The following is a 68,922-nucleotide window of genomic DNA, read 5'->3' on the forward strand; positions in this document are numbered from 1 at the left end:
GCAAGGCGCAGACGAGCAGCACCGCGGGGATGCAGTGCACGGCGCGCGCCAGCGCCCGGGCCCGCGCCGCCTCCCGCCGCCCCGCCGCCGACAGCGGGTCGTAAGTGGGCAGCGCCGCCTCGCTCACGCTGACGCCGCCGCCGCCCTCCGCCATGCGCGCCCCGCTCGACGACCGCCTCATCGCCCCCCCGCTTCGGCAGCCGATCCCTCCGGTTGGGCCGCGGCCGCGACGCGCGCTCGCGGTGCCCTGGCGCGCGGCACGGACGGACGGACGGGCGGACGCGCGGCGGTGGGTGAACCGTGAAGGCCGCCGCCGGTGCGCGCCGGGGGTGGGTGGAGGAGGGGCATGGTGGGGAGACGAGACGGGCGGGGCGGGCGCGCGTTTTGACGGCGCGACGCGGCGCTTTTTGGTGCCGCGTCAGCGTTTCGGCAGGAAGGCAGGCAGGCGCGCAGCTTCCCGCTGGCTCTGGCTCGTGGACGCGGTCCGGTTCGGGTTCATTCCCTCCGGCCTCCGCGTCGGCGAGATTTTTCTGGGTTGTTTCTTTTTTATTGTTTGTTTTATTAAATTAAAAAAAAGCTTTTTTAGTACGTGGATTAGAGATTTTCTAACGATAAATAAAACAAGGCATGTGGGCATGTTGCGTGGACTAGGCGAGGCTGGAGGGAGCGAAGACCACATGGGGTCAACCAGCGTCTGTCCCAGTAAAATACACACGGCGGCGGCAAGATGATGACCTGGCCCCTATCCTCGGGGTCTCGAGTCCTCTGCATGCTATACATGGCCAAACGGGCCGCCGGGCACGGCACGACCCTAGCACGGCACGGCAAGGCACGGCGTGCCATGCCACGTAGTGCCGCCGTGCCGGCATCCCGGCCTAGGCACGGTCCTATGAGGGCGTCGGCGTGCCGTGCTGTGCCTAGGGGCTCGGCAGCACGACAGAGGTGGCCGGCGGCCCGGCGCAGAGCATGGGGAGGAGCTGAGGAGGGGATGCCGGATGACGGCAGCCGCGGCCTGCGTGGGGTCGACGGTGGTGGCCGGGGAGGCAGGGACGACCTGCCCAGGCGACAGTCGGGGAAGACATGCGGCGCCGGCCGCGGGCGGGGGCGGGACGACCGGCGGCGGCTGGGGGCGGCGGCGGTGGCGGGAAAACCTGCTGCGGCTGCTGGTGAAGAAAGGGTGAGTGGAGAGAGAATAGAGGATATTAGGGTTTTCTAAATGGGCTGTTGGTGGGTTTTTTTCCGTGCCGGCCCATTAAACAGACTGTGCCCGTGCTAGTGCCGCGTGCCGGACATGCGGCCCAGGCACAGCACTGGGCCTGGCACTAGCACAGCCCTGGCCTGATTGGCCATGGGCCAAGCCGTTCTAGGGTCGTGCTAGTGCCGGCCCAGCGGGCCTGGCCCATTTGGCCAACTATACTGCATGCTAGCTCCCAAATGTTTTCCTTGCGTGCAAAAATGGAGAGCGGAGAGGGGGAATCAGATGGCATCCACAGACCCACTCCAAGTGCCCGTTGCCGTTTGGAATGCAGAGGCGAGGGGCCGTCAATAGTCGAAACACGGAGGCCATTCCTGTGCTCGAGACGAGACCGGGCCATCGTTCAGACCAAGGTCATCAGTACAGTTCCCATGTTCTGATCTTCCAACAGCCACCTCCCAGCGAAAACTTGACGCCTTCTTGCCCTCACCAACTGCGAGTTAGAGGGGCCGGTTTAGGAGTTGAGTAGTTTGAAGCGATAAATTTGCAGTTGATCCTGAGCCGCTACTAGGCACGGAGGTACGGTTGTTGATGCGCTGTTCTATATTTCGTTTTTTTCTTTCTTTCTTTCTTTTTGGCGAGTCTTTTTTTCTTTCTTTCTAATACAACAGCTAAAGTTCTACAATACTAGAAAGTAATAACTTATAGTTCTTCAGCTTTTCGTCTGCTTCATTTTAAGAAACAACAAGAATTGATTCAAAAATGGAAATGAAAACCTGAGCACAAATGGAAGTGTGCATGGTTGCACACACAGAAGCTCTTGCTCACCCTTCGAATATCTCCTGAAGCATTTCCTCCATCTCCTGGAGTGCTACACCCCTGGTGGTGATGTTGTTATCCACCAGGTATTGTGTTAAGCCTGAAATGACTTTCTCCGTGATGGCCTTTCGCAGCTTCTTCCTCAACTCCGGGTTCCGAACCGGCCATAGCTTTTGGGCACTGTATGTTTTTCGTAATTCTTTCTCGAACTTAGTAAGCGGGGAGTCTCTCCCGAAATGAAGAGAGATCTATGAGAAATGTTGAATAACTTCTCCTAGCTGTGATGAGTGAATTGTCAACCGTGCAGTATGATCGTGTGCTTGGTCTTTAGTTGCAGGTATACGGGCGTCGAGTGTCGACGGAGAGCTGCCGTGGAGGTGATGTAGCCGATGGACCGTGCGGTGGACGGCGGTGAAGGGCAGCCGGGATTGGAGCTCGGGCCGGGCGGCAGCTGTGGCGTCCACTCCTGGATCGAGGGCGCAAGCACTGGTGGATGGGGGTTTCTTGGTTTGCGCCACAAAACCAAGTTGGCAGATGGCGGTTGAAGACGCCAAGTCGTGGAGGCACGGGCGTCGGTCTCGGGACTGGCGGAGGAACGGGCGTCAACGGCGTCTAGGGCCTCGCGGCGGGCGAGGAGGTGACGGCCGTCGGGCGGCGTCTAGGGCCGTCAAAAGGCCGAGGCAGGAACGGCGTCCAGGGCCACGGCGTGGAGGCGGGAATCTTCCCGCGCGTGGAGTTTTGGCGGTTTTCTCAAAACCGGCCACCTACCCGGGTTTCGCGGACCCTCCAAAACCGTGGACCGGATCTTCATCCCCACGGCGGCATCGCGGAGAAGACTTCGACTCAAAGAAAGAACCTTGGCCGTCGGATGAGTCCTTGTATCTTTTTTCGGTTTTGCCCCTACGGGCTTTCTAATGTCTAGTTAAGTCTAGGGGTAGTTTAGTCTTTTAGTTCTAGAGTTAGTGGGCTTAAATATCTCTCACCCACTCTCTCCTCGGTGGCTCTCTTTTCTTGGCGCCCAGAGTCCCCTCTCCTCTGTGCGCCTCCTCCCCCTCTCTCTGTTCTTCCTCCCTCTTTTCTCTAGGGTAGGATTTGGAGTGTGAATTTTTGAGACCTTGTACTGAGATTGGATGGGAAAGGAGGCCCTTCTCTCCTTGTGCCCTCCGGGGTGTTGATTTCGTCTCAATTTCATATGTATCGTGCTTTCTTTGCGATGAATTTCGAATTCGCTTTGTTAATTCTTGGTGCACGAGTTTGTGATGATTGTGTGACTCTTTGAAGTGATTCTAATCCACCCAGCCTAGTGCTAAATCCTACGGAATCACGAGTCTTCTCAAATCGAAGCTTTTCACGTTCTAGGAAAACCCCGTTCTTGCTCGGGAATTCCTCGATTCCTCCCAAACTATGGAGTGATTCATCGATTCTTTTGGTGGGTATGTTCACAAGGTCTTTGTGATCGTGCCTGCAAAATTTGAGCCCCTTTGAACTTGTTTTGATCCTCTAATCATTAAGTTTTCCAAAGGTTGCGGGCTGTGAAACACCAGTTCTGCTCGGGCTGGGTTTTTCGTTATCGCCGGTTGAACCGACGCTTGAGATCAAGATCGTCGGATCAACCGGTGAGTAGAAGTTTTGGCTTTTAGGGTTTTTGGCCTTCTGCTTGGTTACACCGGTGCATTAGTTCCACATGCATCGGTTCAACCAGTGAAGCTTCACCAGCGATCCTTGCGTGTTGTTTTGCTCGTTGCACCGGCGTATAGAAGTTCATCAACGTCGGTTCAACCGGTGCTCAGTGCGATTCGTTTTGTAGTCTCTCTGGACAACTGCACCGACGCTAGGGCTTTGTTTTCATCGGTTTAACCGGTGCTCTTTAAGTCCGTTTTGAGGCGTCTCTGGACAACTGCACCGACGTTGACACTTGATTTTGTCGGATCAACCGGTGCTTGCTTTTCTCTTGCTGCCGGCTCTGTGACGTCAGTTAAACCGGTGAAGACCTTCTTCACACGTCGGTTTAACCGGTGCTCATATACCGTGCTTTCTCTGTTGCTTGCTCGCCGTTCTTGATTCGATCTTTTCGCATCTTGTTCCTAGGGTTTGGGCTTTATGTCTAGCTCAGCTATAGCTACACTGTGCACACTCTAGAAGAGAAGGCTTGTGGTGCGCATTTGAGATCATAGGTCAAATTTTCTCTGAAGAAAGTTTTAATTGGCTTCCATTCACCCCCTCTCTGGTCATCTTTTCGGTTCCTCAATCTAGTAGTACAGTACAGGCAGGACAATACCGGTGCCCAAGATGCTTGTAGATAATCCTATATATAGCCTTCGATTTTCTTGGCGAGGGCTTGCATGTGGGATGAAGCAGCTGCTGTATCAATTATGAGCTGTTGATCAAGAAAAGGAGCCTGAGGCCGGGAGAGTTATATATCGCCCACGTGAAAAATCATATTTCCATCACCTGAAGGAGGTAGTTTGAGGTTAATTCAACCCAACATATCGTTCCGGCCCAAAAATTCCTTTGCCACGCGCACTCTTATGCATGCAGCCATACATTGATTCTTATGCATGCGAGTTGCCATGACCCATGAAGCTTAGGACTTGACTATAGGTCTTTCTTCTCTTTCCTTTCTTTATTTCTTAAATTCTTCCTCATCCTTTTCTTTTTATTTCTCTTCTTTTCTATAAGTCTGCATAAAAAAACTTTTCCCTTCTCCTTTTACTTTTTTTTTCCTTTTGTATTTTTATCTTAATTGTTTTTAGTCCTTTCTTTTTTCTTTTCTTTTTCTTTTTATACAACTTATTTTTTCTATTTCTTCTTTATATTCATTTGATTGCTTTAATTTTATTTTTTTCCTTTCTTTCTAGTAACAACTCTTTTTTTCTTATATTTTTTGTCACTTTCTATTTTCCATTAATTCTAAATTTCCTCTATTTGTGTTTTGTTTTCTTCTTCCTATTTAGGTGACACTAATTTTTTTATTTTTAAATTCTAGTTTTATTTGTAACTTTTTATTTATTCTCCATTTTCAGTCCTTTATTTTTTTTCTCTTCTTTTCCTTTTTCTTTTCTTTTCTTTTGTATACTAATTGCTTTATTCTATTTTAGTTTTCTATTTTATAATCACTTGTATTTGTTATTTAGTTTTCATTAATTATTTGTACATTTTCTTTTTTGGCTAATTTTTATTATTTTTCCTTTTGTAGGTCTATGAGAATAATTTGTTTCGCGTGTAAGAATAATATATTCGTGTTCTGGATACATTTATTCTTCATGTAAAAAAATATTCTACTCATTTTGTTGACTAATTTGTAATATTAAATTATTTGTTTGATTTGTAGATTAAATTGTTCTGTGATGTGAACTCATTTGTTCTAGATAATTAGTTTTCCAATATTCGCTATGTACAATCTTTTTGTTCGTTTTATTATACTATTTTGTTCGTATAAAGCAATCATTTGTTCTAGTTGTTAAAGTATTTATTTGAAATAGTCTGAATTAATTATCTTGTATTATATATTTTTAAAAATATTTAAATATAGTCAAGTGTGGTCTAGACTTGAAGATCATATGAAACATTATGGTGAAATTGAAATTTAATTTATACACTCAGTTTGGGATTTATGACTTTTTATGTTGAGGTCTCTTGCTGGTATAATTTATTTATTTTTTTACTCTACTACATGTTGCTTTCACTGGATTGTTCATTTGCTGCGTGCCATCATGATATAGTACGATTGATAGATTTCTTTACCCACGCAGCGCATAAACAGGCCATGCACTAGATTGTTTGGCTGACGGCCCATTAAATATTATTGGAGGAATCTTTAGGTGATGGTTACTCAGATTATAAGCGAAAAAAGCCAAATAATCTCGCCAAACGTCCTACTTGTTATCTTGCTTTTTTGGAACGCGACCGCGAAAAAATCCACCCCAACACTGCGTTTTGAAACACGGCTCGCTCCTCACTTTTCTCAAAACGCGACGCTTTCCTCTTGTAGCCCCTCGGTCCTCTCCTCCCCACCCGACCCAGATCTGGATCGGGCCTCCTTGCCGCCGGTCGCCTCCTGTCTGCTGAGGCGTCTGGCCTTGTCTGTTGCGGCGTCCGGCCGGCTGCCGCCCGCCTCTCTCCCTGCTGCGCACGCCGCCCAGCTGCGCCGGCCCGCCTCCCTGCTGTGCCCGCCTGCTTGCAGCACGAGCAGTAGAGCCCCGTCGGGACTGCAGCAGGGCGCCAGCAGAAGAGCCCCGCCGGGACCGCAGCAGGGCCCGCCGGGAGCGCAGCAGAGCTCCGCCTCCCCGCTGTGCAGCCTTCTGCTCCCTGCTGTGGCTGCCTGGAGCGAGGACCCCAAGAAGCCCCGGCACGTCACTCAAGCTAGCAGGCAGCAACGCCCTCTCCTTCCTCAAGCTAGCAGGCAGCAGCGCCCTCTCCTTCCTCCCTGCTTCGAAGGTGAGCACAAGAGGCTTTGGAAAAATTAGAAATTGGTGAAAATTAGTGCTGTAGAAATCTTATTACTACTTTGTGCAGTAGAAATTATGGCTATATATATATTCATGCTGGTAGAAATTCCTACCAATCTTGCAGTAGAAATCTAGCCTACATGTATTCATGGTACTAGAAATTCCACCAATTTTGCAATTTATAGATGGAAAAAATAACAAAGGTTCCAGCTAGATGGGATGCATTTGCAGCCAAAGTGTTCAACGAAATATGTGTAGAAGAAGTCCTTGCCCATAACAGGCCACAACATAGCTTGAATTATGTGGGTTATGCTAATTTGGTGAAGAAGTTCTTTGATCGAACAAAAAGACCGTACATTTGAGATTGTTAACCAGGTTAAGGAAGATTACCTGTGCACAATGCTCGAAAGTTCTCAGCTGTCTTTGGAACAACATCAGCAAACAGCTGCAAGAGAAGCATTTGAGATTGTTAACCAGGGAGGAAAAAACCTGACAAGAACCTTGAGGCTTTATAACAGAAGAACATGAAAACTAATAGCTACAGTGGATGAATAGTACATATCCTCCAGCGATCATTTGAATGAATAAGATCAACATCTAAGGTCTCTACGGACATGAATAGGGATTTAAATACTTGTTAGGTATTAGTATGAACCTGAATGAAATTCTGAAAATTTCCAAAGGGGAGACCATGAGACACCCACTCAAGTGGGAAACCATACCTCAAAAACCATTTTCCCTGCATGATCATCACCAATCGATACGTCTAGGAAAACAAGGGGATTTTTCTTTCTTGCCATCTTCAACAACACTCCCTGGCTGAAAATGAAACAGGAGCTAAGCTACAAAGCTTCACTCTGATTTCAAGAAAGAATAGAGGCAACTTAGTATGCAACATCCAACATGACATCCAGATGCAGTGTACTCAAATAGGTGGAGCTGAAAGAATTTAGTTGAAAGCAGAAACCCCCTAAGTCCGAAGAGCAACTTAACTGACCCACAGTTAATACAGAGCACTTCCTTTCTCAGACATGACTCCATGAGTTTCTAAATCCTCTACACGTTCCAAACTTCCAAAGCCTTCTTTCAGAAGTACTACTAGCACAAATAACTGTCTGGGCTGGTAACCGATATCAATTTGATATTACTAACAAAACTGACAAACCTAGAAGGAACTATGTAGCATTGTAATTTGTAAATATGAAGAAATAGGCCTTCGAATTCGAGCCAAAGAGGACTGTACCCAGCACCTCCCGCCAATTGACCTAGGACCAGTTTCAATTCGATATTCCTATCACAAGATGGTACAACTCGCCAGTGTAATCACCCGATTCCCCAATTTATACATATAAGCGCCAACTCTGAAGAGTACATGACAGTTAAACACTACGAACCCAAAACCCTAGCACGCTCTCAACCGGAGCCCCCATCTCCCACGGGCCAACGCATCGAATCCAAACCCCAGAATCAAATGCGCAAACGAATCCGCACGGGGCGCACGAGCGCGCCGCGTGATCATATGGAACACGGGAGGGGAGCAAGAGCGGGGGGGGGGGGGGGGGGGGGGGGGGGGGCGGCGCACGAACCGTAGACAGGATCGAGGATCCGACGGGAATGCTCAGCTCCGCACCCGCAGCAATACACGCTGCCGCCGCCGCACACAGCGACCTCGCGTGCCGTGCTGGTGAGACGAGGGGCGCGAAGACGGGGAGGTGGCCAGGTGGGTGCGCGCGGACGCCGCGAAGACGAGACGGAGACGACGGCGAGCTGGACTGCTGGAGGCCGGTTTTTTTATTTTTATATTTTATATTTTCGTTTTTTTAAAAAATATATTTTCCTTTTCAAAATTTACAAGAATATACCCCGACCGCCCCGCTGCCGGTCGGCCGGCACCCGGTGGCCCCGCTGCCGGGTGGCAGGGACTTATCTGTAAAAAATTTTACAAAAAAATTACGTTCCGGTCCTTGGAGAACCGGTCGCCCGGCAGCGGGGCGGCCGGCGCTCCAGGCCGCCCGGCAGCGGGGCGGCCGCCTCCGAGAGACCTACCAGCTACCTGTCAGCGGCAGCTCGAGGCCTACCTCCCAGCGGCAGCTCGAGGCCTACTAGCTACCTGCAGGCTTGGCCGATGCTCATCGATCAACGCGCGCGGACCGTGCGCACATGCATATTTTTGGCTGGAGGTTTCCGCAGTTCTGACGGCGACGCCTGCCCCTGCTTCCAGCAGCATCGAGCTGTGGCACGCGTACGCACACAACGATTCAACAGACCTCAAGACAAATCTGTTGGTTCCTGCGCCCTTGTTATTTGCTCGGGGTCCTACGTCCGCTCTAGAAGCTAGTCCAAAAGGACAGATTATTCTCTGGAGCAAAAGAACACAAGTGCCCTATCTAGTTGCACACATATATAAATCCAAATTGAAACCACTTTTGTCAAGATAATGTTTAGCAAAAGAGAGGAATCTGCCAAAATTCTGCTCGCATTAGGTGATTCCTCGTTTTTTGCCAATTCAAATCCTTGATGTTCACTTAAAGCTAAGAACCATCCGCTACCCTTTTCTTCTTCTTGTTATGCTCCCTTTATTTAAGCTTAAATATATCAGGGAGAAGCGCAAAGCATATATGCTCAATCAATAATTCAAGAGAAGAAAAATAGCAACATGTATATCCGAACACATTCCATTTTGGATTACTTTATAACAACATGACTAATATGACAGCTGCACATGCATGTTTGTGGTGCTTTTTATAGGTCCTGATTAAGCTGGTGTATGTATTGTGTTTTCAGAGCCTTGAAATGACCATAAGCAGAACCAAATAAAATTATATAAAAAATACTAAGACAAAATGGGAACTTTGTAGCAAAGGCTGATGTTTCAGACAACTGAAGTTTGCTGGAGGTATTACATTAGGCGAGACTTTATAAATCCTACCAATTGCTAACCCGATGGTGCGTGCGGCTGGCCACCGTTAATGGTCCCTTAGCTTGATCTGCACTACTTTTGTCTGACGAGTCGATGTCTGACGAGTCGATGCCTGACGGGCCGCCCGGCATGCATGTAGCACCTCAGTCCTAGGTTGCTGTACACGCCCTGGCCTCACGTATACCCAGGTTGTGCGATTACGCGTGCCACAGCTCGACGATGCTGAAAGCAGGGGCAGGCGTCGCCGTTGAAACTGCGGAAACCTCCAACCAAAAATATGTATGTGCGCACGCACCGCGGGCGTTGATCGATGAGCATCGGCCGAGCCTGCAGGTAGCTAGTAGGCCTCGAGCTGCCGCTGGGAGGTAGGCTTCGAGCTGCCGCTGACAGGTAGCTAGTAAGTCTCTGGGATGCGGTCGCCCCGCTGCTGGGCGACCGGGTCTCCAGGGACCGGAACGTAATTTTTTCGCAAAATTTTTTGTAGATAAGTCCCTGCCGCCCGGCAGCGGGGCGGACAGGGTATATTTTTGTAAATTTTGAAAACGAAAAAATATTTTTTAAAAAACGAAAATAAAAAATAAAAAAATAAAAAACCGCGTGTAGTGCTGGTAGATTGGGGGCAGACCCACTTACCCACTCCAACCCACGGGCCAGTGTGGGTAAACTTCAAAGGCCTTAGGAGGGAGGCCCACGCGGAGGGAGGCGGCCCATTTAGATTTTGTGTAGGCAAATCCTAAGATTTTTCTACTAAGCCAGTCTCAATGGGAGTGTCAACGACACAATTATCTAGATTGAAATTTTAAAAACTATATCAATATAGTGTCATAATGATAATACTCCTTCCATATCTATGATATTTCTCTCTTCTCTTTTTTATATTATTAATACATATTAACAAATTTAATTTAATATTCGTAACACTCTTACGACCCGCATTCGCCGAAAGGAGGACTGCGAAATATCCGAAGAGCTCGCGGAAATGGCGACGGTGCCGCCGCTCGCCGTGCTCGCCGCCGCCTCGGCCTCGGCTGCGCCGAGGGTTTGCATCTCCGGAGCCTCAGTCCCCGAGCCCTTCCTCGGAACCCGCGCGCGTCTCCGCCTCCGCAGCGCGCCGCGGGGCGTCGCCTACGCCCTCCGCCGTAGGCCCTCCAAATACAAGGTAGCCAACCTCGCGCGCGCTGCTCATTTACCTCCTCTCTCGTCCCCGCTGCCCTGATTGGGGCGCCTCTGTTTAGTTGTTGCTTGATGAACCATGAAATGACCTTGGAGGCTAAGTAAGATTGGGGAGGAATAGTAGGTTGAGCCTTTTTGGTGTCAATCCTAGAGCTATGTTATCTGTTATTGCGAAATTAACTTGGGGGATTTAGCGAAGTGCGTTTGTTACCCCCAACACTGATGTCTTCCGATCTTATCTTCTAACTCAGCTGGGTTGGATATTTTTTGGTTTTCATGTTTCTGTATGTTTAGCTGTAAATTGGAACTTGGAGGTGGAAGTCCTGTTGACAAAATTTCCCTGTTCCAGACTAAAATCCAGAGCGAGGAGGAGGTGGTGGCTGCAGAAGATGTCATGGACGACGACGAGGAGGATGGTGCATTGGAAGCACTTTTCAAGCAGCTGGAAGAAGATCTTGAGAATGATGATTTGTCTGTCGATGACGATGAGGATGAGATATCAGAAGAAGATATGGCCAGATTTGAAAAGGAGTTGGCAGAAGCAATTGAAGAAGTCGGTGGTGTTGCTGAATCAGCAGGAGATTCATTACTGCGCTCTGCAGACCACGGTAGTGATGAGAAACTAGATGGGGGCGAACGACCAGAGCTGAAAACCTGGCAACTCAGGAGATTGGCTCGTGCGCTGAAAATAGGTCGGCGTAAAACTAGTGTAAGCTGCTGTATATTCACTTGAGTTTTTTTTTTCAACTTCTCCCTTCAGAAATCAGCATTGCACCCTTTTGTAGGAATAGGCAAAGCTTTAAAACTCAAACTATTGAGGTTTTCCATTTTGTGTTGCAGATAAAGAATCTTGCAGGGGAGTTAGGCTTAGATAGGGCTTTGGTCATTGAACTGCTCCGCAATCCACCACCAAAACTTCTACTCATGTCTGATTCTTTGCCTGATGAAGCCCCTTCTAAGCCTGAAGTGAAGGAACTAGAACCCCCTAGTTCAGCCACAGTTGATGAGGTCGATACCACTGAAACTAAGCCGCAGGAGGAGCTTCCAGTTCATGTCATGAGTGCAGAATGGTCTGCACGGAAAAGACTAAAAAAGGTGCAACTTGAGACCTTGGAAAGAGTCTATTTGCGGAGTAAACGCCCCACGGTAACTAGCATTTCCATCAAGATTAATACCGCTCAATAGCTTATCTCCTGAGTAGTGGCTTTTTTGTATTATTTTTCTGCAACGTATAATCACTTACATTATTTCATTTCATGCAGAATACAATGATCAGCAGCATAGTTCAAGTGACAAATCTTCCACGAAAGACCATTGTTAAGTGGTTTGAGGATAGAAGGGAACAAGATGGAGTCCCTGACCATCATGTTGCATTCAAGAGATCTTTATCTGAGACTGTAGCTAGTTCATAACTTCTTCAGATAAGCCTTTATTATAGTGTTTGCATGGAAACCATTACGAGCCTGTAATTTGAACTTTTAAAGTATGACAAGTTTTTGCAAGCCCAACATGGACTATCTTTACATTGTAGCAATAATAACAGATCAGCCAGTGTGACAGGTACACCTCCTAACTGTCACTTACATTTTAATTAGCTTCACACTGGACCGCCATTTTGGCTAATGGCTTCAGTAAAAGTTATAGGTCTGTTGACCAGATCTTGATTTGCTGAGCGATAAATTCCTGTAGATTATTTCGCTTTGTTTGTTTAGAGCCTTAAGCGTGGCATTTCACATGATCTTTGTCATAGCCTTGTTTCTGTGGGGCATGTGCCCTGTATTTTTATTTCTAATTCTTTTGCAAGTGATGCAAGATCTCCCATGGTATTATTCTATTAGGTGAGCTAAAAGTGAAGATTTATGACAATCAATATCAGAGGTTAGGACGAGGCAGTGACAGCATAACTGACACCATGCATAAGAAGCATGAAGTAATGTTAATGGCCTAACCAACTATATTTGTGGTCCAACTGGTTAACTGTATAGTAATAACTGGGTCGGTGCCTTTTGTTTGCATATGGTCTACTAGACCCGTTTTCAGAGCTGTGATTCGATGTTCATGCCTTTGCTTGAATCTTGGGTTTTGGGTAGGTCAGTTATAGTCTGTACTTTTACCTTCGGTGCCTGAAACCCATGCTGCTCTGAACCTAACTTCAATCAAAATGTCTTGTTGTTTTCAATTAAATAGTTTGTTCTGGCGAGTCTGCAATCTGGACTGGTCATCGCATCAACAGGATCAGATGGTAGGCAATAATTTTCAGTGATTAGATATTTAGATGATAGGTGTATCCAGAGAGATCTCTTGTGATTAGGGTATACCCCGAGGGTGGCTGGAGATACATGAGAGCATGGAGACATGAAAAAGGAAAAATGCTTATAATAGTTGGTAATTTATATGTCAAATCGTTTGCTGCAACGGAAGTTTTTACTATTTCCCTCTTAGAATAAAATCATTTTTTTAGTTCAATGAACTTTTTAATTTTGTATGCTGCACTATATATACACAGTCTGACTTTTTTGGGGGCAGTGTGCCATACTTTGTTATTGGTGAATAGCAACGGTACACATATGACGTGTCTTTAAGGGCACTACCGTACAGCCTTTGTTTTCCTCTAGCCTGTACAATGATGTTTGGCTGTAAACTGATAGCCTGATACTCCTTACTAGAGTTGAGTACAATTGCCAATTGCCATTTTCCTTTGTTTCTTCCCCTGGGCCCTCTGGACTTTTTCTTCACTTGTACTAGTCAATCTTTGTTGGATATGTTTAACGTTTTCATGGCAACGCATATCATACACCTTAAATCTAAATGAGACTCCTGTTGTATCAATTATTATTGAAACATTGTCAAACTATACGGTGGAATGTAGAAACTGTTGAAGAGCGCATGCACATTTTCTGGTAGCTCTCAGGAAATTGTCTTCCACCTGCAGTGGGTTGTTTGTGATGGACATCTAGCTGCTTCTATGCACTTGTCTTCTTTTCCTCCACATGCTCATGGTGGGAAAGTAAAACCCTGGCATGTGCTACAAAAATAGAAAATCATGTGTGTCTAATATTCTAATCTTATGTGTTCTTATACACTGTTCTTCATGCAGATAAAATAATCTCTGCAGAACCCAGTTAGTTACTGGAAAACAGCCCCAGGCACCTTTCCATGGCACCGGCTGTTGACTGCTCTGCTGTCTGCACACTAATGGCTGTCTCTGTCCGTTTACATATATAACACAGCCGGGACCTGCAGAGGCGGGCAGCTCAGAAGAAGCAAACCCGTCCGGTTCATCCTTACCCTTTGTTCTCCATCTCACACTTGCAGATAAGCTGGTTCCTCTTGCGGAGAAGGGAGGTGGATAGTTGCCCATGGCCGGGTTGCAAAGGTCGGCGACGACCTTCAGAAGGTCGGGCTCCTCCGGCCTGGTCTGGGACGAGCGTTTCCTCACCGAGGCCGACGCGGAGGCAAAGGCTGCCGATGGCGCCACGGAGGAGCCCCAGCCGGAGCTGCGGCACTCCCGGAGCGTCGGGAGCATCGGCATGCTGCGGCGCGGCGGTGCCGGCGACGGTGACGACAAGAAGGCGAAGGAGAAGAAGAAGCAGCAGAAGCAGGGGCACAAGGAGGAATCGCGCAGCAACCAGCAGGTGTTCCGGACCAAGGACGTGGCCCCGGACGTCGACCCGCCATCGCCACGAGTGTCCGGCTGCATCCTCTGCACCATCTTCGGCGGCTCCAGCTCCGGTTCCGGCACGGCGCGCCGCCGGCCCAACAAGCCCAGGAAGAAGTGACAGCCCCGCAGCACGTACGTAACGCTGCTGGTGCAGCTGTTAGTTTTTTTCCCACTGTAAAGTTTGAGCCATGGATGTGAGCGCACATGTTTATACTAGAGTCACAGTCAGATGAGCTTTGGTACTCGATACACACCGTTTCAGTCAGTCAGGTTAGTAGTTCTCTCGCCCGCCCTCCCTCTCTCTCTGGTCGGTTTCTTGATCCAGATCCATGCTTTGAGGAATCGCCACGGCCAGATCTTACGACTGGTACACCCAGCAGGTGTTGAGATCTGGGGTTGTTCTTGGTTTGGTGCTTTTTCTTGCCCTTGTGTTCCGGCGCCGGTCCTTGAGCCTTTGGAACCTTCGTGATTGCTTCCATGTGGGTGTGTGAGCGAGGCTGTGAGGGGTGGTGTCGCGTGCCTTTGCCGGCGGTGAGGGGGTGTCCCGGTTGCGTTTGCGTGCGTAAAGAATTTGGGCTGGTCGGGGTGAGCATATGGGCGCGCGGCGCGCCCATGTGGATGGAGCTTGGGCTGGCCGGCCTTGTGATCTGTGAGGCGGTTTTGTTGGGAACCGGCGGGATGGACCGATGATTTCGGTCGGTTTGCTGGGGGGGGGGGGGGGGGGGTGCACATGATGGCCGCAGATGCCATGGTCGGTCTTGCCGCGTCTTTTTTATTTTTATATATTTTTTAATATTTTTTACAGAATAATACGGCATAAAGAACAATTATAAAAATAGCTCTCTGGCGCTCAGCTACCGGACCCCAGGTAGCGGGCATCAGGGTCCCCAGGGATTCCGATATGAAGAAAAATTGTAAAAAATATTGCAAACAGATCCCTGGGGCCCCTGCCGCCCCCCGGGCGCCAGGCCCCCCGACCCTTACCCTATGTAAACTTGGCATAAATAAGCATAGGTAAACTTGCCCAACTAAAAAACGGTAATTAGATGGAACTAAAGATTTCACAACACATTAAACATACATTAACTTGGCATATATAAGCATAGATAGACTTGTCGAACTAAAAAAACGATAGTGAGGTGGGTGAGGTGGGCTGCTGCTACCATCGTCTCTCCTGGTGCGGCTCATTGGGTCTGGCGCTTGGTGTTGCGGGCGTGCCACCTGGCTTGACCTGCAGCCAGGAAGGGGTGAGTGGTGAGGCTTCTGTCTCCTGCTTTCCCTGCGTCACACAAGATAAAGCGTCAAATTCATGCCGATCACCCGGATCGGCAAACTGTGAGCCCAGCTGCTCCGTATCGGCACAAACAGCCGATCTAGAGACGTTCGGAGGCATATCGGCACATTTGCCGATTGCAGATGCGATCGATAAATAAAGCATGTAAACCGCATCTGTATAAGATAAAACCTGCTCGAGAACATGATATAAACAGATCTAACTACCCAGATCGGCTCTTGCTACGCACGACATAGAACGATCTAAGCATACGCGAGCATAGCCAGGATCTCCAAAGAAACTCATCCACACAGATAGATCCGATCTAAGACATACCGGGCAGGGTGATCAGCACGCGTTAACCCATCGGCAGGTCGCATGCATGTGTTGCAGTGCACGTCATGGATTGTAACAAACAGCTGGGCAACACGTTCCGATCACAAACCGAGAATGAGAAAGATCTTACAAATCTAGATAAAGCGAGTGAAAACCATAGTAAAAGATACTCGCTCTGCAAACATCAAGTAGATCCAACCCACGACCATTACAGATCTCACCGCTACATAGGAACAACCCGTCCACGAGTCAGGCCAGATGGGCGTGATTGAGAATACCTAACTCACCATAGGAATCATCCAACACATTTACCGGGGCCAGATATAGCAGATGTTGAACAAATCCTTATTAATTAAGGATGAACGATAACAGATCGGATCCGCAAGACAAAGCAAAGCAAGGCGTCATCCCTGTATGAATCGGCTCTATGGCACGCTAGGTGAATAAGAAACTAGCCGATTCCATGCACAAGGATGGCACGGTGAATGCAACAATTAAGCAACGATAAAGCACGATCAATCTACTAAAACCATGCTGCAAACACCAGGATAAGTAGCAGATCTCGTCATAAAAAATGTTTCAGCACGAGATCTACCAAGGTAACGAGGCATTAAGCTGTGATGCTCTAAGGAAGATCCTTAGAGCCGCATGGCGCTTACCTCGAGGTTAACCCTAACGTGATTAGGGCTGGCGATGTGCCGAGAGAGTTGGAGACAACCACTGCTGTGGGAACGTTTGCCGTCAATCTTTATTCATCGGGTATGATTACATATTTATAGCTTGTAGTCTTGACGAACAAGCTAACAAACCCTAATTTAAACTCATAGAAAAAACTAATCTATCTCTAAAAAGATACAGATAAAACAGGAGCCCATCGGCTCCCAGCATGGACCGCAATCGCCACTCCCTTGGACGATCCGAACCGGCCCATTAACAGTCCAAGCCCGTCAACAGTCTCGGTCAATTTCCGGCGATAACAGTGCCTCTATTTGCACTACCACTGGATGACCCGGTGTGCCTCCCACCTTCTGGCTCACGCACACGAGATCTACCTTGAACAACTCTGCGTCTCCCTCGTGTTCCTCTTGAACGTCCAGGCATTACACCACCACCGAACATCAAGTACATAGGTATAAAATTAGGGATATACTTATTTATCAACTCATCATCTTTCGGGTGTTCCTACATCAATAGACTGTGATATGAATATCATGTTTTTTAAAATAAAATATAGCAGAAGCATGATTTAAAGACACCATACCTGCACATATTTCTCATGGTCAGATGATAACATCATAATCATGTATTCCATGCTAGAAAACCCGCTATAAGGAAGTTCAGCAATAGCACATATCCTCCTGTACTTTTCATGATACTCATTCAAAAGGTCTCTTAGAGCTTCTATGGTCAAAACTTCTCTAGTAGGACATGCGTTAAATGTATAGGTTGCATTCAGCTTTGATAAAGCCTTCCTGATATTTCTTTCCAGAAACGAATCATCATTGTCTCCCCTAAACACTTGCAAACAAGCAGTCAACGCATCTGCGATATTCTTTCGCGTCCATGTAAATGATTCACTCATAAATTGGTGGTGGTGATCCCCTCCTTGACCCCTCCCACAGCCTCTCCCGCATCCTCTCCCTGCTGGTGCGTCCATTCTTGGTAGTACTTTGTTAATTTCTGGTGCTCAAATTGGAAGATGGGAAGGGAGGGTACATAAGTTGTGGATAATTGGAAATAAGTACAAAAAATATGCAAGTAACATAACTAGAAGTAGCAAAGAACACTGTCATGCCATATTAAATGTCCATTACTCATTCGACAACCACAACTATGTCTAAACTCATATATGGGGACACATCTAACCACCCCTACGAGTACGGGTCCTCTTCCACGCTGATGTGCGTAAACATGACCCGCAAAGTAGGTGAAACGATCTGGGGAACCTGCGGTGCGCTGAGGACGTGAGCCGGCCACGGGGGTCTATGTAGGCACGTCCTACGATGGCTGTAGCGGGTCCCTCCCAACTGTGATGCCCCAATGATATCGAAATCGTCAATGAAGTCACCTCCACATAGATCCTCCATGGTGAATGTAGTATCTCCATCGGAGTACTATCCCACGAATTCGGTATCGGTAGTGTGTGATGGCCCGGTTCCCATATACGGTGGATGTCCCATAGGCAAGTACGGTGGAGGTCCCATAGGGACGTGGGGTCCTGTTAAAACAGTAAGTTAATACATGTGAGTCTAATACAATGGCATTTTAAAGTGTAATGTTCGTAAAGCTTACCTGTGGCGTACGACATAACTGAAGGTGGGGGAGGGGGGGACGCCAACTACTATAGACCGAAGACGGAGGATGTGACGAACCCTCTGAGGACTCAGACTGCGGAGGTTGTCCAAGGGTGTTGATTACGAACCGTGAGGCATCTCGTGCCCGGGTCCACGCCTCTCTCTGCTCCATCTGGGTCATTAGTTTGTTGCCTCGTATCCTAAGCAGTGCGCACTCACAATCGTTGTTAAGTCGAAGGGCAACCTGTAAATGCAGCCAAATAATAATTACTTTAGTTAGCAGTGTACTTGAGTTGAACATGAAGTGCGTGCTAACATATGAAACTTACCACTCCTGTGAGTGTCTCATCCCGGTGATAGGCATATCCATCCTGCAAACTCGCCATGTGTGGCTGAGGGTGTGAGTCAACAAACGTGATCCGAGGGCGAGTCCGAGGAAGGTACCATGTGAGATAAGCATGAAAGAACGATGGTACGTGGGGTCCTGTAGGCTGCACGACGTCGTCATCCGCGTTAACCCACAGATCGACCCGTGGCTGCAACTTGTTGACCCACGTGTCGTTGCATGGCTGTCCTAACCTACTCAACCTACAGCAGGCACAATATTTATAAGAATATTGTAATTATGGATACATAGATGAGTATAGAGATAATCGTTACCCGTGCTCATGTCGTGGAACCCGGTGCAGTGGGACCGGTAGAGAAAACATCTGTCGCATACCAAACTGCCTCATCACTCGGTCTGGGCAGTGGGGCTCAACAAATGTGTCGTAAACCAAGCCCGCCGTCATGAGCCACAAGCCGGGGTTCGCCCCGCACCACGCAGAAAGTCCCAGTGGAGCTCACGTGGTAATTGCTGACGTTGTGTATGGCTCCCAGATAACGTCATCAGGTTGTAGTTGATCAAGCTCCCTGATGAAGTCAGGATACGACCGTCTTGTCTGTATATGAGCCCAAGATCTCTGCAAATTGTAAGTTAATGTCAATTGTAAATGAACACAGCAATGCATATAACAATGAATTGAAATTGTAAATGAACTGAAAGAACCGGAACGTACCTGGCGCCACAACCAGAGGGTACCCATCGTGGGCCGGCTATCCTCATCGCCGTGCTCATAGAACTCAGGTCCCTCCTCTCTCCTTTCTGGGCTATATGGCTGGTGGTGGAATGAAATGAGGGGAGAGGGGAGGGGAGGGGATATATAGGGGGTGGGGCCTGGCGCCCGGGGGGCCCAGCCGCCCAGGAGCCCCCACCGACATGTTTGCAATACTTTTTACAATTTTTCTTCGCATCGAGGTCCCTGGAGACCCTGGCGCTCGCTGCTGGCGGGGCGCCTGAGGGCTATTTTTGTAATTGTTATTTTTACCGTATTATTCTGTAAAAAAGTATAAAAATAAAAAAGACGCAGCCTGACCGGCGGGGCTTTGAGTTTGAGACCGGCCACCTAATGATCATTCCGACCGAGGCCTTCTCCGGATCTCCACGCAAATTTGAAAAGAATTAGTTCAAAATACTACTCCCTCCATTCACTTTTGATAGCTATATTTCAAAAACTTAAATGTTCAAAAATGATAGCTATATTTACTATTGGTATGGGTTGTGACAATAAATAGCACTAGTTACAAGGAGTTTCCAGTTAAAACATTGGAGGATCAACAAAAAAGTCTGTTGCATTTATTAGATTGATAAGCACACTTGTGGTGCCCTTGGTCATTGTGTCATATGGAAATATATCAATCAAAACTGAATGGAGGGAGTACATTTCAATTCCCAAGCAGGACCAAAGCAGTTGTTGCCTAGCCAGTCTCAGTATGTGTTTCAAAGGAATTTTATAGTATTATAAAACGCATGTCACATCATTAGTTTTGCTTGTCATTACACCAGCAGCCATATGCATGCCACACGGGGGTGGAATGCAATTCGTTTCTCTTTTAAATTTTTTTCCCCTTTTTGTGAGGGCGCGCACGGACACAGGCTGTTGCGGTGCGGGACAACAGTTGAACGATGACGATAATTCGGGGCGTAATAAAAGTTAGTAGGTGGCATGATTGCTTGCGGAGAGGGACGGGCCATCCGTCCGTCCCCGGCGCCCGCGACGCCGACGTGTGAATGTATGCCCCCAATTCAGCCGGGGATTCACACGGCCGTCGGCCGCCCCTCCTCAAGCCGTCGGCGATATTTCGGCGGCGTCACGCCTCTGTACGCACCGGTGGCCGTCTCTTTCCCCAGCACGTTCTCGCGGATCGCCCACCCCCGCCACGTCTCTGTCGGACCCCCCCCCCCCCCCCCCAAATTAACGACCGGTCGGCCGATCGATCGGTCGGTAGCATCTGACGATCAGTCTCGAATTTCGCATCGTGTCCAGGCTACTGTTCCTCGCGGGGAAGAGTAGTCTGCAGATTCAGCTTGCAGCGCTTGCTCCTGGTCCAAAATTGTGGCGCCATGCTTCCATGGAAAGCACACATGCTCCAACTCCAAGCATCATCTATCATCCGAGCAGTCTGCTGGTTCGCGAGGAGCTGGTATTCTGGTCCTCCGTCTCTTAACGCATGCATGATGGCATGATGATACAGAGATTCGTGACCTGGACCGTTCACCTAACTGGGTTCCGTGGGGGCGCTGGGCACCTAACCGGCCAACCTGACGCTGCTCCTGCGTCCATGCGGTGTCCATGTCCCGGAAGGGCAGGAGGAAGATCCTGCGCCGGTGGGTGGTGATGGAGAGAGTACAGGGGAGAAGGAAGGAAGCTGAGGACGCGTTAATTGTGAGCTGTGTGACGGTGTCGATGGGAACGGGCTGCTAATCTCCCATGGGCTGTGCGGGTCTCGGCCCAAGTTCATGGGCCTCAGCCCTGAGCCATCGGCCTGCTCGGTGCCTTGACGGGGATTTTTTTCATTTTTGTATTTAAAAAAATTAAAATTTCAAAAATATATGGCGGTTTCGAAAAAACTCAAAACTATACCTCTGTCGCCCCTTGTCTGGGCGACAGGACCCAGGACCTAAATGTAAAAAAAATACATTTAGGTCCTGGCGCCCGGGACACATTAAACAGCAAATTTGTAAAATAGATATAAAATCGTAGAAAAATCAGAAAAATACAAACTCAACTGTTCTGGATTTTATGAAACAAGATCTACAACTTTTGTTATATGAAGTTTTCATTTGATCAATGTATCTTGCTCTATTTTAAATACTAGTTTAATGCACTTTTATTTAAATCTCAAGATCCATCCTTTGGATGCATGTCATCTTTGGCCAGAGTGTTGCATATGGTAAGCATAGGCTTGTACAAAATTGATAGACCCAGAAAACATTTCTAGAATAAGTTTTTAAATTAAATCTTGCAATATGTCTAGTTTAAATGAGTTATTTATCCATGCTGCTATACTGAGTTTTAGAAGCCATAACTTTTACAGTACCATTATTTTATTTCCTAAGAGCTATAAAAAAGTTTGGTAAATTTTAGATAAGCACAACTAGATCAAATGAATTATTTCAAATTTTTCTAGGTACAAGAACTATTTTTCTTGATTTAGTGCATTTACCTTAGTCATAATTCATTTGGTCTAGTTGTGCTTATCTAAAATTTACCAAACTTTTTTTATAGCTCTTAGGAAATAAAATAATGGTACTGTAAAAGTTATGGCTTCTAAAACTCAGTATAGCAGCATGGATAAATAACACATTTAAACTAGACATATTGCAAGATTTAATTTAAAAATTATTCTAGAAATGTTTTCTGGATCTACCAATTTTGTACAAGCCTATGCTCACCATATGCAACACTCTAGCCAAAGGTGACCTGTATCCAAAGGATGGATCTTGAGATTTAAATAAAAGTGCATTAAACTAGTATTTAAAATAGAGCAAGATACATTGATCAAATGAAAAACTTTATATAACAAAAGTTGTAGATCTTGTTTCATAGAATCCATAACAGTTGAGTTTGTATTTTTCTGATTTTTCTACGATTTTATATCAATTTTACAAGTTCACTGTTTAATGCGTCCCGGGTGCCAGGACCTAAATGTAATTTTTTTTTACATTTAGGTCCTGTCGCCCAGCCAGGGGGCGACAGGAGTATAGTTTTGAAATTTTTTGAAACCGCCATATATTTTTGAAATTTTAATTTTTTTTAAATATAAAAATGAAAAAAAATCCCCTTGAACGGCCATCCCCACGTACGGCCCGGCGTGACCTCTGCGGGGCCGTCAAAAATTTAGTCGTGATGACGTAGCTAACCAGCCCGAGCAATGGCACCAGATCTTGTCGTAGGCTCGTAGCGAACCCTTGACGCCGACAGCACGCGGGGGTCCGCCAGACAGAGCGCACAAATCCGCCGTCGGATCCAACTGCCCCCATCCCCGATCTCGCCGAGGTCTCCCCGCGCCCTGTGGCCGACGGCGAGCCACCGCCGCACCCGCACGCCGAAAAGGCTCGCATTGAAAACAGGGGGCGCCGCACAGCTGCGCACGCCAGCGGCGGCACGGAGCGCCGGCCCCAGCTGCCCGCCTCGTGCCGGCGGGCTCCTCCTGGCGGCTGGTTCGGCTGCGCGCGCGCGGCGCACCCTTCCGCTGACGGGGCGGCCCCGCGGCCCGCGCGGTCGGCGGCGGGCGAGCGGGGTGGGGGGCCGGGAGCGCGGCCACGCAGCGCGCCTCGCCACCTCCCGCTGGGCGGCGCCAACGCGTGGCCTCGCCCGCCGCGACGTGGGCGGTGTCCCGGCCGTTTGACCCCCACCCCCGCGCGGGGTGCGCATGGGTCTGGTCCGGCTGGTCGCCGCCGCCCGCTCACTCGGAAGTCGGAACCCGGCCCCCGCGCGACTGAGCTGGACGCGGCCGCCCTGTCAGCGTCACATCGGCGGAGCTGGATCTCCGAACGCCAAAAATTAAACACCGCGCTTTTTTTTTCTCTCGTAAAGACCTCCCATTTCTCATCGAATTCTGTACCCATCCACTCTACTCTTCTTTCTCGTCCAGTACGAGTACTAGGTCCCCAAGTACGAGGAACGATCACACCAACGTGTCTAATACGAGGAAAGATGAGGGGTGTTCTGCGAAAAGTTTCTAGACGTCTGAGGCAAGAGAAAAAAACAAGGGGTCGCCCATGCCATGATGAGCCCGGATGGAATCGTCGAACGCTTTCCAAGTTCAGGGAGGCAGGCGAAGCCGCGAAGGAAACAGAGGGCCAATAAGGGGTGAGGAGACACAGAAACGTGCGCACAATTAATAAGAAATTTATCCCTCCTGCCGACTGCCGTGTGCCGACGAGCTCCGAGCTCGCGAGAGAGAGAGAGAGAGAGAGAGAGAGAGAGAGAGAGAGAGAGAGAGAGAGAGAGAGAGAGAGAGAGAGAGAGAGAGAGAGAGAGAGAGAGAGTATGCAGCAGGATCAGACGACGAGCTCGCTGCCCTCCAGCAGCGAGTGCTCCTCGAGCTCGGCGCCGCAGACGGAGGAGGCCAGAGAAGGCACGCACGCACTGCCTGTTATTTCTTTGATCATCTTTTGAATCTTCTTCTCACTTGCATATATACATACGATTTGTTTCCGTTTATCATCTTTGTTCGGCCCATTTCTTCGAGCATGTCTCTCTTGATCTCTCTGTTCTTGATTCTTCTACTCCCTTAGCTTTTCCGCTTTGATGAAAAGGAAGGTTAGCTATTTATTTGTCGGCTGTCTTGTAGATTCAGTTTGTAAATGAAGAGAGTACTCCTATATATTACGTCGTCGATCAGCATGCATGCATGAGAGAGGGATTGATTTTTTTTTTTGATAATAAGGAGAGGGATTGATTTGAAATCGCTGGCCGCGGTGTTTGTAGGGATGGAGAGCGACGAGGAGATCGGGCGGGTGCCGGAGGTCGGGCTGGAGCTGGCCGGCCCGTCGACGTCCGGCAGGGAGACCGCCGCGGGCGCCGGGGCCGGGACGTCGTCCGAGGCCCAGGCGGCCAGCGCCGCCGCCGCCCGCCGCCGCGTCCGCAGCCCGGCCGACAAGGAGCACCGCCGCCTCAAGAGGTGCGTTGTCCGGCTTAGCTTTCTCGCTCTACCCTGCCTCTTCATTCCGTACCACGGTCGAGCCGAGCGCGTGTACCTGCTAGACCTCGATCGCCTAGACGCCTACTGCGGCTTCGTGTGCGTACGATCGCTGCGAGGCTCCTGTCGAGAAGCTTTCTGCTTGTGCCGCCGTGGCATAGAGGGAGTGCCCGATCGACGAGCAGAGGCCGGCGTGAACCTAGCTCGATCACGTACTACGCAACTTGATGTCGTACAAAGTTGCCTAGCTTTAGGCCGGGCCAAGGACGACACCAACTTGATCGATAATAACATGCTGTGCTGACATAGGCGGTGCATACAAAAGTGAGAGAACGAGTTGGACATCCCAGTTGCATTTTATGCATGACTGGCTTTACCCAGTTTTTTTCTTATTAGGCCTAGTCCTTTTTTGGGCACAAAGCCCACAGCCTTTGGTAGCTGTTTGTAAACACAAGCAAAGTATACTCTCCCTAACGAAGGGTTAAAGCTCCTGCTGCTAATGATCCTCTACTCATCAATAAATACTCGTTTAAGATGGATATCATAGGAAATGTACCTAAATTTCAAAAGTTCCACTATCAGCGTATTTCAGTAGAAGTAAATTCCCACAAAACACTAGCTAGTAAGTTGGCAAAAATATACCCAGCCATCGTTTTAAATATATAATATTTAGTATAATCTAGTAAGTTAATAAACTAATTAGTTTACGTTTGTTCATAGGGGTGAGTGTGCGTGCATTGTAAGTGTCTGAGTTGTACTGTGTAATCTAAAAAAACCTAATTAGCTTCTCCTGAACATCATATATTAAAATTGGAAGATGGAGGGAGGAGTACGCAAAACTACTTCTAAAATAGTTTTGTGATAAGACGTAAAAAATGATTTAGATTTAAAGAAATCTTGAAGAGAGCCCTGCTTTTGTTTTGCAAAGCTATATATTGAGGTTGAAAAGTAAGCAGTTGATGCTATACTGATTTCTTAGCTTTTCGTTTATGGTCTTGCTCTAGCGCTGTATGCTAAGGAAGTGTGCGATAAAGGATGTCTGATCTATAGCCCAAATTACAGATGGGCCCAGATCACATATGGGCCTGCCCGAAATGGACCTGGAGAGCTTGCTCACCCTCGTTCTCAATTCTGCTAGGTTGCTCCGGAACCGGGTGTCGGCGCAGCAGGCGCGGGAGAGGAAGAAGGCGTACCTGAGCGAGCTGGAGGTGAGGGTGAAGGACCTGGAGAAGCGGAACTCGGAGCTGGAGGAGAGGCTCTCCACGCTGCAGAACGAGAACCAGATGCTCAGACAGGTACAGTGCGTACTAGCAAAATTACATTTTCAGAGGCCGTGGTGTTAGTTGACTGCGTATCCAGTCCATCATCAGAGTTCCAAACTGCAAGTTCGGTTGTCATCAGCACTAGGATGCATATGCAAAATTATTTGCAAATGGTAGCAGTTCAAATTGACTTGATTTTGTTTTCCCTGGACGTGCCACAGATCCTGAAGAACACCACTGTCAATAGAAGAGGGCCGGGTGGCGGTAGCAGCGCCGGCGGAGACAGCCAATAGCTGCCCTCTGCATGCAAGACCGGGAGGAAATGGTTGCGTTTGGATTTGGAGCAGGAAGCAGCTAGCAGCAGCAGGGAACTACCTCCTGATGATAGCCCGTTCACCTGGCTGATCAAGCTTGTTGTTTAGGTGAAAAATCTTCTGTCATGCAGGGACCGTGCTGCATCTGCAGGTGTTCAGCCCGGCTCTGGAACTTCTCTAGGTGTATGTAACAGTGTCCTGTATGGCCGCCTTTGCCAACATGTAGTATTTCATCCCGTCCGTGTACATGTAGACTGTACGTAAGAGATCGATGGCGTGGACGCAGCGCTGTTGCAAATGTAATGAGGTTTGTTTAAGAAGCGCTGTCTAATTTGTTAATGCCCGTGCCGTCTGTAAAAACCATGAGAATTTGTGTTCATACCCGTGATCAGTTTCGATCATGGCGGAACACTGCTGCTATGAAACAGTTCTACATTTTTTCCCCAGCGTTTGGAATCGATTTGCTACACATTCTCTGAACTTTGCGACACTTGCAGGCTTGTGGTGTTCGCGCCGGCCAGACGGGGTCGCGATCTAGTTCGTTCGTTGCCGTGCCGTCACCGCTGAGGCGGTGACCAGGTCTTGGTTTGCACTGGGGCAATAAGCTGCAAGCAGATGCCGCCGCCTCTGATTCCTCGGCACATCCCAGTTCATCCCCCGTCTGTTACCGCCGGCGCGCGGTCACGCCAGCTGCAGCTAGCGAACGGAAGTGACTTTTGTCTTACCGCGTCGTTGCTTCCGCTGAGACCGCCTCGCGAACATCGCAGGACCTGAAGCTAGCGCCCCAATCTTGTCGCTCCCGCTGGGATGTATGGAAATGGATGGAGTTGTTTGGGTTCTGCGTCCGACTCGATGAAGACGAAGGAATGGATGCCAGAGAACAAAAGAGACTTCCTCAGATCGGGATGGTTTTCGTTTCTAGTATATATTGGTCATTAGTCACGCATGGCTTCTTGTACATCAGCTGGTTTACTGGGGAGGCAACCATGGGATGCGCTGCGCCCATTGCACTCTGAATTGTTTCACCTGTCAGATAGGGTCAAGATGGACGAAGGGAGCCCAGAGATCGTGCCTGCCAACTCCCCGGCTACCGACCTGGACCAGGAGCCTGAATCTTCACAAAGGTGACCACTGGCAGTGCCATGTTTCTACCTGTTGATCTTGCATCATTTCCTCACCAGCCATCCCAATGACGCTGCAAATGCACGACAGATCAAATTTCATCCTTGTGTAGAATCACCATGCGTGTAAAAAAAGGTTTTAGTTTGTTTCGTGTCACGACTCACGAGAAGAAGTTTTTTACTCTTTCTTAGGCGAGATTGATGCTTGTCAGGTTCACTGTAATCCTGCAAAAATCATCAGGTTCCGTGTAGAACTGTGCGCTCCTGGACCTTACCATATTTCGCCATGACTGAACTTGCAGCGGGGATGGCGACGGCGATGGCCCTCCCGAGCCTCTCAGCGACAAGCTGCCCGTCCCGCCCGGCGAGCTCAGCCTGTACCGCGCGGCCGTCGCGCTGCGCGTCCTCCTCCTCGCCGCCTTCTTCCGGTACCGCGTCACCCACCCGGTGCCCGACGCGCCATGGCTGTGGCTGACCGCGCTCGCCTGCGAGCTCTGGCTCGCCCTCGCGTGGCTGCTCGCCCAGCTCCCCAAGCTCTCCCCGACCAACCGCGCCGCGCACCCCGATAGGCTCGCGTCGCGGTACGCCGACGGGACGGGGCTGCCGGGCGTGGACGTGCTCGTGACGGCGGCGGCGGGCGCCGCGGGGACGACGGAGCCGCCGCTGGCGACGGCGAACGCGGTGCTGTCGGCGCTCGCGGCGGACTACCCCGCGGGGAGGCTGGCGTGCTACGTCTCCGACGACGGCGCGGACATGCTGGCGTTCGAGGCGCTGTTCGAGGCCGCCGGGCTCGCGCGGCGGTGGGTGCCCTTCTGCCGGCGCCACGGCGTGGAGCCGCGGGCGCCCGAGCTCTACTTCGCGCGCGGCGTCGACTACCTCCGGGACCGCGCTGCGCCGTCCTTCGTCAAGGAACGCCGCGCCATGAAGGTGAGGTGAACGATGGATCGCTCCTCGACCGGTGGCGATCGCGCGGTGGCTGATCGTGATTGCTGGCGCAGAGGGAGTACGAGGAGTTCAAGGTGAGGATCAACTCCCTCGCAGCGAAGGCGCGGAAGGTGCCGGAGGACGGGTGGGTCATGTCGGACGGCACGCCGTGGCCGGGGAACAACCCCCGAGACCATCCTGCCATGATACAGGTCAAAACTCTTCGCCTCGCTCCATCCGTCACCGAGAGACTGGTTGCTGATCTGTGGCAATTGATGGGGTTCGATTCGCGCATGATCTTCAGGTTCTTCTGGGGCACCCCGGCGACCAGGACGCCGAGGGGAACGAGCTGCCCCGGCTGTTCTACGTGTCGCGGGAGAAGAAGCCGGGGTTCCAGCATCACAGGAAAGCCGGCGCCCTGAACGCCCTGGTACGCGTCTCTGTTCTCGAGCGGTGTGGTCCTGCTTCTGAGTATCTGTTCTTCAGCTGCAATCTGCAATGCCTTTTCTGCCTTGTTTACTGGCAGCTCCGGGTGTCTGCTCTGCTGACGAACGGCGCGTACGTGCTCAACCTGGACTACGACCACTGCGTCACCAACAGCGGCGCGCTCAGGGAGGCGATGTGCTTCCTCATGGACCCTGTGGTTGGGAACAGGACGTGCTTCGTTCAGTTCCCGCTGCGGGTCGGCGGCGACGGCGACGGCGGCGGCGATCAGCTAGCGAGCCGGGACGACTCTGTCTTCTTCGACGTAAGAGATCAAGCCTACTTGCTCGATCACTGTCCGGCATGGCGCTGTTGCTTTCTGAGCTGTGCACCTCGCCACCTCACGATTCTGCGGTGCTCCCTCGGCAGATCGACATGAAGTGCCTGGACGGCATCCAGGGCCCGGTGTACGTCGGCTCCGGCTGCTTCTTCAACCGGAAAGCGATGTACGGCTTCGACCCTGCGCTGGCGGAGGAGGACGACGACGCCGCGCACGGGAGCTGGTGCTGCTTCGGGAACGGGAAGGGGCGCGCGCTGAGGAGGACCATGTCCGCTGTCCCCTTGCTGGACTCGGAGGACTCTGACGAGCAGACCGGAGCCGCGGACGGCGCAAGGGCAAGGCGGAGGCTGCGCTCCTACCACGCCGCGCTGGAGCGGCACTTCGGCCACTCGCAGGCGTTCATCGCGTCCGCGTTCGCGGGCCAAGGGCGCGGCGGCGGCGGCGGCGGCGGGTCGGACTCCACGGGCGCGGCGGCTTGCTCTCTCCTCAGGGAGGCCATCCACGTCGTCAGCTGCGCATATGAGGAGCGGACGAGGTGGGGCAAGGACGTCGGCTGGGTGTACGGCGGAGGCGCCGTGGCCACGGGGTTCAGAATGCACGCGCGCGGGTGGGCGTCGGCTTATTGCTCACCGGCGCGGGCCGCGTTCCGGACCTTCGCGCGCCCGAGCCCCTCGGACGTCCTCGCGGAGGCGTCGCGGCGGGCGGCGGCGGCCATGGGCGTCCTGCTGAGCCGGCACTGCCCCGTCTGGGCCGGCGCCGGCGGGCGCGTGCGGCTCCTGCAGCGGCTGGGCTACGCCGCCCGCGTCGCCTACCCGCTGGTCTCCCTCCCGCTCACCGCCTACTGCGCGCTCCCGGCGGCCTGCCTCCTCACCGGCCGGTCCATCTTCCCCGACGACGTGAGCTACTACGGCGCGGTCCTGCTCATCCTGCTCCTGTCCTCGGTGGCGGCCACGGCCGCGCTGGAGCTCCGGTGGAGCCGCGTGACGCCGCGCGCGTGGTGGCGGGACCAGCAGCTCTGGGCGGTCACCGGCACGTCGGCGTGCCTCGCCGCCGTGTTCCAGGGCGTCCTACGCGCGTGCGCCGGGATCGACGTCGGCTTCTCCACCGCGTCCACAAAGACGGCGGCGGCCCGCTCGTCCTCGGATGGCGAGGAGTCCTCGGACGAGCGGCGGAGGTCCCTGCGGTGGTCGAACCTGCTGATCCCGCCGGCAAGCCTGCTACTGGCCAACCTCGCCGGCGTGGTGGTGGCGGTGTCGTACGGGGTGGACCACGGGTACCGGGCGTGGGGCCCGGTGCTCGGGAAGCTGGCGCTCGCCGGGTGGGTGGTGGCGCACCTGCAGGGGTTCCTCAGGGGCCTCCTGGCGCGGCGGGACCGGGCGCCCACCGTCGCCGTGCTCTGGTCGGTGCTCTTCGTGTCCGTTCTCTCGCTGCTCTGGGTCAACGTCGACTCCTACTCGGCGCCGCCCGCGCGGGCCGCGTCGCAGCAACCGGTCTTGTGACAAAATTGGGGAGGAGATTCCAGGCTGGGCCGTGCCGTTCTATCGCGTTCTACTCAACCAAACAGCCCAAGTCCGAGTGTACATACACACACCATCTCGAACCCTCCCGTGCCACAGTTGAGAGAGGAGAAAGAAGGGCGATTCGTGCTCCCGCCGGCGTGAGAGCCCATCTTCTTCGGCTCCGGTGGCCTTCTTGGGCCCGGAGGTGAGGGGGTGCGTGCTTCTCCGTCCGGCGGTGTAGATTAGGTCCTAGTATATCTAGGTTTTCGTTTGCGGGCGACGTCGGCGAGGCGGCAGTGGCGGCGTCAAGGAATAAGTCCCTCCCACCCCGACCCCGTCTCGCCTGCGCTCACTCCGGCGCCAACGAGGGGTGCGTGGGGGCGGAGTCAACCGGAGTCTGTTGGAGTAATGGGCTTGGCCCATTACTTCTAAAGCATTAAAAGAATTTAAAGCTCACTATTAATGCTAGGGAATCAATGCTTAATTCCGTACCGGGAATTGAGGAGGATCTCAACCGACTTAAAAGGTGGACTTCGTGTACACCACTTGTGAAGCCGGTAGGAGAAGGATGGTGAACCACACGCGCGCGAGCGCTCGCTCGCCTCGCCGAGCCGGGCCGAGGCCGAGGCCGAGGCGCGGCGCGGCGCGGCGCGGCCGGCCGGATGGGCGGTGCGCGTGCGCGTGCACGGCCGGACGTGACGTGTAGGTGCCGGTGCGGTGCAGTGCGATGTGATGGCTATTTTGCCGTTGACAGTAATTAATCGTGCGATTAAACGTGCAATTAAATCTGTAATTAATGGCCATAACCGCATCACCTAAATGACTCTGATGGTGTCCAGGTTCAACGATCCTGAGCACCTGAGTCACTATATAAGAAGTATCATTCCCCTCATCCATTCTGCACCAGAGCACTGAGGCAACTCGGCTCCTCTCTTCTCCCTCTCCAGTTGCAACAACTGAGTTCCCCAACGCTAATTTCTGCGCGCACAGAATTAGCGTGAGCAGGCCTCCGAAACCTTGCTCGCCTTGAGATCCTGCACGGGATAGGCGGGCAATCAGGTTTTTGGCTAACGCTTTAGCGTGACTGCTCAAAAATACAAAGGCTTTGCCCGATTGAACGATTACTTCCTGGTGGACGAGCCGAACGACTACGTCGACTACATTCTGGTGGCCGAACGACTACGTCGACTACATCTTGGTGACCGTTCGCGGGACTGCACTGCGAACTTCTTCCTGCACCGATTTAGTTCGACTACTTCGACTGAGGCCAACCGAGTAGATGTCTACTCCAGTTGGTAACAGCGCAGCCAATGCCTCCGGCAACGGCCCCGCTTCAGGGTACTCCCTGAAACTTTGGTTATTTATATTGTTTATGCTTATCTGTGTGATAAGTATAAACATGTTCACATGTTTTATTTTACTCCTTAAAATCATAGAAATATTGCTAGTTTATACATTTAATTTTGGAATTAAATTGTGCCCGAAATTGCCTAAATTTCTAACAATCCAAAAACCTGATTGTGTTAATAGGCTTTCGGTATCTAGCTTTGCTGCATCAATCAAACCACCATCTTTTGATGGTTCAAATTATAAACGTTGGCAAGAGCGGCTTATACTGTGGTTAACACTATCGAGAGTGATCCATGTGAAAGAGGGTAAGCCTGAACAATTCTCTCCAGAGGAAGGGAGTGCGTTCGATGAGGCTGATATCCTCTTTCGAGGCTTGATCATTAGTGTTCTCGGTGATAACCTGGTGGATTCTTATATCCGGCTGCCAACTGGCAAAGCATTGTGGGATGCTCTTGAGGCTCAATATGGAGTATCTGACGTCGGGAGTGAGTTGTATATCATGGAGCAGTTCCTTGAGTACAAGATGGTCGAAGACCGTTCTGTAGTGGAACAGGCTCATGAAATACATACTCTGCCAAAAGATCTAAAAAATTGCAGCAAAGAGTCCCCATGTGTGTTACCCAATAAGTTTGTGGCCGGAGGTATAATCTCTAAGCTGCCACCTTCTTGGAGGGACTTTGCTACTTCTCTAAAACACAAGAGACATGAGTTCACAATAGATGGACTCATAGGGACTCTTGATGTTGAGGAGAAGGCGAGAGCAAAGGACATACGTGGGAAAGGAGTTGTTGGTGCTTCAAGTGCCAATCTTGTTCAGAAGAACAACTCCCACAAGAACAAGAAAAAGCCACCGCAGAACCAACCAAAGACTAAGAAGACAACCACTTTTAAGAAGAAGAAGACGAGAGCTTGCTATGTGTGCGCTAGTACGGATCACTTTGCTGCAAAGTGTCCGAACCTTAAAGGCAACGACTCCGCCAACATGGTTATTAGAGAGCCTGGAGGAACTTCGGGGTACGGTAATTTATTACCTACTGTTCTTTTAGTCTTTGGTTCACCCGAGTGGTGGGTTGACACTGGTGCTAATATTCATGTTTGTGCTGATGCTTCTTTGTTCTCTTCTTACCAGACCGGCGGGACTTCCTCCTTGCTGATGGGGAACGGATCACATGCGCGTGTTCTTGGTGTTGGTACGGTAAATCTGAAGTTTACTTCGGGGAAGACCGTGCAGCTGAAGAACGTGCAGCATGTCCCCACCATCAAGAAGAATTTAGTCAGCGGATCTCTACTGTGTAGAGATGGTTTCAAATTAGTCTTTGAGTCCAATAAATGTATCTTGTCTAAGTTTGGTACTTTTGTTGGAAAAGGTTATGAAAGCGGAGGCTTGTTCCGTTTTTCTTTGTCAGATGTTTGTAATAAAATTGCATACAATGTTATTAACGTTGATGAAACAAATGTATGACATTCGAGGCCTTGTCACGTTAATTTTGGTTGTATGATGCGCTTAGCTAATTTGAGCTTAATTCCAAAGTTCACTTTTGTCAAAAATTCTAAGTGTCATGTATGTGTTGAATCAAAACAAACTCGTAAGCCTCATAAGACCGCGGAGGCAAGGAGCTTGGCACCCTTAGAATTAATTCATTCCGATTTGTGCGAAATGAATGGAGTGTTGACAAAAGGTGGTAAAAAATATTTCATGACTTTGATTGATGATAGTACTAGATTTTGTTATATCTATTTGTTGAAGTCAAAAGATGAAGCTTTACACTACTTTAAAATCTATAAAGCTGAAGTAGAAAACCAACTTGAGAGAAAAATCAAAAGAGTTAGGTCAGATCGTGGTGGCGAGTATTTCTTAAATTTATTTACTTTATTCTGCGAGGAACATGGTATTATTCATGAAAGGACGCCTCCCTATTCACCTCAGTCAAATGGGGTTGCCGAAAGAAAGAACCGCACTCTAACGGATTTGGTTAACGTCATGTTAGATACAGCGGGACTTTCCAAGGAATGGTGGGGTGAGGCTATATTGACTGCATGTCATGTCCTAAACCGTGTTCCTACAAAGAATAAAGAGATAACTCCATTCGAGGAATGGGAGAAGAAAAGGCCAACACTGTCATACTTACGTACATGGGGTTGTTTGGCAAAAGTGAGTGTGTCAATAACCAAGAAACGTAAGCTTGGACCTAAAATTGTGGATTGTATCTTTCTAGGTTATGCTATTCACAGCGTTGGATATAGATTTTTAATAGTGAAATCTGGAGTACCTGACATGCATGTTGGTACTATAATGGAGTCCAGAGATGCTATATTTTTTGAAAACATTTTTCCCATGAGAGATGAAACAAGTTCATCTAGGCAAGAGTTCATCGAGGATGATGGCTCTGCTGAGCCGATAGAACACAATGAACATACACTTGTAAAAAATCCTGAGGAGGATAACAATGATGCTCCGAGAAAGAGCAAGAGACAAAGGACTGTAAAGTCTTTTGGTGATGATTTCATTGTATACCTCATAGATGATACACCCAGAACCATTGAAGAGGCATATTCATCTCCTGATGCTGACTATTGGAAGGAAGCAGTAAGGAGTGAGATGGATTCTATTATGTCTAATGGAACCTGGGAGGTCGTTGAATGTCCTTATGGATGTAAACCGGTTGGATGCAAGTGGGTGTTCAAGAAAAAGCTTAGGCCAGATGGTACTATTGAAAAGTACAAGGCTAGACTTGTGGCTAAGGGTTATACCCAAAAAGAAGGAGAAGATTTCTTTGACACTTATTCACCAGTTGCCCGATTGACCACAATTCGAGTGTTACTTTCCCTGGCAGCCTCTTATGGTCTTCTCGTTCATCAGATGGACGTTAAGACGGCTTTCCTCAATGGAGAGTTAGAAGAGGAGATCTATATGGATCAGCCGGATGGGTTTGTATCAAAGAGTCAAGAAGGAATGGTTTGTAATTTGTTAAAATCTTTATATGGTCTCAAGCAAGCGCCTAAGCAGTGGCATGAAAAGTTTGATAGAACTTTGACCTCTGCCGGCTTTGTTGTGAACGAAGCTGACAGATGTGTGTACTATCGCTATGGTGGGGCTGAAGGAGTGATTTTGTGCTTGTATGTGGATGACATACTGATCTTTGGCACTAGCCTTAATGTGATTAAGGAAGTCAAAGAGTTTTTATCTCAAAATTTTGAGATGAAAGATCTGGGAGAAGCTGATGTTATCCTTAATATAAAACTGGTAAAAGAGATCAATGGTGGGGTGATTCTTACACAGTCTCACTATGTGGAGAAGGTGTTAAGTCGCTTTGGTTATAGCGACTATAAACCTGTCTCAACACCATATGATGCCAGTTTAATTCTTAGAAAGAACAAAAGGATAATGCGAGATCAGCTGAGATATTCTCAGATCATTGGTTCATTAATGTATTTAGCGAGCGCTACAAGACCTGACATCTCGTTTGCTGTAAGCAAACTGAGCCGGTTTGTTTCAAACCCGGGAGATGATCATTGGAAGGCTCTTGAAAGAGTAATGCGCTATCTGAAGGGGACAATGAACTATGGAATTCACTATACCGGGTACCCAAGGGTACTAGAAGGGTATAGTGATTCAAATTGGATTTCTGATGCGATGAGATAAAGGCCACAAGTGGATATGTGTTTACACTTGGTGGTGGAGCTGTTTCCTGGAAGTCTTGCAAGCAGACCATCTTAACGAGGTCAACTATGGAAGCAGAACTCACAGCATTAGATGCCGCCACTGTTGAGGCTGAGTGGCTTCGTGAGCTCCTTATGGACTTGCCGATAGTTGAAAAACCGTTACCGGCAATCCTAATGAACTGTGACAATCAAACGGTAATTGTCAAGGTGAATAGTTCAAAGGATAACATGAAGTCATCTAGACATGTGAAAAGACGGTTGAAATCTGTCAGAAAATTGAGAAACTCCGGAGTTATAGCCCTGGACTATGTTCAGACGGCTAAGAATTTGGCAGATCAGTTTACAAAGGGTCTTTCACGAAATGTGATAGATAATGCATCTATGGAATTGGGCTTGAGACCCACATGAGTCATTCTATAGTGGAAACCTGTCCTATGTGATCGGAGATCCCGTGAATTAGGATGGTGAAACAAACTAAAGTCTGACTGTGAGAAGAGAACCTTTGTGAAAAGGGCTCATTCCGTGTATAAGGTGCATTTCTCTTCTAATCTGTATGGCAGGTTGGTCTATACCTTAATGTGTGCCAGGTGGTTTCTTTTAAACAAATGAGTTGTTTTCTTGAAACAAAGATGTTGTCCTACAGAACATCTGAAAGGAACACACCAATATGAGTTTGACCACTGGTCATGGTCTATGAGAATTGAGTATTCTCTAGAAACTCATGAAGGGCCTGGAGTATGACTTATAAGCTCCAAACCGCGGGGATGCTTTTGCAGCCTAGTACCAGTGTAGGGCTCTGGTCAAACTTGTTTGCACAAAACTGGCAATTCAAGGCATAGTCCATTGCACAGTTGTGAATAAGTGTAGCCTTTGTCCTAGATGGAAGTTCAACTTAACAGTCTCTGTCGAATACTGGTATATCAATGAGAGAATGAGGGTATTTCTAGTGTGGCTTGAATTTCTTGGTGGGGATTGTTGGAGTAATGGGCTTGGCCCATTACTTCTAAAGCATTAAAAGAATTTAAAGCCCACTATTAATGCTAGGGAATCAATGCGTAATTCCGTACCGGGAATTGAGGAGGATCTCAACCGACTTAAAAGGTGGACTTCGTGTACACCACTTGTGAAGCCGGTAAGAGAAGGATGGTGAACCACACGCGCGCGAGCGCTCGCTCGCCTCGCCGAGCCGGGCCGGGCCGGGCCGTGGCCGTGGCCGTGGCCGAGGCCGAGACGAGGCGCGGCGCGGCGCGGCGCGGCCGGCCGGACGGGCGGTGCGCGTGCGCGTGCGCGGCCGGACGTGACGTGCAGGTGCCGGTGCGGTGCAGTGCGATATGATGGCTATTTTGCCGTTGACAGTAATTAATCGTGCGATTAAACATGCAATTAAATCTGTAATTAATGGCCATAACCGCATCACCTAAATGACTCTGATGGTGTCCAGGTTCAACGATCCTGAGCACCTGAGTCACTATATAAGAAGTACCATTCCCCTCATCCATTCTGCACCAGAGTACTGAGGCAACTCGGCTCCTCTCTTCTCCCTCTCCAGTTGCAACAACTGAGTTCCCCAACGCTAATTTCTGCGCGCACAGAATTAGCGTGAGCAGGCCTCCGAAACCTTGCTCGCCTTGAGATCCTGCACGGGATAGGCGGGCAATCAGGTTTTTGGGTAATGCTTTAGCGTGACTGCTCAAAAATACAAAGGCTTTGCCCGATTGAACGACTACTTCCTGGTGGACGAGCCGAACGACTACGTCGACTACATTCTGGTGGCCGAACGACTACGTCGACTACATCTTGGTGACCGTTCGCGGGACTGCACTGCGAACTTCTTCCTGCACCGATTTAGTTCGACTACTTCGACTGAGGCCAACCGAGTAGATGTCTACTCCAGTTGGTAACAGCGCAGCCAATGCCTCCGGCAACGGCCCCGCTTCAGGGTACTCCCTGAAACTTTGGTTATTTATATTGTTTATGCTTATCTGTGTGATAAGTATAAACATGTTCACATGTTTTATTTTACTCCTTAAAATCATAGAAATATTGCTAGTTTATACATTTAATTTTGGAATTAAATTGTGCCCGAAATTGTCTAAATTTCTAACAGAGTCGGGAGCTTCGCCATGGCGTTGTTTCCCTTGGCTCTGGATCGCTCCGATGTAGGAGTCTCGTCAGCGGCTGCACAAGGTATGTGGTTGCTGTTGACGACGAGATGCAGAAAGCTGGCTGGTGGGTTCATGGATGAGAGGTGGATGGGCTTGGGCGTCTTCCTCGCTGGTTTCCAGTGGTGTGTTCAAGCTCATGGTCAGAGGAACATGGGGTGCGTCCCCGGCCGATGTGTCTTCAGCGGTTCTTTCTATTGCGGCTCGTTTGAAAGCCTCTATGCGATGGTGTTCCTCTTGATCTTGGCATCTCTGCTGTCTTCCATCTTCGGCGGCGCTGCGGCTGGGGAAGAAGAACGGCGGCGGACGGCGGCTCGTAGATGCCCAGAAGTTCCCTTGGACTATTCTGTAATTGATCTATTTGTAAGGGTCTTTTGTGCAAAAACAGGTGGACAACTGTGCTATCTGTATCATTCTAGGACGTTCCTGTATTTGTACTGTGCTGTATCCGTATCCTTGGTATAATACAGGTCCGTATGCTTCAAAAAAACAAAAAAGTCCGAGTGTACATGTTCAGAAGCACAATTTCACCCCCCCCCACCACTTAAAAAGGAAAAAAGAATTTTAGAGTCTCAGGGGTTCTAACGTTAATAGCACCTTGTTTAGTTGCGTCCGTAAAAATTTTGAAATAGATTTTTTTTCACATTTAAAGTATTACATATAGATTAATTATAAAACTAATCACAGAACTAGTCTGTAAACTGCGAGACAAATTTATTAAAACGAATTAATCTATCATTAGCACATGTTTACTGTAGCAATTTAGTTTTTAATTATAGTCTAATTATGTTCATTAGATTCGTCTCGTAATTTACATGCAAACTATATAATTAGTTTTTTATTTGGTCTAAATTTAATAATACTTCATATATGTAAAATTCTTATTCGATGTGATAGTTTTGGAATTTTAAAGTTTGCAACTAAAACAAAGCCCAAATATATAGACTTGACCACCTTGTTCAGAGTCACAGAGTGGCCCGTGTGGCCTTGGCCGTCTCGGTTGGCTTGTTTCCGTTTCGTTCTCGTTCTTCATCACCAGCAGCAGAACAGCAGCACGAGCACAAAAAAGGGAACGGGTCACCAGTCCAAGCACGCTGCTGCACGCCCCGGGCTAATGCTCTGGTGGCAGCAGCGCCTTAACGCTTTTGCCCGAAACGGCTACGGCAGCACGGCATGGGCGGCTCCGCGTACTCGGCGAGGCCCTATCACGATTTGGGATAGCTGCTGGGAAGAAAGTTGAAACAGAAGCCGTGTCCGACTGCCGAGCAAGTGCGTTCTTCTTGATAGAGGCCATAATAATTCAGCAAACGGTTTCACACCTTCATGTTCGAACTAGTTGAGCTCCTAGTGTGAACAAAATAATGCTCGTCGACCGTCTAGCATCTGAGCTCATGTGAAGAGAAATCGAAAAACAACAAGGCCGGCGACGCAAGAGCCATTGAATTTGAAGCGTATAAAGTACGCGCGATCAAACTAACAACATTTGCAAAATGGCCTGAAGCCTAGTGGTTATAAGAGCTAGCACCTGAGGTTCTGGGTTCGGCTCCCCGTGGGAGCGAATTTTTTAGATTTAACGGCGTTTGTGCTTTCAGTGGTAGGCGACGTTCCCGTCGACTGCGGAACGTCTGTGGTGACTTCGTCAGGAATTTGCCGGCTCAGTCTCTCGGAGGTGCTCATAGGGGTAGGGTTGCGTGCGTGTTTTCATAGGGATGAGTGTGCGTGCGTATTTGTGAACGTCTGCGTTTGTACTGTGTTTCTCAAAAAAAAAAAAAAACTAACACCATTTAACGTGAACCTAAAGGCACTCGTATAAAGTATGCTTTTGTGAATCAAACAAATCATTGGAAAAAGTTCTGTCAAATATCGATTATATATATAGTCAAACTATGTTTTTTTGAACCCATCACATAAGATTGTCAATATTCACTCCGTTCGGCTGGCTGTGGCTAGTGCTGATTTGTTGCAAGAAAAAAATACTGCTAGCTAATTGTGGCTGGTGGTGGTTTGGTGTGAGAAAAAATATTATTGGCTTGTTGCAGCCGAACAGAGTGATCGTGTGAAAATGAAACCCCTGTGATATCACAAATTCCAGAGTCAGATCTATCTATGGTCAAAATCTAATGGTAAATAAAAAAGACACATAACTGAACCCACATTGTAACACAAGGATTTACATCTACAATTTTCAAACATACCTTTTAGCAACAGTTCACGCGCTCTTCGCTCCTCACCTCATCGGTTGGTTTAAAGCAAGATGAGCTTATGATCTAGGATTATAGAAAGATGATTTTTAATCAATTCAAATTTCAGAAAGCAAAGAAAAATAATGAAGAGACATTAAGCATCTGATATACTCGTTGCCAAGGTTGAAAAACAAACTAGGAGATGAACGGCTACGCTTCTGGTGATGGAGAGGCCATGTTTGGTTACAATCCTGAAATTTTTTTCACAAAAAGATGAATATATGCATGGTGTACTAAGCGAAGTTTATTTGCGAAATTTTTTCATGGATAGGTATAATTTTTCGAGACGAATCTAATGAGTCAAGTTCCACCATGATTGCTACAGTGATGCTATAGTAACCACCTCTAATCATCCTCCAACCATGCGGTTAAAGGCTTTATTAGCTGCAGCACATGCTACAGTACCATAATTGTGGAGATTATTTTGTAATTAGACTTTATTTAATATCTCTAATTAGTGGTCAAAGAGACTTCACCCCTAACCAAACAAGGCTAGAGTTGGGGATCTGCGCATGTGTTTTTTTTGAAAAGATTACTGGGAAAGTGTTCAGAAGAAATAAGCCACGGTGATGATTCAAAATGCCTAGCAGGAGCATCCCAAGCTTCTTTGGTTTCCAAGGAACTAAAAAGAAATTGGAGGGCACGTGCTACCTAAGGGTGGTAATAGATTATGACCCTAGTAGTTTTTTCACAGTTCAACTAGACATTTCAATTATTTAATTTAAAATTATATAAAATTAGAAGCCAGCTCTTTAAAACCCGACTCTTAGATTTTGTTGTTGAAAATCTCGAACCCTTTACCGCTATCCCCGCGCATATTCGCCTCCCATTGGGTGGGTACGGAGCTCACAGGTAGGCATAGACACCGCGCTCCAGGTGTCAGAACAGCAGCGCGTGTGGGCTCCACACCCCACGCCGGAAGCCCGAGCGCCGCGTCCCCCGTATCCCCGTACACCAGCGCTGCCTCTCCATCACGGGCCTTGCGCGCCCCATCCGACGGCTGAGGACGCATGCAGGTTCGTAGACCGCGCGCACGCGCTCCGCCTCACCAGCTTCTGGCGCCCGGAGCCACAACCGTCCGCCTGCCGCGGACCCCGCGATCCAACGGTGGCCGTCTACGAGAGGGCCCTGGACCCGGTGCAGCCAGCTCTCCAACCACTCCTCGCGCTCGCATCCCACGACACCGCCACACACACTGACACACACCCGCCTACATATACACACACCGGCCGTGATCTCGTCCCCTCCCCTTCCCCCTCTCCTCACCAAAAGGTGTTGGGGTTTTTGTGGTGGGGTGGTGGTAGCAGAAGAGGCCAGGCCACCAATGGAGGCGTACGGCGGCGACGGCGGCGGCGCGTGGAGCACGGTACCGTCCCGCTCCCGCAGGGCGGCGCCGACCGCCCCGGCTCCTCGCGGAGGCGGCGGAGGCGGCGAGGGCCGCGCGCCGGGGGCGGGCGAGCTCGCCGAGGCGGTGGAGGGGCTGGAGATCGGCGGCGGCGGGGGCGGGGAGCGGCGGCTGGACAAGTACGACATCCCGGTGGAGGTGAGCGGGGAGGGCGCGCCGCCCCCCGCCGACGGGTTCGAGGCGGCCGGGCTGGCGGAGGCCGTGCTCCGGAACGTCGCGCGCTGCGGGTACGAGAGCCCCACCCCCGTGCAGCGCTACGCGATGCCGATCGCCATGGCCGGGAGGGACCTCATGGCGTGCGCGCAGACCGGGTCCGGGAAGACCGCCGCGTTCTGCCTCCCCGTCGTGAGCGGCCTGTTGGCGGCGGCGGCGGAGGGAGGGTACGGGCGCCGGGACAAGGGGTCGTTCGAGCGCAGGGCGAAGCCGCGCGCGCTCGTCCTCGCGCCCACCAGGGAGCTTGCAGCCCAGGTAAACGCTCGAGTTCTCGGCTCTCTCCCCCTTGCGTATTCGTCGCCGTTTGTGTGGGATGTGGTGCGCGGGCGTGTCCGCGCCCCGATTAGCGTGGCCATGCGCGGGTGCTATGCGCCCTCGCGGAGTCGCGGTTCGTAGATTTTGTTTGTCTGTGCGTTCCTGCCTGTTCCAAGTATGCGATGTCATCGTGCTGTTGTCGACCCTTGTAGTCCTGGCCTCCTGGGTGTTGTTTGGCGTGCATCGGTGCATGCCCGCTTTCGTAGCTGTTCTGTGCGTACGCGGATGTCCACGTATGATGTGCAAGCTGGTTTGGGCTTTGGAGAACGCGCGACCGTGTATCGCTGGTAGGTCTGTACGTGTGCGAGTTGGTACTCGTGAATTGGGGTTTTGCCTCCGAGTCCTTACGAATTTTGCTCGGTTGTTTAGTTGGGGTGTATTGCGCCTAGCTAATGTAGATTGTATAGTGCTGCCTGTGATTATGGCAGTGATTTCTGCATCCCTTGATGCTTCTGCTAACTGCATTTGTTGGGCGTTGATTTTGGTAGAACGTGTTCCTGTAATAACTCTGTGACCCTTCCCACATTTTGAAGCCCACTGTATATGTTGTCGGAGCAATTTTTATACATTGAATACCTTGTGCAGTGTGGATTTCTTTTACATTTTTACCTTATTGTATTTGTTTCTCTACATCATCTGCTATTGTAGTTGTCAGATTCATACTCCACAGTGAGCTCACTAGGAAAATGATCTAAGTGAGCTGCATTTATACTTGTATTGCTGATTGTTGGACGGGCTTGGGTTCAATTGCTTACGGAGATCTTGTATCCTTTGAGAATTTCAATTATTTATCTGCCTTAGTCTCAACACTTCGTTTTGATCAGGTGGCTGCCATGGTGCTTATGATTTTACTTGCAGTTTTGACTTTCACATTGATATGAATTGGTGAAATTCTTATTGATACAGTAGATTTCAATGGAAGGATATAGTGTATGCTTTGCTGCAACTGTTTATTTTGGAGCAAGTTATTATCTGGAATGTTTTATTTTCCATTCTGGCATGGTCAGTACATGGTAGCATTAGTATCTGTTAATTACAACTGCAATAGTCCAAAAACAACTGACCTTTTTGCACTTTTCCGAATAAGTGAAAGCTCTTGTTAGGATTTGTTTTTGTTTTCTTACTCTGGGTCGAGGATTGTTGGCATTGTTTCAGTGTGTGGATTGAAATTGTAGTCACTACTTACTGAATTGCTTTGATTGTGCATTATGCTGCTCTGATTACTTCCACAAAACACTGGAGATGTTTTATAAATCAGGAAAGCCCTCGTGCAATTTTGACTGTGTTTCTGGCCCGAGTTGTTTTTCTGTTCCATCAGTCATGTCTTGCGTGCATTAGATCTTGTATCATTTGGACCATTGATGTGTGAATTTGCATGCTCCTGTTCCCTAGGTTGAGGTTATTTTCTGCAAGCACTTTGTGCATGTGTGGTCTGTCGGAATGCTAGTTTTGTTGGTCACTTTTCAATATATTGTTCTGTGAATCAGCATCTGCAATTCTGTATTGATATTTGGGCCTGAGGATATGCCTGTTGGAATTCCAATTTGACTTGTGTTTCCTTACCTTTTGTATGTTTTCTTATGAACTTCCCTTTTTCAAGGCAAGTAAGTGGTAACTATGAAGTAATCTTACCTTGATTCATATTTGTATTGTTACCTGTGGTGGGACTTAGTGGTTTGTGGTTTCATGTTTCAGATTAATGAGGAGGCCAAGAAGTTTTCTTCCCAAACGGGTCTCAGAGTTGTGGTAGCTTATGGGGGAACACCAATGTATGATCAGGTGGGTGCTGCTTTCTTGCATGGTTTCTATTTTTCTGAACAAACTTTGTTTTGTTGTCCATTTGTGCTATCTAGTTTAATTTTCAAGCAGTTCAGATGTTCAGTATGTATAGAAGTAGAGCAGAGTTTGGAAAATTTTAACTTACAATAACTGCCAGAGGTCATTTTACCTGGAATTTCTTAATGTGGGCATTCGTGGATAGACTAATTAGGCAATGCAGTAGAGCATTTGGATATGTTCATGTCATGCGTATGTTGTCTGTCTTAATCCAATTTTTGTGATCTCTTTTTTTTCATGCCTGCTGTTTTTAGCTGCGTGATCTGGAGAGGGGTGTCGATCTTCTTGTTGCTACACCTGGACGCCTTGTGGACATGGTTGAACGATCACGGATCTCTCTTGAGGCGATTAAGTACCTGGTAATGGATGAGGCTGACAGAATGCTGGATATGGGGTTTGAGCCTCAGATAAGAAAGATAGTTGATATGATGAATATGCCAAAAAAGTCTGTAAGACAAACTATGCTCTTCAGTGCAACCTTCCCTCCAGAAATACAGGTAGAAGTGATGTTTACTTTCTGTGTATTTGTATGTGAAGTAGCATGAGAAGTGGTTTTCTTACAGCTGGATTATTTTCTTGTTTTCTATTGTAATAAGCAAACTTCATACTTTCTAGTTTCTATGTCATGCATGGTTATAAAAAACATTGGCAAGTAAATAGCACTTCTCTTTTTGAACAGAAGTGGATAGCACTTAAATTAGGTACTGCACAAATAATGTTAGTTTTGGGCTTATAATGATATAGTCTGATCTATTTGTTGTTAAATCTATACATGTTTCACTAATATTCAATACTTTTTTACTTGATGCTTTCCCTCCCCTCAGAGACTGGCTTCTGATTTCTTGCACAATTACATATTTATCACTGTCGGGAGGGTTGGGTCAAGCACAGACCTGATTGAGCAGAAAATTGAGTTTGTTAATGATGGGGAGAAAAGAGGCTTCCTGCTAGAAATTTTAAACAAGCAATGTGTTCGTGGACCTGATGGCAAGGTATATGGTAGTGGTAGCTGTTCTGATCATGGATTTAAATTGATGGTTTATCGACCACTTCTTGCTTTAAGAAGACTTCTCATTTTAACTTGCATGTTTGTCTAGCTGCAGCAACCCCTAACGTTGATCTTTGTGGAGACAAAGAGGGAAGCTGACACATTGCGGTATTGGCTATACTCAAAAGGTTTCCCTGCAACAGCGATCCATGGTGACAGAACACAGCAGGTGAATGCATATGGCACTCTAGTAATTGTCTAGCTGCTTCTTAACTAAGAAATGAATATTTCATAGACCTAGGAACATGTGCACAATTTTGGTTCAAGATATCTGCAGTGCTGGTTTTATGTCTGGTCTCACCGCCACGGCTCTCAGCTTGTATTGGATCATCTGTTTTCATGCCCCAGTACATTGGAGGCTTCAAACAGTGTTTCATCAAAATGATGGACCCCCCCCCCCCCCCCCCCCCCGCCCCAAGAATTTACTCTGCATTACTTCATGCGCATCTATATATTATCTTGGTATCCATCATTAGTACACTTGAATTCTGTTCTTTTTTAATATTAATATAAAACCAGTAGGGGATCACCCCCTCCTTTTTCATAAAAATGCTTTAGCTTACTTCTAATGTCCAATTCATCAATTGTCTTGTTAAATGATTCTTAGTGTTTGTATTACTCGTGACTACTAATTCAGACCAAATTTGCTACTGTTACTTGCCATGACCTTTGGACCTCAACTGTCCATGATTCACATGTTACTTGTTACTACCATGATATAGTGTAGGCATGATGCTGTTGGTACTTTCAGCACAGCCGTTTAATCAGTTGTTACCGGTGAATGTTTTCTCATTTGCTCTGTTATTTTTGCTACACAATTAACCTTTTTGTGCATCCTGTTTTGAAGTATCCACTTGTTCTGTGTATAATTTCATTTATTTGTGCTTCCTGTTTTGCAGGAGAGGGAGAGTGCTCTGAGGTCTTTCAAGAGTGGCGCTACTCCAATCATGGTAGCTACTGATGTAGCGTCAAGGGGTTTGGATGTCCCGAACGTGGCTCATGTGATCAATTACGACCTCCCCAAGAGTGTCGAGGATTACGTCCATCGGATCGGAAGAACTGGGAGAGCTGGAAAGGCTGGGAACGCTACCGCCTTCTTCACCGAGTCGAACCACTCCCTGGCGAAGGGTCTGCTGGAGCTGATGACTGAGGCGAAGCGGGACGTGCCCAAGTGGCTCTTGGACTACGCTGAAAGACCATGCTATGGAGGGTCAAGCTACGGTGGAAGAGGCCGAAGGAGTGGTGGTGGGTTTGGCAGCAGAGACTATCGTCGCAGCAGCGACTACGGCTATGGTGGTAATGACTACAACAATGGTGGCGGCGGCAGCTACTCAGGTGGCGGTGGCTACGGCGGCCGCAGTGGCTACTCGGGTGGTGGAGGTGGCCGCGGTGGCTACTCTAGCGGTGGTGATGGCTATTCTGCCGGCGGCGGGTACTCTGGTGGTGGTGGGGGCTGCTCTCGTGATGGAGGTGGAGGCAGCGGAGACTCCTACAGATCAAGTGCTCCTCCTCCGCGGTACTACCCAACCTACCCCATGGGCACCACGGATATCAGCGCCTCTGGCTGGGACTAGCCGGCGCGAGTGCATCCTCAGTGCACATACCGTATAGATGCATATATTGCCCTGCTAAAAATATGTAGGCACGACTGGAAGTAGGTTCAGTCTTCCCTGGTCCTTTTGCCTTGCCGGTCCTCGTCTTGTCCTGTGGTAGACATTGCCATGGTGGTGGTGCTCAGGGGGCAATTGTCACATGCTCAAGTTGGGGTTTTGGGTTTTGAGTTGGTATGGTGGCGGTGTTGTCACAATGGGAACCTCATTTGGAAAATGATTGAACTTGAAGGCTATATGCAGTATTACTATGGTCTGGTCTGTAAGGGGGCAAGTAACACTGCTAATTTTGCTATTCAATCGAAGGCAGACCCCCGTTCAGTACTTGCTGAGTTGCCTCTGACTGATGTTTATTGCAAATGAACTCTTGGATGTGCAGACTAGCAGTTCTTATCCAGGCTTCCTGTAGTCTGAAATTGAATGCTCCGGGGCTTGTTTGCTTCAAGTCCTGGAAAGGTCGCCTGCTCCGGGCAGTGGTTGCAGCCGTCCCGATTTCGCTTGCATGCGGCTGCCGACCTGCCTGGGCAGAGCTACCCGCTCCACGGGATTGCATGCAAACAAGCCTCGGAGACACTAACGCTTTGGTTTTTTCAAAAAAGAGGCTCGGACGCTTTTTGTATGATTATGCTTACTTTGATACATGTTCTGCAAACACCTGCACAAGCTTTTAGAATGGGGGAGCTGCTTCGCTCTACAGCCGAAACGGTAGTGTTCGAATCTGCTCGACAAGCACTGTCAGTGAGCTCCTTTGCTTTAGGCCTGGAGCTGCCTCTAACATTAACCTGCAGAAGTTAACGTGGCAGCATGGCGAAACATTGCGTCGGTGTCGAGGCCGAACGCCGACGGCGACTTCAACAGGTAATGGTTCGACGGGCCACAGAAGCGAGGGGGACTGCTGCTAGCAAGCTCGTAGGGCGGTCACATGCCACTTGACCAGTGGACGGACGAGGCTACCCCTCTAGGTGCTGCCCGCAGAAGGTTCAGAAGCCGATGTTCAGACTGGAGTACCGCTAAATGTTGATCTGAGATTAAAATGGATGTTGGTTTGAGGTTGTGAACTGAATGTATTTGTAAACTGGAGACTATGATTATTGTCCCAATTTGAGAATACTAGAAGCGTAATTGCAGCAAAAGATTGTAAGTCAATCAAGAATTCTAGCAAGACTGTTGTTTGGTACTTGCAGAGTGTATTCCTGCAGTAACACAATAGAGAAAAGCTTGGACAATGTGCTGCTGTTGCTTGGACAATGACTAAACATATATCTGATTACAAAATAGAATACTGAATTGATAACAGCTTGCTTGCTTGCAAAATGAAGCACCGAGTTCATTGCTTGCAAAATATATGCTTGCAAAATGAACTGAAAATCAAAGTACTTCACCAGAGAGTAAAAACATCATCGTTCAGTGGTCCCTAAAAATTAAATGCGCAGCTTTTGGCCCAATTCCTGCATCATCTCCTGTTTCAATTTCAAAAGCCTGTACTTCTGAAATTTTCCTTTGAGAAACCATTAAGTGTAAGGTTTCTTGTAGATGAAGTGTGTGGTTGTGTTCCAAAATCAGTCCAGAAACTTTCATAACTTCTTTCTTTCGGTCCATTATAAGATTCATATGGACTTGACAATTGGTTCTTGTTTCAGCTCAAGGGCACTTCGTCAAATAATCCATTTTGTCTTGCACTCGGCACTCATTTGCACAAACAAATCTGCATGATGTAATCTTGCCGTCGGATGGCCTTTTGTTTTGTTTGTATACCTTTTTCTAACCTCAAAGCCTTTTTGGCCACCATAGCTCAACCAAAATGCCCAAGCCTCATCTCAATTTCTAAATTCCATGCCAACACAAGGTAACAAACCAGGGATCAAACTCTCCCTGTAGAAAAAAAAAACCCAACAAGTATGAGACTAGTGCATAGGGATCGAACAATTGCAGAAGTACATGATAATCATTGTATATACTCATAGGGAACAACCACGATTACACACCTATGTTCATCAGTTGCTTCTTCCATATGAAAGGGGGAAGCTTGATGACCGAGTTAAAGTACAAAGATGAAAAGTTCAGCCAAATCCATGAAGTCATTCACGACGGAGACAAAACGAGAGGCAAATTGTCGAGACTTACCACAACTTTGAAGTGAATGAAGATTCAGCAGCGGCGGCCGTCCGCAGATCGCCTCCGTGCGCCAAAACAGCCGTGGCGGTCTTATTTTCCCCGCGAACCTGACATCCCGAGGCCTCTCTGGCGCCTTTTTGCTACGTTGCATATGGGCCGAGCTGGGCTGCTTTGTGGATTGTGCAGGTTCCTTATTTCCCAGATCAACCCCGTTGGCGATGCGGCTCGGACGTTTCTCGGACATTGCTTGTCCAATGTCAGACGAACCGGTTCCCTCAGTTTGCCGGCTGCCACACTCATCGCTCCAAAAAACACGCCAACACCTAGCGACGAGTTACTTGCTAGTGGAAGGATTTGTCCAGTTTCGCTCACCACTAGCTCGGAGAAAGCTAGCGATTTCACCAATCGTTGGACAAGGGCAGCCGCAGTGTGTTCCAAAATCGAACGGAAGTCGCTAGAAACCGAACTTTGCACTCTGTGACGGTCGAACAGTGGGTGTCAGAACTCGAGCGGATTCCAGACTCGGTTCGACTCGTGCGTTGCTGGTGCTCATTAACCGTGTGTTTGGTTGCGGGTTGGGCGGGTTGGGATGGAGCGAACCCGCTCCCATAGCTGTTTGGATGGAGATGAGGAGAGTAGGGTTGGCTCCAGAGGGGAATATTCCCCTCAGATGCGGGTTCCATTCCTCCCTCGAAATCTGGCGAACGGAGCCGCTCCAACCACGTCAGCGTCTCCCGTCGCCCTCTCCGTCTTCTCCGTCCGTTGTGCTCGCGACTCCCCTCCCTCCCATTCCTCTCTCTCCCCGTCGCTCCCACACCCTTGCCGGCGCTCCTCCTCCCCATCCCTCGCCGGCGACAGGATCCAGGCGCCACCAGCGGAGGGGCCACGGCGGGCGAGCAGAGCGGAGCTCACGGCCGCGGGACGGCGGGATAGCGCTCGTGCGCCGCGGATGGGGCCGGCGGGCCGAGCAGGCGAGGTGGGGGCGGCGGCGGAGGGTGGTCCTGCCAGCGGGGCGGCGGCTCGAGTCCCGCCAGCGGGGCGGCATGGGTACTGGGCGGAGGTCGCGCCGGCGGCGGAGCTCGCCCAGGCCGAGCGCGCGCTCCTCCGGCCGCGAGGAGGCCACCAGCGGGGGCCGGGCGGCGGGAGGCCGGCGGCGGGGGCCCGGCGAGCTGCGCGGCACGCGCCCCCCCTCCCCGTCGGGCTGAGGAAGAAGATAAGGGAGAGAGAAAAAAATAAAAAGAAAAAGGTGAGAGGATGACAGGTGGGGTCTATTGGTGGCAAGTGGGACCCTCATTAACGATGTTATCATGCCATCCAACCCATATTCTCAATTCCTTCAACCAAACATGGAATGGGTTCACTCCGTCCCCAAAATCAAAAGTGCAACCAAACAATGGAGGGGTCGGCTCCGTCCCCAAAATTCGGGTTGGATCCAACCCAACCCATTGACCCCACAACCAAACACACGGTAAAATATTCAGGCTCTGTTTAGATCTTTACAGGTTTTTGCAAAAAAGTCGTAAACGCATTAAAGCGAAACGAAATCTTACTAATTTGAAGTACTAAATGAAGTCTATTTACAAAACTTTTTGCATGGATGGGCTGTAAATCGCGAGACGATTCTAATGAGCCTACTTAATCCATGATTTGCAACAGTGATGCTACAGTAACCATCTGCTAATTATTGATTAAACATGGATTAATTAGCATCATTAAATTCGTCTCGCGATTTACAACCCATCTATACAAAAAGTTTTGCAAATAGACTTCATTTAGTACTTCAAATGCCCTCTTTATATCTTTACACAATTTTGCACCCCCTCAGCTAACCGCGTATAACTGTTTACCCCCCTGACCTCCACCCACCCACCGCAAGTAAAATAATACGCGCACAGTGCAAATAGACCCCACAAAGCCGATGTCAACACAGCAGCTACCAAATGCTGGTTTCATTCGACCTCTGCTGTCAGAACCAGTGGAACACACCACTGGAGCTGCCCCGAGGCCTAGGCCTAACAGTATACGAGTACATAATAGGTAGTACTATGTAACGGCAGATGTTACCCATGAGGTGCCTCCACATGACTATAAGAAAATGCTCAATTGCAACCCAGGAAACTTCCAATGCATATGCTACTGTCATGAGTACAGGAGTTAGTAGCTGAACTAAGGCTCTGTTTAGATCACATCCCATAAATCCCGTAAACACAAAAAAATATCACATCAAATATTTCGACACATGCATGAAGTACTAAATGAAGTCTATTTATAAATTTTTTTGTATGGATGGACTGTAAATCGCGAAACGAATCTAATGAGTCTACTTAATCTATAATTTGCAACAGTGATGCTACAGTAACCATCCGCTAATTATTAATTAATCATGGATTAATTAGCATCATTAAATTCGTCTCGCGATTTACAACCCATATGTGCAAAAAGTTTTATAAATAGACTTCATTTAGTACTTTAAATTAATAAGATTACAACACAAAATTTTTTGCGCGTGAAACTAAACACGGCCTAAGACAGGCGTGAATGCTTTGAACTGGAGGCCCCTATCAGTTTTTGGTAAGAAGATAATGAAAGTAACTGCCCAAACCAAAGTTCCTGATCTGAGGCATATCTTGATGTTTTTAAGAAGTTGCTTGACAAACCGGCTGATAGGTCGCAGGCGCCGTGGCAAGGGGGAGTCAAGGTATTTGATAGCATCATGCAAGGACTGTGGGAGAGGCTGTATTGTTATGCGGGTTGTGCACAAAGGCCCTGTTAACAGTTTTTTACATGTAAACGCAAAAAAGCCGTAAACGCATTAAAGCGAAAAAGAATCTTACTAATTTGAAGTACTAAATGAAGTCTATTTACAAAATTTTTTGCATGGATGGGCTGTAAATCGCGAGACGATTCTAATGAGTCTACTTAATCCATGATTTGCAACAGTGATGCTACAGTGTGGCCCCTAAAATCTGCAGGTACCACTGGTGTGGCCGCTGCCCTGGAGAAGAAAAGCAACCAGAATGGATTTGACACGAGCAAGAAACCCCTTCTCGTGGATCTGGCATAGGAGCATGGGATTTAACCTGTTGGCGCCAATCTATGGCTAACACACGAACGCGCTTGATCGCGCATCGATCGATGTCACAATTTGCAGCGCCGATGCTCAGACCGGTCAGACCGGTCGGGGTAACCGGTCAGACCGGTTCGCCGGTGCAGAACGGCGAAATCCGATGAACGCTCGCCCGGGAGGGACTCTGTCAGGGCAAACGCGCGTAGGGTTGTTCTAGGATCGGCAGGCCACCTAGAACGCCTTCAGACGTCGCGGAGACGAAGGAAGAACAGCAGAAAAGAGTCGGAAGGAGCTAGGGTTTAGAGACAAAAGTAAAGGCAATAAACATAAAGAAAAATAATGTATTGATGTATTTTGATCGATTGGATGTCTCAATCGGCCGTGGCCCTTTATATTTATAGGGTGGGTGGACTTGTCCCGCAAGAAATCCTATTATAAGATCTAAATCTATGAAAAACCCTAGTTGTACTCGGACTCTACCTGGACCGGTCAGACCGGTCGGACCTACCGGTCGGTCCCTGCCGGACATGCCACAGTGCCTCGACCGGTCAGACAGGTTGGTGCAATTTTGGCTGTCAACATATGCCCCCCTGTTTTTTGGTAAAGCTTGCTTGCCAAAAAATATTCTTCTGAGCCAAAATTGTCTAAGGGCGATAATTAACACTACATCGGCCATTTTTTGTACTAAAGGCGATAAACAGTTATCGGCCATGTTTTGCTCAAATCGATGATGAAACAACTTGTTTGGGCCGCCACACCTTCTTCATTATCGCTGACGTCTTCAGCACGGCCTCCACTTGCTGTTCCATCGACTCCTTCTTGCGCATACGTTGCAGCCATCACTTCTGAGTATGAGACAAGCCTGAGGGACACCACCTCGGCTGTAAATACTTTGAATCTTGCTCCTTGCTCTTTTTCATTCTCTTTGCTGCAATCAACATCTTGTTTGACCGGATTATTGCTAGCAACAATCGGTCTTTGTAATAATGCATGATTTGGATACATAGGAGGATATTGAATATAATATGAATGCATATGCATCCTACTATAATCCATAGGTGTATAAAAGTAAGGATACCAGCAATACCATGGAGCAATCGGTCCACTAGATGAAGTATAATTACCTCGACTCGATTTCTCTTGATGTCTTGACGATGATCCCGTATCCTTAACTTTGCTTGGTCGCCCCTTCTGTCTCTGAGCACTCCCTTTCATCTCATATTTGGCCAAGAGTTCCTTAAAACTCGGCATTGTCTTGATTTTGGAGGAGTTCCCAGATTTACTGGGCGCGCCGGTCAGACCGGTTCTAGAACCGGTCGGACCGGTCAGACCGCCTTTTGAACCGGTCAGACCGGTCGACTCGCTATCGGCCCCTTTTTCCTTGTCCTGCCCCCCGAGCGTTGAAGCCTCTGTTGCAACTCGAGGAGTCTTGCTCTGCAGCACCTTTTTCTCATGCCTTTCCTCATCAACCACCACATTTTTCCCTTTAGTCGATTCGGTTTGATGCGGCCGAATCAATACTTTTGGATTTGACAACTCAAGTGTATGAACGGGAAAAGGATTTTGATCAATTTGCATCGCAGAAACAACCAATCGTCCTTCATTTATAGCCGATTGTATTTGTCTACGAAGAACATTGCAATCATTAGTGGCATGAGAAAAAGTATTGTGTAACTTACAATATGCACGCCACTTCAATTCTTCTGCTGATGGAATAGTGTGAGAGAACTTAATCTTCCCAAGCTTTGCCAATTCATCAAAAATTCTATCACACTTTGTCACATCAAAGGTGAATTTAATCTCATCTTGCCGATTTTTAGAAATCGACTTTAAAGAAGTACAAGTGCTAGGCTTATCACTAGATGACCATACAAATTCAGCAGCATATACTTCATTACCCTCATCGTCTGAAGATTCTCCTTGTAGCATATGCATACTAAGACGATCGGGTTTAAACTTAGACTCTTTGCTTCGGCTTTCTTGAGCCAAAGCCCTCTGCAACACTTGATTAACAGTTAGAAACTCATATTCTTCTAATTTTTTTTAATATGAGATCTCAAACCATTAAGAGCTAATTCGGCAAGATCTTTTTCAGAAATAACCAAGCTATAACATCAGTTTTTTGTATCTCTAAATCTTCTAATAAATTCAGCAACAGACTCATCATGCTTTTGCTTAACCGATGTTAAATGACATAGCCTCAACTCATTTTCACCATTATAAAAATGATCATAGAATTTACGCTCTAATTGAGACCAAGTTTGCACAGAATTAGGTGCTAATGCCGAAAACCATGAAAAAGCAGTGCCAGATAAAGACAAAGGGAACATTCTAATTTTCAAATGATCAAGACTCCCATAAATTCCCATTTGTGCATTAAACTGACTAATATGCTCCCATGTAGTTCTACTATTCTCCCCAGTGAATTTAATAAACTCAAGCACCTTGAAATTCTGAGGATATGGTATGGAATCAAAACTGGTATGGAATCAAAACTCTCAGGATAAGGCTTTTGACAGACTAGAGTTTTGTCCTTCAATTCTACGCCGAAAGTTTCTTTAAACATAACAGCCAAATCTTTCTTATGCTTCTCAAGTATTTGATTAAAATAAGAATCATTTGGCCTTTGAACATTGGTATTAGAGCTATTCGGCACATGCGGTATATGATTCGGTTGTATATATGGTATTGGCTGCAAATGTCCATTATTTGGCATTGTACCATATGAATAACCTAAACCCTGAGGAGGCATAGTGTACGAATTATTCATTCGGCTAAAGCCAGCCGAAACATAAGATACACTAGTAATTGGTTCAGGAGACGATGGATATGCAACTAAAGCCCCAGAACCGGTCGGACCGATTGGAACCGGTCCTCCATGACTGGTCTGATCGGTCTGCGAGACCGGTCCGACCGCTCCATGTGCGTGATACTGCTCTGGAGTTTTCTGACCATAAAAATTCATCGACATGCCGTATTGGGGTACATGTACTGCCGATGATTCAAGATGCATAGTATTATGATAAAAAGTGCCATCAATATTAGGTCTAGGAGTACCACTATCATCAATCAAAGGTTGCTTGCCTAATGATTTATCAATCATATTTTGAACAGTAGCAAGAATCTTTTCTTGACCATTAACCACCTGTAGCGAAAATGGCCTCTCATGCCATATTTCAATATAATGTTTTGGCGATTGATGACACACGCAACACTTGAACTAATGTGTTTGCTTAGATGATATACTCAGGCTTTTAGGTTCAAGTGATGACAAAGAGAAGAGAGGCGAAGCTAGGCCCGAAACCTAAAAGAAATCAAGTCACCGGTTGAACCGACGCCAAGCAAATTACACACGTCGGTGCATTGACTTGAGCATGTCTGGGAGTTTTAGTATCACCGGATGAACCGACGTAAGGCAAAATGTACTCATCGGTGCAATGACAGAGATGGCCTGCGGGCTAGGGTTTGGCACCGGATGAACCGACGATAGGAAGTTTGAATACGTCGGTGCAATGGCAGAAGCAGACCAAGGAAAATGCATACATCGGATGAACCGATGATGCACCGGTTAATGGCGTCGGTGCAGTTGTCCAGAGAGTTTGTTTTTCAAGGATCAGAGGACAGTTGCACTCACCGGTTAAACCGACGCTAACATTTCATACACCGGTCGATTGCGTCGGTTGATTGCCCGTACACGTAACGGCTAGTTTTCAGTGGGCAGTTTAGTATCACCGGTTAAACCGACGATGGCGATTTGGGGAGCATCGGATTAACCGGCGTTAAGCGTTTTTCTGGCAGCTTTTCTCCAACCGCTATATTTGCTTGTGCTGCCTATATATACCCCCAAGGCCGGGTCATTTGAGAGTGCTGGAGTTCAAAGAAGTATACTAGAGCTAAAGATCATCTCCAACCACCATAGAGCTTCATTGTACATCATATAGGCTTAAGCACACTTGTTAGAGTGCTTAGTGCTTGATTAGGGATTAGTTCTTGCGAGAGCTCCCTTGAGAGAAGTCTTGCTGCGGCAAGCAAACACTTGTACTCATCATGTGACCCTCCGACTTGGTGTGGAGTGGCAACGACACTTTGTGCGGGGAAGGAGGCCCCTACTTGGTGTTAAAGCTCCAAGATAGTGAAGACGGTGCCGTGGTGACGCTTCGAGATAGACGGTGGCGGTGACCTCATCTTTGTGACTTGGTGTCACTTAGCCTTTGCTTGTCGGGAGCCTTGGAGGCGTGGCAAGACGGTGATCAAGCGAAGAGACTCGGTATCACACTTGTTCTTTGTGAGCAAGTGGCCGTGGACGTAGGGAGGGACTTTGGTGTCCTAACCGAACCACGTTAAATCGTGTGTCTTGGTGTCTTCACGGGAGTTTGTATATCCTCTCCCTTACCGCTTTACTTACCGCATTACGTTTCCGCATTTACTCTTTCTTGCTTACCTTTACTTTCCTAGTTAGTTTGATTAGGATTGACTATAGGTTGCAAGTCTTTTGGGGTAAGTAGAGGGTAGCATAGATAAACCTTAGTCATAACTAGCATGTGTAGGACGTGTTAGGTTTATCTTATGCAATTAGATTGAGCCCTAGGATAGAAAAGCGATTAGCGACCCTATTCACCCCCTCCCCCTCTAGGGTCGGACACCCCGGTGATCCTTACACCACCAATTGAGTAATTTGCTCTAAAGTAGGCGGTATTGTAGCACTTACATTAGCACTTGATTTGGCTTGCTCATCTTCATCCGAAAGAATGACCACCTCCTTGTCTTTAGAGATATCACCCTTGTCTTTAGAGATATCACCCTTCCGATTCTTGGAGAAGTGAGACAAGAACCACCGACGCTTTTCTTCAAGTTCTTTTTCCTTGCGCCGCTTGTTCTCCTCTTCACACTCCTTTATGAAGGCTTCATAAGCTTGACGATCCTCGGGCGGCAATTCATCAACAGACGGTCTGCTGATGTTATCGGGATCGATCTCACTAGGATTCGACAGCTTCACCATGGTAGTAGATGGAGTAGATTAGATCGGTTTTACAACCAAGATCTTTCTTCCCCAGCGGAGTCACCAAAATATGTTGGCGCCAATCTAGGGCCAACACACGAACGCGCTTGATCGCGCAGCGAGCGACGGCACAATTTGCAGCGCCGATGCTCAGACCGGTCAGACCGGTCGGGGTAACTGGTCTGTAAGGATCGATGGACCAAGAGGGGGGGTGAATTGGGCCTTTTTCAATTTCTAAAACAAGGTAAAGCAACCTTAACCTATGCAATACTAGTAGGGCACCAATTCACCAACCGGATAACTAAGCTACCTACACAAGCTAAGAAAGATAAAAACAAAGTAAAGCCTAGCAAGGTAGAGCTAAGTTATGATCTCTAAGTCAAGCACATGAGTAAATTGCATGAAAGAAAATGCTTGAATAAAGAGAGTGGACAAGAGACGACCGGATTTTTTCCCGTGGTGTCGATGTGTTGGCACACACCCCTAGTCCACGTTGTGACACTCACTAAGAGTCTTGTCACCTCCCATGTCACCGAGACTTGGGCGCTCACTAAGAGTCTCCGTTCACCATCCCGGCGTGGTGGAGCTCAAGCCACGTACAATCTTCTTCTCCGGGCTCCCACAATCCTTGGCAAGCTCCGCGAGAAACACCCCGATCACCAAGATCGCCTAGGTGATGCCAATCACCAAGAGTAACAAGCTAAGGCCTTCACTTGAGCAAGAACCGATCACCAAGAACGGATGCACACTAGCTTCTCTCTACTCAAGTCCTTAATCTTGCTTCTTGATTGATTGAAAACACAAGTATGTGAATGATGAAGCTCAATGTGGCTCTTGACTATAGTATGAGTGTATGGATGTTGCCTGGTGTCAAGAGTGGGCGAAATGACCCATTGGAGGGGTATATATAGGCAGCTCACACAAATAGAGCCGTTGGAGAAAAGCTGCCAGAAAACTGCGTAGCGCCGGTTAATCCGACGTCCCTCCAATAGTCATCGTCGGTTTAACCGGTGAATGTAAACTGCCACTTCTGAAAACTAGCCGTTACCACTTGGGCAGATTAACCGACGTATCATCGGTTTAACCGGTGAGTGTAGTTGTCCACTGATCAACTGAAAAACCAAGTCTCTGGACAACTGCACCGACGTTAACTCAAACCTATCGTCGGTTTAACCGGTGAGTACAATTTTTGAATTCCTCTGAAAAACCATCTCACTGGTCAATTGCACCGACGTCTTGATTTAAACAGCGTCGGTTTAACCGGTGTATAGAACTTGAAATACCCTGGAAAAACCAACTCTGGACTAATGCACCGACGTTAATTTCAAACACGTCGGTTTAACCGGTGTATTGAATTTGTCCAGACTCTGCTGACTTCGTTTAACCGACGTATAGAAAATTGAGAGCGTCGGTTAAACCGGTGTATAGACTTTTTCTGATTTTGTCTTTTCTGATTTGAGTCTTGAATGAAATCCAAATATTCTTGAGATATAGTTTGAGAACCACTTATTTGAACTTCTAGAAACCTGAGTGACCATAGTGTGCATCCATTTTCAAATGATCATGTCCATGCTCAAGTTACTTAGCCTTAACCCCTCTTAATAGTGTGATCACTACAAAACTATAAAACCTATACTAACCTAAGTGTCCTTCTCAACCTTATGACACTTAGGACTAGAAAGATCCTTAGTCTTGACATAAAATTGAGTTGAATACCGAGATCGCCTTTTTGAATAATGAAATTGAGGGGCCTCTTTTGACATATGACCAAATGAGCGATAATGATCTATTTAGCTGCACAAACTCATTAGTCACAATAATGGTTGTCATTAATCACCGAAACATACCTTGAGGGCCTAGATGCTTACAATCTCCCCCTTTTTGGTGATTGATGACAACACAAACATAAATAACGAGAGAGCGAGAAAGATAAAGCAAGATAAACACAAGCAAACTCGAAAGCAGGACCAAAGAGCTCAACGGCTCAAACGAAATCCATAGATATGTCTCAAAGAACGGCATACTCAAGCGACAAATGTACATATCCATGAATTAACACCAAATGTGATACAAAGAATCAAAGTCCTGATAACTACGAGCTCTCTCTAGCTCTACCCTCCCCCTAACTCTGAGGCTCCCCCTACCCCCTCTCCCCCTTTGGCATCAAAACACCAAAAGGCGAGCTACGGGTCGTGCTGTCGTGGTACGGCGAGGAAGCGGTCCGGGTCGTCGTCGTTGTCGTCGTCGGACGGAGAACCCTCACCCTCGGTGACAGACGGAAGCTGCTGGTCTGGGTCTGAGCTCACTGGGGGAGTGACTGTCGTGGAGGCTCTCGTGCTGGCACTGCCTAGTAGAGGATCCGTAGAAGTCGTAACCGGGTCAGCAGAAAGAAGTATCAACATCAGAAGAAGTGACTGCTGAGGCTGCCGGCTGCGTCGACTGTGGAAGCAGGGACTCCTCTACTGCTCCTCCCCCTGAAGGTGCTGCCTGAAGTGAGGTAGGGAGGGCGACCGACTGAACCGCTGACGGTGAGTCCTGAAAGAGTGTGGTCGCTGGCAGTGGTGAAAAGAGCGGACGACCGGCAGACCCAAAGAGTGCGGACATCGAGAACGTGGTCTCCGGTGTCGCTGTAGTAGCTGGAGCTGCAGTAGGGGCTGGAGGAGGAGGAGCTGGTGTGACTGTAAGCTGAGGTACTCCTACACCCTGAAGTCCGGGCTGCTGCTGCTGTGGGGCGAGTCCGGTGTGAGAGTAAAGCTGGGAGATCATCCCGAACATCGCCATCATGCCCTGCTGCATCTGCTGGAACTGAGCGTCTGTCCTCTGTGAAACTCTGTCAATGAGGCCGACAAAACGCTCCTCTGTCGCTGCACGCTCTCGGGCTGTCTCTCTCTGAATAGCTGCAATCTGAGCCTCATGGGCTCTCCTGGCCTCCTCCTGAGCAAGTCTGTCCTCCCTCTGCTGAGTCACGAGCTGCTGTAGTAGTGCAGTGAGCTCGGACGGCTGAGTCACCTGAGACTCAGAGACTGTAGCAGCTGCTGAAGTCGGAGGAGCTGGCTCTCCGGAACCTCCTGCCTCGTGGTCGTGACTGGCTGGGGCAGCTGAAGGAAAGTACTCTATGTCGTCGGAGGAGTCTGACTCAAGCTCAGACCAGTGAATCTCATCATCTCCCCCGGGAAGCTGTGCCTCTGCTGCCAGGAGTGCCTCATCCTCCTCTGCCACTCGTGCCTGAACCTCCGGTGACAGTCGAGCCATCGCTGCTCTATCTGCGTGTCTGCCCCTCCTCCTGTCCTGTGGAGCTGTGGGTCGGTAGACAGGGAACCTGGGAGCCTCGTCGTGACGGTAAGGGGCGCTGATGGGTGACTCTGCTGTCACTATCATAGAGCATATGTAACTGATCCAGTGCGCATAAGGAAACTGTCACACCACACCCATCCCATCAGTGATTACATCCTCGATCTCAGCCAGAATAAAGTCAACTATATCAAATGGCTCGTGAGTGAGGATGTGTAGGAGCAAGAGGTGCTGCAAGCCTGTGAACCCCTCTGGGTAGCCACTCCTCGGTAATAGAGTCCTCCGGAGTGCCATGTGAACAGCGTAAGCCTCTGGAGTCAGCAAGCTCGGCACTCTGGCGTAAGAGGCTGGGAACGGCTGGCGGAAGCACTGAGTGATCGCCTCGTGGGAAGGAGCAATCCCGCCAACCATTGCCCTGCGGGGTGGATCTGAGTCCCCGTAAACCCTCTCGTGCAGCGAGACGTCGACCAGGTCAACTCCAAGTATACCAGCAATGGTCGCCCTCGACAAACCAAAGTCTTGCCCTCCAAACATGAAGTGCACGGCTCTGCGCTCGGGAGCTATCCAAGCTGTGGCGTAGAACACTCTGACCCAGTCCTCGATATAACGGTTCTGCTCCATCTCTAGCAGCCTGGGCAGTCCTCTGAAGTGAGCGAAGTGTGCTCTCACATCTGCTCCCCCTGCGGCTGTCCTCAGTGAGACCCAGTCAAGAACCCTGTGCTGGAAGATCCGGTGGCCCCTCCGCTGGAAAGTCTCGTAGAAGCTGGCCTGTAGCAGAGTCCAGAACCTCCTGTCGACTCTGCTGTCTCGAGTCACTGGGAACCAGACCTCCTCCTCAACACTCCACCTGAGCCTCTTGACCTTGGCCGCATTGGCTCGGGTCAAGTTCTGGAGCATCACACCTGGCTCCAGACGCACAACAGTGTCCATACGGAACACTGCGCGCTCGGCCTCTAGGGCCTCGGCTCTGCGAGCTGCTGCTGCTGCTGCTGACCTGCGGGGCTCCTATGGCTGGTGTCCTCCCCGAGTCCTCGGTCCAGTGCGACGCTCTGTCGCTGGCGGGGAACCTCCCTCAGACGACTGCTGTGGAGAACTCTGCCCTTTTGACTGTGCTGCCTCTGAGTCAGAACCATCTGAATCTGTCGCTGCTGCTGCTGCTGTCGCGGCTCTGGTGGCCCTGGCACCTCTCACTCCGCCCATACCCCTGCCTCTGCCTCTGCCTCTGCCTCTGGGGTCCTCCCTGATCTGGAACGGACGAGCACGGCCTGATGCCTGCTCCTCGGCGGCCTTGGCTACCATCTCGGCCCTCTCGGCCTCCTTCTCTGCACGAGTCCGCTTGCGAGCGGGCTTCTCGACCACAACTTCTTTTCCCTTTCTCTTCTCGCGACCCATCTCGAACAAGCAATTTGTCGAGCACCTGGTGAGCGCTGATCGGGTGCTGCTGCGGCGTGAAAGGCGAAGGCGGCGCGGCTGCGTGGGCTGCAAGGCGTGTGGGAGAGGCGGCGTGGCTGCGTGGGCTGTGAGGAAAGCGGTGGTGGCGGCGTGAGGCGCAGGCGGCGGTGATGGCGGCTGCAGGCGGCGCAGAACGGTTGTGCGGGTGGCGCGGCGTGGCACGGCGGTGCGGCGAGCGTGCGAGAACGGCGCGGGCGCACGTCGGCGGTGGCAGCGCGGGCGCACGGCGGCGGTGTGGAAGAACGGCGGCGGCGCGAAGGGAAGGCGGCGTGGAGGCGGCTGTGGAGCGGCGGCGGCGTGAGATGAGTCGGGCGAAACAGAGGAGGAAGGAGAAACCGCGGCCCGCACAAGACACATATATGACAGGTGGGACCTGCGATTTTCTTTAACACCGGTCGATCCGACGTGTAGGGTTTGAACGCCGGTTGATTGCGTCGGTGTGGTTCACCCGAGACTCTGCGAGATCTGTTTTTGAACGCCGGTTGAACCGATGATGCCAAAAGTGAACTCGTCGGTTGATTGATCAAAATGCCGGTTGATTGCTTGGTCTGATCTGCAATTATGATCACCGGTTGATCCGATGCTCTGACTTTTGTATACGTCGGTTAAACTCCTGAAACTGCCTGAGCTGAGACCCAACTTTAGTAACGCCGGTTAAACCGATGGGTAGAGATCCTTTGAACGTCGGTTTATCCGGTGAAGCCAAAAACCCCACACTCAGCTCACTCTTCTATGCTAAGTCCAATAAACTTATAAAACTCAAATAAACTCAAGTTAATGGACTTGCATAGGCGACTTTACCCCTCAAAATAAATAGGATAGCACACTTGCTTAAATAAATTTCTTTTTAAACACAAGGAAAAGCCGCATGAGAGACAAAGCGCCAAATAAAATGTATGAGCCATGTCATAGGAATATTGAAGATAGAAAGCTTCAAACTCATCATGACATTGCTCACTAGGCAATAACGCTCCTAATACTTTGCTCTTTTCAGTTTTCATGAATTAAGATCTTGTATATGAAACAAGTCTCATTTTCATCAAGTGACCTCCTTTGTGACCCTTACGCATGCAATGATAATGCAAGCTACAACCACATGCGAAAGTAAAGTAAACATGAAGTGCACATCTAAATGACAAGAAATGCATAACAAGAAATTAAGATCTACTTGTCAAGTTTGAACCCACGGGAAGCTTCTTCATGATGAGCCTTTCTACAAGCCTAGAGGAACACAAGTGGACCACCACCTCTAGCTAAACCCTTGCTCATCACTATCTTACCATGGTTAGACAAGTGTCCTATATGTATGCATTTTTCTATATGACATGGCAACTTACATGACGTTTGCCGCATCTAACACATTAAGCTCATTCCTTAGCCTAACAAAGGTACTCTCGTCTAATGGTTTTGTGAAAATATCCGCCAATTGCTCCTCGGATCTCACACCTTGAAGAGATATGTCTCCTTTGGCTTCGTGATCACGCAAGAAGTGATGGCGAATATCAATGTGCTTTGTGCGAGAGTGTTGAACCGGATTCTTGGCAATTTTTACGGCACTTTCATTGTCACAAAGGAGTGGGATCCTATCTAGTTTCACACCAAAGTCCAAAAGGGTTTGCTTCATATATAGGATTTGGGCACAACATGCACCGGCCGCTATATATTCCGCTTCCGCGGTGGACAAAGCCACGGAATTTTGCTTCTTACTCGACCAAGAAACTAGAGAACGCCCAAGCAAGTGGCAACCCCCGGAGGTACTCTTACGATCCACACGGCTTCCGGCAAAATCCGAATCCGAGTATCCCAAGAGATCTAAGCTAGCGCCTTTGGGGTACCACAAGCCTATGCTTGGGGTGTGCTTGAGATACCGAAGGATCCTATTCACAGCCGAGAGGTGTGACTCCTTTGGGTTAGCTTGAAAGTGGGCACACAAGCACACACTAAACATTATATCGGGCCTAGATGCGGTAAGGTAAAGCAAAGACCCTATCATAGAACGATAGAGGGATTGATCAACCGGTTTACCGTCCACATCCAAGTCGAGATGCCCATTGGTTGCCATGGGTGTCTTGATTGGCTTGCACTCATCCATCTTGAACTTCTTCAAGATATCTTTGGTATACTTTTCTTGATGGATGAATGTCCCTTTCTTCATTTGTTTGACTTGAAAACCAAGGAAGAAGGTCAATTCGCCAATCATGGACATCTCGAATTCCCTAGACATCATGGTAGCAAACTCATGGCTTAGTAAATCATTAGTTGAGCCAAAGATAATATCGTCAACATAAATTTGACAAATAAAAAGATCCCCGTTGACGTCTTTAGTGAACAAAGTAGTGTCCACCCTCCCGATCTTGAAGCCTTGCATGATTAGGAAGTCACGAAGCCTCTCATACCAAGCCCTTGGAGCTTGTTTGAGCCCATAGAGTGCCTTGTGCAACCTATAAACATGGTTAGGATTCCTCGGATCTTCAAACCCGGGAGGTTGCTCAACATAAACAAGTTCGTTAATAACGCCATTTAAGAATGCACTTTTCACATCCATTTGATACAACTTAATGTTATGATGTGAAGAGTAAGCAAGAAGGATACGGATAGCTTCAAGTCTTGCGACCGGAGCAAAAGTTTCACCAAAATCCAAACCTTCGACTTGAGAGAACCCTTTTGCCACAAGTCTTGCTTTGTTGCGTATCACCACCCCATGTTCATCTTGCTTGTTTCAAAAGACCCACTTGGTGCCGATGATGTTCTTGTCTTTCGGAGGAGTTTCGAGGACCCAAACTTCATTGCGGGTGAAGTTGTTCAACTCATCTTGCATGGCCATCACCCAATCCGAGTCCTCAAGCGCTTCCTCTACGCTAGTGGGTTCAATACAAGAAACAAACGAGTGATATTCGCAAAATGAAGCATGTTTAGAGCGAGTTCTTACTCCCTTTGATGGACTACCAATGATTTGACCAATTGGATGATCCTTGGAGATGCGACCATGCTTCACTAGCGGTACTTGCGTGGATGCTTGTTGGGGTGGATCATGGGTGACTTGTGCTTGTGGTGGAACACTTTGCTCTTCTTGTTCTTGAACTTGGGGTGTTGGCGTTGGCACATCTTCTTGAGGTTGTGTATCATCTTTTTCTTGATCTTCATCCACTTGGGGCGCCGTGGAGGTGCTTGGTGTAGATGAGGAAGGTCCTCCCCCTTGATCATTGTCTTCATGCACCTCTTCCGGCTTGATATCCCCAATGGACATATTCTTCAAAGCTTCATCAATCTCCTCATCACCTATATTTTCATAGCCAACAACCTCCTCTTGGGAGCCATTAGATTCATCAAACTCCACATCACATGTTTCTTCAACTAACCCGGAGGTTTGATTGAATACTCTATATGCTTTGGAGTTTGATGCATAACCAAGAAAGAAACCTTCATCACATCTACTTTCAAACTTACCGAGCCTTTTCTTCTTGTAGATGAAGCATTTGCAACCAAAGACTCGAAAGTATGATATATTTGGTTTCTTCCCGGTGATGAGCTCATATGGAGTTTTCTTGAGGAGTCGGTGAGGATATACTCGGTTGGATGCATGACACGCCGTGTTGATTGCTTCCGCCCAAAACTTCTCGGACGTGCCATAATCATCCAACATTGCTCTAGCTAGGGTGATGAGTGTCTTGTTCTTTCTTTCCACCACTCCATTTTGTTGAGGCGTGTAGGTGGCGGAAAACTCATGCTTGATGCCCTCTTCATCGCACCATTCTTCAATCTTCATATTTTTGAACTCGGTGCCGTTGTCACTCCGGATCTTCACAATTGGGGAGTTGTACTCCCTTTGAGCTCTTCTTGCAAAAGTCTTGAAGATTTCCGGAGTTTCACCCTTATCGCCTAGAAACATAACCCAAGTGTAACGTGAAAAATCATCAACAATTACTAGGCAATAGAGGTTACCACCAATGCTCTTGTATGTAGTTGGACCAAAGAGAGCCATATGAAGTAGCTCGAGCGGCTTGGAGGTAGACAACATCGTCTTGATGGGATGATGTGTTGCAACTTGCTTCCCGACTTGACATGCTTTACATAGCTTGTTCTTGTCAAAAGTGACATCCTTCAAGCCGGTGATCATCCCTCTCTTGTGGGCTTTCTTGAGGTTGCTCATGCCAATATGAGCAATTCTTCTATGCCAAAGCCACCCAAGAAAAGACTTGGTGAAGAGGCATGTCATGGTACTTGTTTGCTTTGAAGAGAAGTCCACTAAATAGATGTTACCATGCCTAAACCCCGTGAATACCATTGACTTGTCTTCTTCAAGAGTTACTACAACACCATTCTTGTCAAAGGTACACGTTAGTCCAAGATCACACAATTGAGCAATAGAAATAAGATTAAAACTAAGTGCTTCTACAAACAAGACATTAGAGATAGATAAATCTTTAGAGATAACTATTCTACCCAAACCTAAAACTTTTCCCTTTGAGTTATCACCATAGGTGACATGTTCATGATCGCCGGGGTCTTCAAGAGAGGTGAACATGCTATCATTGCCGGTCATGTGTTGAGAGCAACCGCTATCAAGTACCCAATGTTTTCCACCGGCTTTGTAGTTCACCTACACACATGAGAATTCACTTTTGAGTTTTAGGAACCCAAACAAGCTTTGGGCCTTGCACATGTGTGACAAGAGCTTTTGGGACCCAAAGTTGCTTGGGGAGCTTCTTCTTTGACTCCTTAGTGAGTTTGCCAATGAATTTGGCCTTCACCTTGCCCTTCACTTTACTCAAGAGAAAATGGTTATTTTGAAACATTGAAGAGTAATTCTTGGGTAATTTAGGAAGAGGACGTGATGGTAAAGTGCACTCCCTAGTGTGGTGCCCGGTGACTTGGCAATGTTGGCAATATGAACCAACTTCTTGATGAAGCTTATCTTGATCTCCGGAGAAGGAGTAGTGCCTTGATTTGGCTCTAGAAATGAACCAAGACCTCTCTTGCCATAGTCACGTGCATTGTTGAAGAGAATTTCCTTGTGGATGTATTCTCCTCTTGAGAGCTTCTCCACACTACTCTTGAGGCTAGCTACTTGATCCATCAACTCCTTTTCCCTAGAAGGAGCAAGCTTGGACACAATATTAGTGGCATTTGCATTAATGAGTAGGTCATCACATGAGGTAGAAGCATTGACCTTTTCAATAGTTTCATGAGCAAAGTTCTCAAGACTTGGGTCAATTGCTTCATAGGCAAATTCAAGTTCTTGATATTTGTGAGCCAACTCCCTATGCTCTTGTTTAAGCTTTTTGTGGCTCTCTTCAACTTGCTTAGCAAGTACAAGTGACTCATTGTGCTTTTTGAGCAAGTCATTGTACTTGCCAAGCAAGTCGGAGTGGGCAAGCTCTAACTTGGCATGAGTGCTCTCAAGAATTTTGACTTTGCCCTTTTCCCTCTTGATGACGGATGTATACTCATTAATGAGGTTAGTGAATTCATAAGGATCAAGCTTTTCATCACTATCATCTTCACTATCCACCTCACATACCTTGGTGTTACCTTTTGCCATTAGGCACATAGGAGGCGGAGGTAGTGGTGGTTCTTCATTGGTGAGGGCGATGGTGACGATGTCTTCTTCATCACTTGAATCTTCGCTTGATGAGACATCGGTCACCCATTCTTGTTTTTCCACCAAGAAGCTTCTCTTGGTGTGTCCTTTCTTCTTTGGGAAGAGCTTGGTCTTCTTGTCATGACTCTTCTTCTTTCCAAGCTTCTTGTTCTTGTTCTTCTTCTCATCTTCTTCATCATCGCTTGAATCATGGCGATGTTTGCCTTTGTTGTCCTTCTTTCTTTTGTCCGGCTTGGAGCAATCGGGAGAGATGTGTCCTTTTTCTCCACAATTATAGCAAGTTTTGTACTTGACATCTTCCTTATACCGGAACATCCTTCTTTTGGGGTCAAAGTTGTAACCCTTCTTGTTTATCTTATCGCTCAAGCGTGTGAACTTTCTCATCATGAGAGCAAGTTCCCCATCTTCTTCATTATCGGATGAGCTTTCATGATGATATTCTTCTTCATTGCTTGAGCTAGATTCTTGCTTGACCATCTTGAGCTTGCGGTGCTTGTTGGCCTTGGTTTTGAGAGCAATTGATTTGCTTGTTGTTGGCTCTTCGGTCATACCAAGGATACTCATTTCATGAGCGCGAATTTCGCCCACAAGCTCTCCCACTTCCATTGTATCAAGATTCTCCTTTTGAAGCATAGCATTGATAATGTTGTACTTGGGCTTCGGAAGGAGCATGAGAATCTTACGGTTGATGGAGCCACTGTCAATTTTGGAAACTTCAAGAGCATTAATGTCCTTGACAATGACATTCAAGCGAGAGTACATATCATTGCAATTTTCATGAGCTAGCATTTTAAAGGAATCATACTTAGCTCTAAACAAGTGATATTTTTGCTCACGAACTTTAGTGGAGCCTTCATGAATTTCAATGAGCTCCTTCCAAATATCACTTGCTAAGTCCATGCCATTAACTCTAGCAAAGACTTCCTCACTAATGGCCTCGAAAATTGCATTTCTAGCCTTGGCATTCCATTTTAATTGTTCGGTGGTGGGAGTTCCGGTGAACCCGGTCTTAGTGGCCAACCACACTTCGGGGGCAATCGCATCAAGGTATGCGGCCATGCGAACTTTCCAATAAGCAAAGTTCTTGCCCTCGAAGTGAGGCGGCGAACCACCCATCTTGGCCATAGCTCTAGGCGGTGAAGCCTAATGATCCAAATGAGCAACGAGGCTTTGATACCAATTGTAAGGATCGATGGACCAAGAGGGGGGTGAATTGGGCCTTTTTCAATTTCTAAAACAAAGTAAAGCAACCTTAACCTATGCAATACTAGTAGGGCACCAATTCACCAACCGGATAACTAAGCTACCTACACAAGCTAAGAGAGATAAAAACAAAGTAAAGCCTAGCAAGGTAGAGCTAAGTTATGATCTCTAAGTCAAGCACATGAGTAAATTGCATGAAAGAAAATGCTTGAATAAAGAGAGTGGACAAGAGACGACCGGATTTTTTCCCGTGGTGTCGATGTGTTGGCACACACCCCTAGTCCACGTTGTGACACTCACTAAGAGTCTTGTCACCTCCCATGTCACCGAGACTTGGGCGCTCACTAAGAGTCTCCGTTCACCATCTCGGCGTGGTGGAGCTCAAGCCACGTACAATCTTCTTCTCCGGGCTCCCACAATCCTTGGCAAGCTCCGCGAGAAACACCCCGATCACCAAGATCGCCTAGGTGATGCCAATCACCAAGAGTAACAAGCTAAGGCCTTCACTTGAGCAAGAACCGATCACCAAGAACGGATGCACACTAGCTTCTCTCTACTCAAGTCCTTAATCTTGCTTCTTGATTGATTGAAAACACAAGTATGTGAATGATGAAGCTCAATGTGGCTCTTGACTATAGTATGAGTGTATGGATGTTGCCTGGTGTCAAGAGTGGGCGAAATGACCCATTGGAGGGGTATATATAGGCAGCTCACACAAATAGAGCCGTTGGAGAAAAGCTGCCAGAAAACTGCGTAGCGCCGGTTAATCCGACGTCCCTCCAATAGTCATCGTCGGTTTAACCGGTGAATGTAAACTGCCACTTCTGAAAACTAGCCGTTACCACTTGGGCAGATTAACCGACGTATCATCGGTTTAACCGGTGAGTGTAGTTGTCCACTGATCAACTGAAAAACCAAGTCTCTGGACAACTGCACCGACGTTAACTCAAACCTATCGTCGGTTTAACCGGTGAGTACAATTTTTGAATTCCTCTGAAAAACCATCTCACTGGTCAATTGCACCGACGTCTTGATTTAAACAGCGTCGGTTTAACCAGTGTATAGAACTTGAAATACCCTGGAAAAACCAACTCTGGACTAATGCACCGACGTTAATTTCAAACACGTCGGTTTAACCGGTGTATTGAATTTGTCCAGACTCTGCTGACTTCGTTTAACCGACGTATAGAAAATTGAGAGCGTCGGTTAAACCGGTGTATAGACTTTTTCTGATTTTGTCTTTTCTGATTTGAGTCTTGAATGAAATCCAAATATTCTTGAGATATAGTTTGAGAACCACTTATTTGAACTTCTAGAAA

The 68,922-nt window shown here is 48.3% G+C and overlaps 6 protein-coding genes and 1 long non-coding RNA gene across 8 annotated transcripts; 5 read left to right on the forward strand and 2 right to left on the reverse strand.

Annotated features, from left to right (window-relative positions):
* Positions 1-6,516: 6,516 nt before the first annotated feature.
* Positions 6,517-8,242, reverse strand: LOC120703838. The gene is made up of 3 exons (XR_005687281.1): positions 8,049-8,242; positions 7,185-7,319; positions 6,517-6,907 (listed from the first exon to the last, which is right to left on the reverse strand). It is a non-coding gene; the product is annotated as an uncharacterized LOC120703838 (long non-coding RNA).
* Positions 8,243-10,290: 2,048 nt separating this feature from the next.
* Positions 10,291-14,465, forward strand: LOC120703839 (protein OVEREXPRESSOR OF CATIONIC PEROXIDASE 3-like). The gene is made up of 4 exons (XM_039988028.1): positions 10,291-10,541; positions 10,905-11,264; positions 11,396-11,701; positions 11,818-14,465. Exons 1-4 carry the CDS (start codon positions 10,362-10,364, stop codon positions 11,965-11,967), a joined length of 996 nt encoding a protein of 331 aa, XP_039843962.1. The 5' UTR covers positions 10,291-10,361; the 3' UTR covers positions 11,968-14,465.
* LOC120703841 (uncharacterized protein At1g15400-like) lies at positions 13,823-14,481 on the forward strand. The gene has a single exon (XM_039988030.1). The coding sequence runs from the start codon at positions 13,915-13,917 to the stop codon at positions 14,332-14,334; it is 420 nt and encodes a 139-aa protein (XP_039843964.1). The 5' UTR covers positions 13,823-13,914; the 3' UTR covers positions 14,335-14,481.
* Positions 14,482-17,576: 3,095 nt separating this feature from the next.
* On the reverse strand, positions 17,577-19,279 carry LOC120703840. Its single transcript, XM_039988029.1, has 5 exons — positions 19,178-19,279; positions 18,780-19,081; positions 18,449-18,707; positions 18,118-18,363; positions 17,577-18,043 (listed from the first exon to the last, which is right to left on the reverse strand). Exons 2-5 carry the CDS (start codon positions 18,908-18,910, stop codon positions 17,687-17,689), a joined length of 993 nt encoding a protein of 330 aa, XP_039843963.1. The 5' UTR covers positions 18,911-19,081; positions 19,178-19,279; the 3' UTR covers positions 17,577-17,686.
* A 3,917-nt stretch (positions 19,280-23,196) lies between these two features.
* LOC120703842 (transcription factor HY5-like) lies at positions 23,197-26,168 on the forward strand. The gene is made up of 5 exons (XM_039988031.1): positions 23,197-23,400; positions 23,471-23,582; positions 23,936-24,128; positions 25,285-25,441; positions 25,630-26,168. The coding sequence occupies exons 2-5, from the start codon at positions 23,495-23,497 to the stop codon at positions 25,699-25,701; spliced, it is 510 nt and encodes a 169-aa protein (XP_039843965.1). The 5' UTR covers positions 23,197-23,400; positions 23,471-23,494; the 3' UTR covers positions 25,702-26,168.
* A 499-nt stretch (positions 26,169-26,667) lies between these two features.
* Positions 26,668-30,052, forward strand: LOC120702187 (putative cellulose synthase A catalytic subunit 11 [UDP-forming]). Its single transcript, XM_039985926.1, has 6 exons — positions 26,668-26,846; positions 27,146-27,770; positions 27,842-27,979; positions 28,072-28,197; positions 28,294-28,515; positions 28,620-30,052. The coding sequence occupies exons 1-6, from the start codon at positions 26,668-26,670 to the stop codon at positions 30,027-30,029; spliced, it is 2,700 nt and encodes an 899-aa protein (XP_039841860.1). The 3' UTR covers positions 30,030-30,052.
* A 10,656-nt stretch (positions 30,053-40,708) lies between these two features.
* On the forward strand, positions 40,709-46,198 carry LOC120703843 (DEAD-box ATP-dependent RNA helicase 52A-like). 2 transcript variants are annotated; one of them, XM_039988032.1, is made up of 6 exons: positions 40,709-41,320; positions 43,076-43,159; positions 43,471-43,713; positions 44,041-44,208; positions 44,314-44,433; positions 45,164-46,198. In XM_039988032.1, exons 1-6 carry the CDS (start codon positions 40,772-40,774, stop codon positions 45,836-45,838), a joined length of 1,839 nt encoding a protein of 612 aa, XP_039843966.1. In that variant the 5' UTR covers positions 40,709-40,771; the 3' UTR covers positions 45,839-46,198. The 2 variants fall into 2 exon arrangements, with proteins under 2 accessions (XP_039843966.1, XP_039843967.1); XM_039988033.1 differs by having other exon boundaries at positions 44,320-44,433.
* Positions 46,199-68,922: the final 22,724 nt, after the last annotated feature.

The sequence above is a fragment of the Panicum virgatum genome, chromosome 4K, assembly GCF_016808335.1.
Source record: "Panicum virgatum strain AP13 chromosome 4K, P.virgatum_v5, whole genome shotgun sequence".
In the NCBI taxonomy this organism is placed as follows: Eukaryota; Viridiplantae; Streptophyta; class Magnoliopsida; order Poales; family Poaceae; genus Panicum; species Panicum virgatum.

What these genes read in the sequence shown, in the direction of transcription:
- LOC120703842 (XM_039988031.1), top strand. Translation starts at nt 23,495, where the DNA reads ATGCAGCAGGATCAGACGACGAGCTCGCTGCCCTCCAGCAGCGAGTGC. An exon ending in GACGGAGGAGGCCAGAGAAG is followed by an intron (nt 23,583 to 23,935) that starts GCACGCACGCAC and finishes CGGTGTTTGTAG; the next exon opens with GGATGGAGAGCGACGAGGAG. An exon ending in GAGCACCGCCGCCTCAAGAG is followed by an intron (nt 24,129 to 25,284) that starts GTGCGTTGTCCG and finishes CAATTCTGCTAG; the next exon opens with GTTGCTCCGGAACCGGGTGT.
- LOC120703840 (XM_039988029.1), bottom strand. Translation starts at nt 18,910, where the DNA reads ATGACGGCGGGCTTGGTTTACGACACATTTGTTGAGCCCCACTGCCCA. An exon ending in GTTCCACGACATGAGCACGG is followed by an intron (nt 18,708 to 18,779) that starts GTAACGATTATC and finishes TGCCTGCTGTAG; the next exon opens with GTTGAGTAGGTTAGGACAGC. An exon ending in ATGAGACACTCACAGGAGTG is followed by an intron (nt 18,364 to 18,448) that starts GTAAGTTTCATA and finishes CTGCATTTACAG; the next exon opens with GTTGCCCTTCGACTTAACAA.
- LOC120703839 (XM_039988028.1), top strand. Translation starts at nt 10,362, where the DNA reads ATGGCGACGGTGCCGCCGCTCGCCGTGCTCGCCGCCGCCTCGGCCTCG. An exon ending in TAGGTCGGCGTAAAACTAGT is followed by an intron (nt 11,265 to 11,395) that starts GTAAGCTGCTGT and finishes TTTGTGTTGCAG; the next exon opens with ATAAAGAATCTTGCAGGGGA. An exon ending in TGCGGAGTAAACGCCCCACG is followed by an intron (nt 11,702 to 11,817) that starts GTAACTAGCATT and finishes CATTTCATGCAG; the next exon opens with AATACAATGATCAGCAGCAT.
- LOC120703841 (XM_039988030.1), top strand. Translation starts at nt 13,915, where the DNA reads ATGGCCGGGTTGCAAAGGTCGGCGACGACCTTCAGAAGGTCGGGCTCC.
- LOC120702187 (XM_039985926.1), top strand. Translation starts at nt 26,668, where the DNA reads ATGGCTTCTTGTACATCAGCTGGTTTACTGGGGAGGCAACCATGGGAT. An exon ending in GAGCCTGAATCTTCACAAAG is followed by an intron (nt 26,847 to 27,145) that starts GTGACCACTGGC and finishes CTGAACTTGCAG; the next exon opens with CGGGGATGGCGACGGCGATG. An exon ending in AGGAACGCCGCGCCATGAAG is followed by an intron (nt 27,771 to 27,841) that starts GTGAGGTGAACG and finishes TTGCTGGCGCAG; the next exon opens with AGGGAGTACGAGGAGTTCAA.
- LOC120703843 (XM_039988032.1), top strand. Translation starts at nt 40,772, where the DNA reads ATGGAGGCGTACGGCGGCGACGGCGGCGGCGCGTGGAGCACGGTACCG. An exon ending in CCAGGGAGCTTGCAGCCCAG is followed by an intron (nt 41,321 to 43,075) that starts GTAAACGCTCGA and finishes TTCATGTTTCAG; the next exon opens with ATTAATGAGGAGGCCAAGAA. An exon ending in ATGGTGACAGAACACAGCAG is followed by an intron (nt 44,434 to 45,163) that starts GTGAATGCATAT and finishes CCTGTTTTGCAG; the next exon opens with GAGAGGGAGAGTGCTCTGAG.